At 40.9% G+C, this 72089-nt stretch overlaps 1 protein-coding gene across 1 annotated transcript; it reads right to left on the bottom strand.

Annotated features, from left to right (window-relative positions):
• Nucleotides 1-26472: 26472 nt before the first annotated feature.
• RFX6 (regulatory factor X6) lies at nt 26473-64526 on the bottom strand. Its single transcript, XM_076335478.1, has 19 exons — nt 64328-64526; nt 63863-64019; nt 62086-62209; nt 60466-60527; nt 52559-52636; nt 48966-48993; nt 44394-44501; nt 41923-42000; nt 41716-41829; nt 39442-39491; nt 38496-38655; nt 36867-37011; nt 35487-35596; nt 33331-33448; nt 32109-32231; nt 30489-30698; nt 29442-29951; nt 28238-28456; nt 26473-26636 (listed from the first exon to the last, which is right to left on the bottom strand). The coding sequence occupies exons 1-19, from the start codon at nt 64524-64526 to the stop codon at nt 26473-26475; spliced, it is 2757 nt and encodes a 918-aa protein (XP_076191593.1).
• Nucleotides 64527-72089: the final 7563 nt, after the last annotated feature.

The following is a 72089-nucleotide window of genomic DNA, read 5'->3' as shown; positions in this document are numbered from 1 at the left end:
TGAAGGCACGTCTGCCAGGTTTTGTGCAGTTCCCTGCTCCTTTGCCTTTGCGATGAGCAAAGCAGTTGCAGGCCAGAAGAGGTTGGGATATTGTGTAACTATGTCAACATGCTGTTGAGCACGGTCTAATAAGCTCTGCTGAGAGGTAGCATCTGTTGTCTCCATCTCAGTTTAGCGCTAACAGGGATACCTCTGCTGACTTATATCTGGCTGGCTTGGTACCTGAGATGAATGACTGTCAATGTCTGATCATTTACATCTTGAAGGAGGATTTTATCCAGCACAAATCAACATTATTAAATCTTTTCTAAAGCATTAGGTTGCCTCTCTCATTCTTAAGAAAATAAAAAAGTAATTTAGAAAATTCTTATTATGAGAAAAATATTTTCATTCAATCTGATGTGCACAGAACTCAGACATAGACGTCCCCAGTTACCACATGATACTCTCTATAAGGATGGAAAGTGCTCAGGCCTCAAACCCAGCAGCTTCAAACAGGACCAATATAAAGTAGCAGAGACCACTAACTACCTTCTGAAGGCTGAACATTTACAAAGGATAGCTGTAAGTGAATGTCATCTACTCCAAGGCAAGCTGAAAGCTTGAACATCTGCCAGGGATGAGCCAAGCCAAGGGACATGACTTGGCACTCTCTTCCAAAGTCTTGATGGGGGCCAAGGGAATTGCTGTATGCGTATGGCAAAGCTTATAAATTAAATGTTTTTTGATGGTGGCCACCAGAAAGCAGTGTCAGCATCCCGTCACTTGGCTCTGCTCTAGCCCTGCCTCACAGGCTGCAGCAAGCAGCTCAGGGTGAAGAGCACAACTAGCTGGGTTGCGTTTGAATCCACCTGCGCGTACTGCAGGTCATGAGTCCCCTTCGGTACGGTGAGGGATAAGAACATAAAAAGCCTTCATTTATCAGTCCAGGCTTTTATTTTGCTGACTACTGGCAGCTAATCATGGAAGAAAACACCGTGACTTTTTTCACTTGTTGCTTTGTTTTCAAAGGAGCAGTTTCCAGTGCAATCAAGAGTGTGTGAGGACAAAAAAAAATGAGGTATCAGTGTTGGCCTTTGTGAACAACTAGTCACCAGCAGCACTGTTTAATATTTCACACCACAAATCTGTTTGAATCAGAGACAAGCCTAAATCCCATTGAACAGGAGGCATGATCTTCCCGGGATTAGTGAGCACACTCTGTTAATATACGTCCTAACTTTTGGAATCTGTAGCTTTAATAATATTTATACAAAAAGAAATCTAAATGACACTGCTAATTTGAAACTAATGGCAGTTGAATGTACCATAATTTATCTCTAAGTTATAGCTGAGCATAAGATTTACAGTGCCAAAAATGCAGAGAGATTTCCCAGATATTTACCACCAATGAGAGAAATGCCTGTAATGCCTGATGGCGGAGTTGGCGTGCACCGCTCCAGTGCCCGCAGCTCCGCTCAGGTTGGGAGGCATGTGCTGGAGGCAAGTGGGTTTATGATCCATCAGCCACCGTAGAGATCAGAATATACTTTCACTGCTGAATCACATGGTATTTCTCCACATTTTCTAGCTCATATCGCTCAATAAATAGATTAGGTGAAGGACAAATATGTGAAATAAAGCAATGCTATTTACCTCTTGGTGTAAAAGATAAATGAGTGGAAAGGGGAAACATTGCACAAACATTTTAATACAAGTGCTAATAGACAATGTTGATAACTATGTATAATACAAAAGTAACGAGTACTATAACACAGATGTACCAAGAACAGAGACCTCTTATACATGCAAAGAGTAAGACTTTGCAATTGTGAATTTCCAGGCTAACTGGAAGGGAAGGATTCCTATCCATATTTACACATGGGAAGCTAAGTCGAGCAGAGATTGAGAGATGGGCATCCTCCAAGGGAGAGTCAGCCTGCTGCAGGCAGGGCTCACCCTTGGGGACGTGCCTGTCCCTTTCCTGGGACCAAGGAAGCACAGAGGAGACAAAGTCCAACTGGGGACTGCATTTTGGTACAGATGACTCTGAGGGACTTCAGGCAGTGTCCCTGGGAAGCCTCCGGCAGAGCAAGGAGTAGATGCTACACACCCAAAATCCATGTACCATAACAAAAGACATTCTTCCTCTTCCCCTGAATAGTGCCTGAAAAATGTGTGTGATTAAACAAAACCCTGCCATACAGTTATTGTATTACCACAGTTCAATGGTTAGACAATTAAGGAGGAAAAAAGAAAGAAATGTCAATCAATATTCAGACTAAAAAGTTTGTTTTAACTCAGTTAAAGAAGTAGTGAACAAACTCTGGAGTGACTTCAATTGAAGGAATTCAGAAAATTGCAATCTTCTTGGAGGGGGGCTGATTCAGTTCATTTTTAGTGCACTTACTTAGTGCACTTGGACCTAGATCTGGGGGTGAGTGCTGATCCCATCCTACATTTGAAGATGTTTTAATCAGGAATTTTAATGTTGGCCCAAAGAACTGAGCATCATTTTTACCAAAGAAGTAAGCTATGACAAGTGATTCAGGTTCGAGAATAAATGACAGCAAGTATTAGTGTTCAGAAAACATCATTGGATCGTTTAATCAGCTTTCTTGTTCAAGTCTGATATCTTCTTTTCACCCATTTACCTTCTTCACTGAACGTAATAACTTTATAGATAGCCCTAAACTCTCAGAAATAATGTTCAGGAAAACGTGTTTTTTAGACAAGGAACTTGGAAGATTTTGCAAAAAAAAAAGAGAGATTTGATCATCCTAGACCACATTAGGGTTTGATCTGGAAGCTGAGGGTACTGACTCAATCATTTCACATGAAATGCAGGTCTCTAAATCAAGAGACACATCTCGCCCTGAGTCGTTGTCTAAAATAGGTCAGATGAATCGCTCTCTGGAGGAAGGAGAGCAAGATGCCTACAGAGGCTAAATAATTAGGGTTTCTTGACCATGAATGAGATGAATCCTGTGCTGGGGGACTGTAGTTTGCAGTATACTATGAAAAAGGCCATGCATTGAAGGCTACGTACAAAATTGAGTATTTTAGATGTCTCTTCATCATGCCATCAGAATCAGCTGAAAAGCATGTTGGGGCAGGGGTGAAGTACACAGTGATGTACTTGAAGGCTGCGTCGCAATGTGTGTGTAGAATGAAGCAGTTAAGATTGTTCAGGCAATTTTATTTTTTAATTGATAACATGAAGTCATTGGCTTACATTGGATTTCTCCCAGTATAACTCAGACTGTAGAAGAACTTAAATTATCTTTTAATGAACTCCATCTTCTCTGGTGACCCGTGAAACAGTTTGCAATGTACAAACCAGTGTTATTAACACGCTCGGCAAAGCTGCTATTTTCACAGACTGCTCATGAAAGCACTGCTACAGAAAAGGTCACTTCAGAGGAACGCTTCCTCAAACAATTCACTTACAAAATACTTCTTCTTCTAGGGTTTGCACACTGGATGATGTAGCTCAAAAAATCTCACTCTGTTTCCCCCTTCAGTTCTGGGAAGAAAGCTCTCCCTAAATTGCTAGTGAAGCGTGTCCCCAAATGTCCTATTAACAGGTGATAATGTTCTTCTGGAAGTGACAACTAGCCCCAGCTGTTGAAACATTTTGAAGACTGATTGTACTGATGAAGGGTTACTTCATGTGACGAAACTCTGATCAGTAGTCCAAATATAGGATTACTTCTAGCCCCTTTGTTTTGAGAACTGCTTCACTTACTACCACATGGGCTTAAGCACGCTGAGGGATTTTCCCCTCAGAGGCATCAGTTTGGTCGATGGATTGATAGTTTTGTAAGCTCAGAGCAGCGGTGGACCTGAAGGGGTCACTGGTAGAGTAGCTGCATGCTAAAGGTATGCAAACATAAAGGCATCATATGGAAAAAATCTGTCTGTAATTAAGTCTTCATTGCCAGAGAAAAAGGAGAAAACAAAATCTGGTGTTTTCCTCTCCCAAGTTCCTTGTGTGAGCCTCTGACTTTTCTGTCTTCTCTGACTTACAGCGTGGAGAGGAAATCATTTGGGGGGAACCAGAAAACCCTTCATGTAAGCAGAATTCTTAGAAACACTTACAAATACCATATAAGCCTCTTCATCCTGGTGATTTTCTGGTATCTGCTGTGATAGTATGTTATTTACTAGATTTGTAATAAAATAGTATTGGAAGACAGTGTGTATGGAAAACTGGTACAGAGGAGGATTGCAAGCCACATAAAGCAGGCACCATTTTTTTCATATATCCCCCCAGTTCTTAATAGGACCTTAAGGCTCTATGGTTAAATAAAATAGTGTTATAAGAGCATATTAAGGTCTCTTCTGCCTCTTTGTAGATCTTTTCCACTGAGGTTTCAGCTCTGGAAGATGTTGCTTGTTGCTACCCAGAACTGAGCCTTTTGCAATGGCCAATATATTTTTAATAAATTACAATTATGTAGCACCAAAGTTTTGGTACAGAGAAACACTTGTTTAGGTATAACAGCACTTTGCTAACATATTCTGTGTGAAAGAAGAAAGAGCAAACATCACATGTGTGTGATGTGAATATACATATACATATACATGTACATGTACATATGCATAGTATGTTTGTTCATCTGTAAATTAATAGGGAACTAATTATAAATACTCTAATAGAATACATTGTATATTAAGGTTGCCATAGTGTCTTTAACTCACCCTGCTCTGCCATGGGAACTTTAACCTATGGTTTATTAGCTGCTGTATGATGATTGCACACCTAATTCTTAATTTTGGTTCATGCAGGGATGCATAATGGGCTTTCTTACGATTCATTTCAGGGAAGATGTAAGGAGGTGAGAATGCTATGAACATTTTTTGAAGAGGGATTATGGTTAAATGTTTATTTCCTGTTATCATTCCTTTCTTGATAACACGTTTCTTTTTGGTGTGGGGGGAGGAGTGATACAAAGGACTACGGAAAGGACACTTGTTACTATGGATTTTGCATTAAGATAAATTTAGCTGTGTTGTCCATTAGGGGCACTGCTAGGTGAAAGCATGTCTTGAATTTACCTTGAAAGACAGTAAAAATAATGTACATCTCATGACACCTGTGGCTGTAGCATAGATAATCAAAGCACAGGTATTTAAATGTAGAAATCCAAAGTCCTTAATTCTATTATCTCCAATGGTGGGGTTTTTTTCTCTCTGCTTCCTACAAGAAAGCCTCCACGGTCATGTTTGCAGTTTACATTGTTCTGCCATTCTTCAACTCTGTTCAACACATTTTCTTCTACGCAAAATCAAGAACTAGAATGAATAAGGTTTATGTGAATACATCTTTGCTCATCCTCCTCCTATACATTTCAAAAGTGTAAACAAATTTCTCGAAAATTTATGAAAATGTGCCCCCGTTTTCTTCTGCTATTCAGCTATTTTGTCTGTTACTGTACAGTTGGAGGTTTTCAGCAGGCGTCAAGGGGAGAAAAGGTTTTAATGGAAAGGACCTTGCTGAGTGCCACTGACAAATAGGGAGAAGTGGGGAATGTACGCGTCTTGGAGACACTTGGGTTAGGAGATTGGCACTACTGGAACAATGTAATTTGAATCATGAAAAATAATTCATGATGATTTTTCAAGGCATTCAAGGAGTTACACTAGAATGTGTTTTTACATGCATTTCCATTTTAACAAAGAAAACTATCATACACTATTAGGAGAAATTAGCATGAAATTACAGTTTCACCATAAATGAGAGAGCTGTCAAGACAGGCTTTAGAAACATACTCCTAAATTGAATTTGCCCTTAAGTCTATGCAGGCATGAGGGCCACAAGCAAAAAGAACACAAAGCTCAAGCTTGGCTTAGTGAGATACTTTTGAGCTTTGTAGTAGATCCCCCAATAACAAATCTATGCCTGAAAATATCTTTGCTATCATACAGCCCCTGTGAGATAGGGATGTGTTAGCTCTTCCATTAACCCTTCCCCATTACCTCTAGGGTTGTTTTAACAAAAAAAGACTCATAAAAAAAAGAAAGTTCAAGACTGAAAGTCATCATAAAAAGCTTAATTGTTGGGCATGAGCCAGCATGCCCGGAGAGCAGCTGGCAGTCGCTCATCTCCCTGGATGGTCCTGAGGGCAAAATGGGAATCCGGGCCCCCATCCTGCCAGAGCGCGCCGGAGGACATGAGAACGGTAAGGGAGGCACCGCTGCAGCGCGGGGATGCTCTGAGCCGTGTGGGACGTTTGTTAGAGGCTGAGAGGAGTGTCCTTCTGCAGGGAGAGATGGAGCGAGCAGGGCAGCTGGGAGGTGGTAGGGCTCCGAGTGGGGGGAGATGAAAGGAGGAGAAACTGAAAACAAGTATGCACGCCTCCGGGTCTCCAAAGGCTAAAGCTGTTAAACGTTGGAACCACACTAGCTCCAGGAAATAGCTGAAGTTCACATCCTATCCCCAGTCTGCATTTAGCCGCACATTTACTCTTAAGTTTATTTTTAATTTTATGGACAGTCCACATGCCACCGGTTGGCCTATGCTCCTCGCCCTGCCATATTTACTTGGGAGATTCAAATAATTATCTTTTTTTTTTCCTTTGGTAGTACAATGCTAAACCAAACAGAAACTAACTTCCACATTCCCAACTTTCCTTAACTGTTAGTGGTAATTTTTTTCAGATTTCCATAGTAACTTTTACTTTAGGAATATCAAGAAGGCAATGTAAGCAAGGTGGTTAAAAATTTAATTAAGGTTACTAAATGACAATAACACAGGAATCTGTTGCATCGTTAACAAAATGAAGTGCTTTAAATCATTCTGAATCCAGGAGCTGAGGAATTAAACACTTGACCGAGTAGTCAAGTCCCAGCCCTTCCTAAAACTGGGAACCTCAGTTGGCACATCTGGATCCTGCCCACCCTGCACACAGCGGGGATCCGGCCAGGGGAGGCCAGCGACAGGGCTTTGTCATCTCCCCACCCGGGGGCAGACGGAGGAGGAGGAGGTGGCAGGAGGTGTCCAAGATGTCCAACCTCTTAGCATTGCAAAGCAGAAGAAGGATGAAGAGCAAAGGGAAGCCCATCAGGGGACGCTCCCTCAGGCTTTCCTGATCCGCTATGGGACTAGAGGAGAAAATCCATCATCCAAGGGAACATCTGTAGCAGATGGATTTTCCCCACAAACACTAGAGGAATCTGAAAACCCACAGTAGCTGTAATGATGGCAGTTTTGACAATAATATTCATCTTGGCTGAGGTCAGGAACACACTTCCCTGAATGTGGAACATTCACAGGGAGTTAGTCATATAAACCCAGACGGCAAAGCCAGCCACAGCACGGAAGATTTTACTATAGATCAGGGTTGGAGCTATGGTGAACTCATAGCGCATTGAAAAGAAAATGCCTTTAGAGCATCTCAGGTTAGTATTCTCATAATGCACATTTAGTAGTGGCTTTTTTAAAAAAAAACTATGCCTAGTTTACCATAGCATTTTTAAACTGATGTCACATTTCCCTCGAGGAGAAAATTCTATGATAGTTGGATGTGGTTTCAGGAGCAACTTTTAAAGGAATGTCCTAGTCCAGCTCCTTCAAGGATCCTGTGTTACGTGTATAGGAAACTCTCACGCATTCACCTCTGTCGTTAGCGCTAACACCTCTCACCAAACCCCTGCAAACAGTGCCCTGTTTGTGTGAAATCAACGGCACCAATTTCTGCTGGATTTCCTTAAGCGCCTATGGTAGAAATCTGGCAGATAGTGGGAAAAAATGAATGTTTAACTGGCACCGCAACAGTGTTAAAAGGGGGATCCGTATTAGCATGTGCTTTGAATTCAGAGTAATAGAAGTAAAACCAGGCGCGTTTTGTTTGGCATTTATTTCATGTCCCAGTGAAACTGGCATACCACCATTTGATCAGGCACAAAGCCATCCCAACAGATGGTCCCCAGCAGCAGCAGCCAAGAGACCATGTATGAACATCAAATGTGTTTGCGAAGGGCAGGACTCCAGGCTGCCAATGTCAAAATTGTTTTCCATTCCCAGCTTCCGTGCCAATGGCTAGCGGGGCTAGGCAGCCGCTCCCCCAGCCCGGGGACCAACCCAGCGCCGTGGGGAGGGGTACAGTCAGGAGTGTTATCAGACTTTTTGTGCCCACCTCCCTCTGGCCTTTTGGAGGAGGATTTCATCACATCGTCTTAAAAACGCTCCTGGACACACCGTTTGGGTTTAAATAAAAAGATGGAAAAAGCGTGGGCTTCTGCTCCATGATTTTCTCAGGACCTGTGTAGGCATAAGGGCACCAGAAGTGTTTACAGAATGGGGGTGTGTGGGAGGCAACGAGACATTTCTTTAAGGACCAAATGAGCACAGACGAGCACATGTTACTGGGCCAACCACTATGTGTTGCAAGGAGTGATTTTTCTTCAGTTCCCAATTAGCTGGCTGCTGAGCAAATCTGTTGCTCGTGTTCCTGTGTTGTAGCCTACGTGGGTTGTGAGTTTGGTTTGCAGATACAGGTGTTTAGTTAATCCAGTGTGGATCTGAATGAGCCCCAGCTCTTCTCTCTCCCAGTCATCACACCTTTATGTGCAGGAGCAAAAGTCATTCAGGCTCTGCTGAGCGCTTTGCAGTCACTGAGTACCGTCCTTCTGAGGTACCTGTGCAGGCATGGGCCACAACTGCTGGGAAAGACTGGAGCACTGAGATTACAGCCCCAGTCTCTGCTTCTCCGTCCCTTTTGTCATCCTGCTCCAAAACAGCAGGTGTTTACACTGCCAGGCCAAATGCTCCCTCTCCGTCACATGGCAGAAGAAAGAAGGAGGCAAGCAAGCCTAAAACCTTGGAAGAATGAATGACTGTAACACCAGTTCAGCGTGTTCCCCTCTGTGCTCATCCGTGCCTGGCCTGGCCTGGGCAGACCCAGAGGCACAGAGCAGGAGTGGTGGCAGGACCTGCCTCCAGCCAGCTCCTCGTGGTCATCTCTCTTGCTGGTGCACTGTGCAAAGAGAGGAGACCCCTGAGGCCAACTGGCTCTAAGCAGCGATCCCCAGACCGCACGGCATGCAGGGGTCACTGGCTGTGGAGAGGATTTTTCACCTCTTCTTCATCTTCTACACGTTTTTTCCACTCTACAGGAGTCTTTGCCCTTTTGAATTACAAAAATACTCTAAAGTTCCTTTGGAGTTCACAGGGCTGAGGATCAGCCTCTCTTTACTCAGGTTCACAGCTTAATTGCCATCCACTGCGTATCACGGCGTTGTCCATCAAGGAGCTTCCTAGAGCTTAACAAGCCAGACACGTAAACTTCACAAGCATGCAAATATAGATATATGTATTCTGAATAACTTCCCTCATTGCTGAAGTGCAGCCACCCCGCCATGAATTGTGGCAATTTTTCAACAATGTGCAGCTGCATTACAAAACCGTGCAGGATAGGAAGCAAAGGATACCTCATTTCAAGGAAACCCAGGAGGAATCTGAGGTTGGCTCCATAGAATTAATCCCACGTGAATTTGTCTCCTGACCAGGTTAAATAGTTGGCAAGTGGAAATGAAATGAGAACATATTTCATTAATACTGGGGCTTTGATTTGCCTATATTTGAACACTTTTGTGTGTATGAACTTTGAAAATAGCTTGTGCTTCAACATCAAATGCTTTTGTGCAGTTGTCCTGCCAAGTGAAACTTGTTTGAGCTCCATTGATGTTCCAATACCAACAATTGATACAATCTGGTTAAACCCTAAATTTCCATTTGTTACGCTCTTTGAATGTTTCCAATACTAAATAAAGTGTCAGAAAATGAGATGGATCTATGAATACGTTGGAGAGCAACAAAAGGGGTTGCATGCACTGATTTGTATATTCAGTGAATACCAAAAGGTCTTGAATCTGGCTAGGGTGCCAGAGCTGGTGCCAAACTAACTCCAAACAGCTTTTCCAATAGCATCTCCCCTCCTTACGCTCTCAGGTGGACCAGCTCTAGAAAACGCTGACAGGGTCAACACGACGGCACTTCCAGCAAAGTCTTTCAGCACCACCTAATGAATTGCAAAATTTTTTCCTGGCAACACCTGCAGGTCTATGGGAATTCCTCAATCACAGATTGAGCCAGCCTGGAGTCTGGGGCAAGAGAGAAGCAAAATACGTGGCTTGAAAATAATACCTCTGCCTGCAGCTTCCGATTGAAAGTTCGTCAAGGAATAAGTCAGAAACAGCCTGCCTGTAGTGACTTTAGTTTTGCTCAAGTTTGTTTGACTTAGCAACAACCTTGCTACGGGTACTTTATGTTCTCTAGAGGTTTGTTTTGTTGTTTTTTTTTCTTTTGGAATGAAATAAGCAAAGATTATAGCAAAACTGCATCAGCTCTGTGTGCATCAAGGAGCAGATTCTTTGCGAGTCTGACATAAATCCCTGCTTATCAGGCTGGCAGATTTTTAAATCCTCTTTTTCACCCATTTAAAACAAATACTGGAAAACAGGGAAGAGAAATTTCACAATTCTATCTTTCTATTATGAAGCTTTATGGTTCTGTCGGTGACATGTGCATGCTTCCATATAAACTGGTAGCAGCACAGAAGCAATGAAGTCTACAGTGGTATCTACGGCCCTTCTTTTTTTTTTTTTTTTTCCTTTTGTGGGAGGTTGCAACATTTTGGAGAAGGGTGTGCTGCCAGTATCACGCTTAAGGACTCCTGTGATGCACAGATGCAATTTCAGTTTTGATCTTTAACTGGGTTCTTTGCAATTCAGTCCAAATACTTACTGGACACGTGCGTGTTTTTCCCTTTTAAATTCTTCTTCCAGTGGGCACAAGGGTGCTTTTCTTCCCTGAGCCTCCTGGGATTTTGCTAACAGGGAGCATGTGTGGCCGAGTTTTCCGAGCTTTCCAAGACTGTGCTGCCATCTCCTGATCAAACCTGAGGCTTCCCCAGCTGAAAGCCGGCTGAGACGAAGGCTAGCAACCTTTTTCCTTCTCTTTCCAGAAAGGACAGTAAATGGCCTTTGACCTCTAGCTATGCAGGTACCTGCTCTGCAAGGAACCGCGTCCCTTTCTTCTCGCCCACTCTCTTTGGCATGAGGACACCCGTGAGCAGCGTGCACTGAGGCTGGACTCGGAGGAGGACCAGAGCTGCCGGGAGGTGCTCCCGCTCAGGGCTCTCCTTTGTTCGCCCCAGCAGGAGAGGTTGGGCAAAGGCTTTGCCCATTCTGGGGAGTTGAGGAACATTTTCTGAATTAAAGTTTTTGGGAAATTCAACCTAGATTTTTAGAAAGGCTTTTTTTGACATGTCCAAACCCACCTTTTTCGATGCATTCACTACTTGCCCACGTCCAAGGTACAACCTGAGGCTTGTGGGTCCTTGCCCGATCTCCTCTCCCCATCTCAGTACTGTGACTTTCACCTTTCTCTTTCCCCTGCCCGCTCCCCGCCCACGCAGACGATGCCGTACCAGCCGCCTCCCTGCCACTGGCGCTCCTCCTTTCCCTCGCATGGAGCGACGGCGCGGTTGTGGCACACGTCCCTTTTGCCCATGACGCCAAGGGTGCTTTTCGGGTTTGTGTGTCCCCCCCGGCAGCAGTAACACCGGGCCACGGTGTTATGGCAAGCAGGGCACAGTTCTGACCGCAGCTTTAGAAGAAAACGCTGCCGGCCGTGAGCCCGCCCTCCGCTCCTCCGGCGGCTCCTCCGCCGCGCCGCCTGCGCGGCCGTGCGCGCAGCGCACCGCGCCCGCACCGCGCCCGCCGGGGGCCGCCAGCGCCGCGCCGCGCCCGCCAGGGGGCGCCCCAGGGCCGAGGCGGTCTCGCCTGCGCCGGCGGCCTGCCACAGCAGCGCTTGTTTACCTTTATTTTACTGTATTTCATCTTATTGCATTTCATTTTATTTTATTTCATTTTATTTCATATTATTTTATTGTATTTTATTTTATTTTATTTTTATTTTAGTAATTGTTTTGCCTGAAGGCAAAAAAAAAACCCTACCTACATTTGGTAGCTCTAAGAGTGCGTTTTGCAGTAATCATTTAAGGGATACGCTTGCTAGCTTGAAAGGAACAAGTAAAACGTTAACTGCCCCGCTGTACATTTATAATGGCAAAGTATTTCTCTCTCAGATATTCAGTGGCTTTCTTGCAACAAAAAGCAGATTGATATTTATTCTTTAGCCCCTACCTCCCTTATTTATTCAGGTTTATTTATCTCAGTAAGTGAGCCATTATTGGAAAATCTTTTTAGCAATAAGGCACGAATTTGCTACTATGTTCCTTCTAATACAGGAGTAAAGATTTAATGGTAGCATATCACCTCTCTTACAGTATGTTTTCTGTCACTAAAGTAATGGCAAGTGGAATAAGAGACAGGTGGTGGTATCTATAAACTCTGTTAATGGCCCCATCAACATATGCTTAATGTATTCTAAACTATACTCCACATCCTACTGTTGCTAGTACATTTCCTCTGGCACCTCTTCTCAACAAAGAAATTTGGAGAGGAAAGGAAACATTAATAAACCCAAAGTGTTTCATTTAAAAGCAGATATAAAGTTTAACGCTGCTTGTAAGGAGGCTTATTTGACAAGAGAGCAGCTTATTATAGACCTCAATAATTTTGTTGCCAGCATTAGTGGAAGGCTTTGACAAAGCAAAGACTTTTTAGATACAGTTATGGCCTTTCTGCTGCATTTGGTGTTTGATCATGTCATGCAACTGCATCACTTTCTAATGGATTACAAAAGTCGACCAGTCATGAGACAACTCTGGGTAAATGTTTGTTGGGAGAAGAAAAGGTCAGGTCTACAACAACAGGTTTTCCACTGCTTAGCTTTTTTAAACATATCTTCCTCTATTAAAAATGTATTTTGTGTTCTAATGCATAGGTATATTTCAGGCTGAATTCAGATCCCCTGCTTTTCAGTGAGGCCTTGAACAAGCCTGCACTGCCATTTCACCTCCAAACTTTCAGAGGGTGAGCTTTGGGTGGTGGAACTTGCCTTCCTCCTCCTCTCTGCGCCTGAGGAGCCGCCAGCACAGCAGGGCCGTAATCCCCGGCAGCGTCACCAAGTGCTTTGAGAGCGCCGGTAACAGCAATGACGGCACTGATAGTCCTTGTGCTGGCAATTTGTATCCAAAGCCTTGCCAACGAGTTCAGAGTGAAATCAGGCGTCTTCAGAGTGCAGAGCTCCTACGAAGAATTATTGCTGCAGGAATAGTCTCATGTGAGTGTGTGAAGTCAACGCTCCCGTCATTATGACCAAATTCTGCCTGATGTACTCATAAAATCCCTACTGAAATCAACATTTAGTGAGGCAGAATTTGGATGCCATGGTTTCTAGCTGGCCCACAGAGGTTATCCTGAATATGCATCATGTGAAACAGCTACTGTCGGGCAGCCTGACTTAATAGCACTATTGTACTTGATCACCAGGAGCACTTTCTTCTAAAGGTCTGTGTTTCTTGAAAAACATTATAACTGCTATGTTAGCATGCTTTTCCTGGTGATGTGCCTATCTAGCAATGATGATAGCCTGAAATCAATTGAATTGCCCTACTTTCTTGTACCCTGCTCAGGATACAAGGCCCTTTCCAAACAGTGGGTGCTTGATGTGATATTGGGGCAAAAAAACAGAGTCAGAACCAGTTGTAAAGTGTCAGTTCAGGAGAGATGAGGAGCGCTTAGGTACCAAACCTCAGCTGGACTTTAGGTACCCAAACTCCTAAGCATCACTATGCACCAATTCCAGTAGGAATTGGCTCTTCAGAAAAGGCAGCCTCAGTCCTTAGCTCCTGTCGGGGTTCAGGAGAAGGAGGTGGTGCTTTCACTTCACAGCTTCTCCCTCAAGGTATTTGCCTGGGCAAGAAGTGCCCAGGGTCATCTTCCTCTCCTGGTGGAGAAGAGTCCCGCTCCCAGAACTGGGCGCTGAGCATCAGGGCCAGTGGTTCTGGGTGAGAGCAGTCATTAAAGAATTACTGGTTTAAATACAGAATTATCCCAGGAGCAGACACGATGATTGTGTCCCACATGCGCTACGGGGAGAGTCTAAGATCTGATACAAACTTCTGGGTTCTGCCCTGGGCTCAGTTTTATTAAAATGCTATGACCGTGCCTTATTTCTTTGGATTGATTTCCTAGTTATCTAGTACATGCTACAAGTACATGCTTAGGGTAAAAAAGGGAGGCAAGCATGAGAATAAAAGAAATTCAGAAGACCTCTAAAATATGCTCTAAAGGGCTATTTGTTATTATAGATAGTAGCAAAATCATTTATTATCATATTCTAGGAAAAAATACAAATATTTTCTATTCATATAAAGAAATAATTCAAATTGGTTTTGTGTTGTCAGTGCTATGCCAGTCATGCTATGATTTCCAACAGAACATTAGTTTATGTTTTTTTCTGTTATTACAGAGGATCAGTTCCACACTAATGAAATGAAGCACTTTAGCCTGCACTTAGTCTTAATTGAAAGTCGATGAATCTACTCATATATGTAAAGATAATTTAATAAAAGCAGGACTGGAATATGCAGCAATTGGCAGGATCAGGCCCTAGGAATTTTCCTCTTTCCTCTCAATGATTAAAAATTATTTTCCTTTAGATTCCCTTCCCCCCCCATTTTAGCCAGTGCAGCTCTCTGTCCTGAATGCTGTTACTTATTAAGAACCCCAGGAAAACAGATCAGCTACTAGAAACTCTCATTTGACTTAGCAAATACAATCTCAGACACCTGAAGTTACTCTTCATCTCTCAAACTCCATAAAAAAAAATTATAAAGGGGTAACACACTTGTGAGAACTCCTCCGTGTTGTAGTGTCACTGTTGGAGCCTGTTTTCCCTCTTGCTTTAGCTTCTGATTTTGCTCTGGAGTCAGTGAGGGTCAGTGGTAAGAAGAGGCATTGAAGATGATCTCCCGTTTGTCTATTTTTGCTTTTACTTTCATGAGTCTATATTTCTCGTCACCAGCTTGTCAGACCCTGCTTTTACTCATCCAGCTTGGTAACAGAGCGGTGTCTCACAGTGCTTCGAACGTAGTATGGATGGTGGGTATCTTACGCTGTGTCATTTGGGCCCCTCACTACAAGAAGGACGTTGAGGTGCTGGAGCGTGTCCAGAGAAGGGCAACGAGGCTGGTGAGGGGTCTGGAGAACAAGTCTTATGAGGAGCGGCTGAGGGAACTGGGACTGTTTAGCCTGGGGGAAAAGGAGGCTGAGGGGAGACCTCATCGCTCTCTACAACTACCTGAAAGGAGGTTGTAGCGAGGTGGGTGTCGGTCTCTTCTCCCAAGTAACAAGCGATAGGACGAGAGGAAATGGCCTCAAGTTGCGCCAGGGGAGGTTTAGATTGGATGTAAGGAAAAATGTCTTTACTGAAAGAGTGGTTAAACATTGGCACAGGCTGCCCAGGGAAGTGGTTGAGTCCCCATCCCTGGAGGTATTTAAAAGACGTGTAGATGTGGTGCTTAGGGACATGGTTTAGTGGGCATGATGGTGTTGGGTTGATGGGTGGACTCAGTGATCTTAGAAGTCTTTTCCAACCTCAATGATTTTATGATTCTATGATGGAGGCAGATGGGACCAGATTTTAGCATATTGCTAACAAAACAGAGCCAGACTTCCTCTGACTCTTCTGGCTCCATGTTTAAGTTGATGTTTAGAAGGGGTGCAAGCCAACAGAGGGAGGGTTTGTCACTATTAAAGAATATGTAGAATATGTACACACTCAGTGAAGACCAAGACCAAGGCTCTCAGCTGCAAGAGCATAGCTTAGTGAGACTTTCCTACAACATGCGTATAGAGTTGCTGCTTTCCCTGCATGTGAAAGATCAAATCTGTGTCATTTGAAATCATCCCCAAATTTTCCTCTCCCTGTGCCTTCCCATGTCCTGTTATTTTTTCTATAAAATCCGTAGTCTAAAATAAAACGTTACTTATTTCACCGAATTTTATTTTCATTTTATACATAAATAACTTTACCTGCTCCTCTTTTTTACCTCTGTATTAATTCCTGGTAAGGTGCTAATAATTGTCTCAGTTGTACACTTGCAATATTGGACTTTACATACAACCTTGCTGAGCCTCAGCTTGCAGTATAGTATTGCAGTTTGTTTCCTTAGGTTTGTTTGTGGCTCCTCACAGCCACCCATTGATACTGAAGCAGAGATGGTTAACAAATACAAGCTGGGAAAATCAGTTGATCTTCCGTTTGCTGAAGGCCTGATGGAGAGCTGTACTGCAGTAGCTAATGCAAAGTTCTGGTTAAATATTGTCCTACCGTTTGCACTATACCGTCTGTTGTTTTTACACTAAAGGCTTAGCAGAGGTTGGAGGCAGTATTGACTTTGTAATTAAACTATTTTAACTTCAGGATTTTGTAATCACCGTACTTAAACCATCTGTTATGGTACATGGGAGATTTCCCCACCCCCCGCTCCACCCCTCCTCTCCAGGAGCAAAACGCCATCGTGTTTTTAATTGCAAAGCCCCTCTTACGATGGGGGTAGAAAGGGAAAATGAGGATAATTCCCTTTTTCTAAGACAACATGCAAAAGCTCACGGAGCTTTCGCTCCTTGTGAGGGGAGGTGCACGCAGGACTTTCACTCCTGGCTCCTCCTGGCTCCTGGTCCCAGGGGCAAAGTAGAGGGCTTCTTAGTGGGGCACCTCCCTTTCCTGATTGACTGCTCGGCCCTCGCCAGGGACTTCCACTGGGAGAAGTAAGGAAAGGGGATGGAGCCTGAGCTCTACCAGGGTAGAGCCTGGCAAGCGGGATTGCTCATGTGGGGAACCACTGAGCTCTTTGTGCTTAGGGAAAGAAAACAGAAGAAAGGGTTAGGGCAGAAGACAGAGCAGCAGATTTTGTGAAGCTTTTTGTGTCTGTTGGCCTACCTGTGTATCTCCCTTCCTGACCAGGACATCCAACACCTTGTATCTGAAGTTCTCAATGCTGCTCAAACAGTAGCACCGCTGCCTGTATAATCTTGGACAAATCCCTCAGGATTTGCCTACTCCTGCAAGTTGCACTAAGTCAGTATGGAGAAAGCCATAGGAAACCATTCCAGGGGTATAACAATCTGGCATTCCCAGAGAAATGAGCATTACACTTCGCAACACCAAATTCTGGACTTTCACCAGTGTAACTAGGTCAATGCAAAAAAGATGATCTTAGCCAAAACAGTTACGATAGTAATACTGCTAGGTATCAAAACCTGGGCTGTCTGTATAGGTAAAACAAATTAACAGCATCTTTTCCTTCCTCCCAGTTGTGCGGAATTCTTCTGTTTTGTTTTGTTTCACCAGGTTGGTTTGGTGTGCAGTTTCAGCAGATCCAAATGCATGCTGAACATGTGCGGAGATAAAGTAGGGGTTTTCCTATTGTACATATATAAAGTTAATCAGAAGTCTGGATTCTTGATTCCTAGTTTGCTGCTCTGAATTTAAATCACTAGGTCAGACATCTTTGTGCGCCCCTTAGTTAAAAACGTCTTTTAATTTTGCTTCATCTTGCCTTAGTTTTGTGTGTTCACCTACATTTTCTCACTGGCAGTCAGCTCGGCAGAGCTCTTTTGACCAGTGTGTGAGAGAAATGCACTCTCACATCTTGTCACATAAACCTGAGGTATTGGAAAAAAAGAGAGAGATACAAGTGGCAGGGGATCTTCCCAGTTGTATTGAGCAGAATTCACTTGTTTTCTCTTGTTCTAGTTTGCCAGAGAAGAATTTTCTTTCAGGACAGATGAAAGTGCTAAATCAGACAGCAAATGTTCTATATACCTAAATATCAGATCCAATTGTTCTCCTATGTGTCATGCCCGTCACACACGTTGTGTAGACCTATGCTTTGACTCAGCCTAAGTTTGTTTGGCATTATAGCTTCTGAAGCTCTTTTTGGGGACAGCATATAAAGCAGTGCTTGAGAGAGGCAGATTTTTGCTGTTAAGCAGCGCAAGCACACCGGGACTCCTGAGGCTGCATTTGCGCATGTAGACAGAGGGCTGGCCACCCTTCGGTGTGTCTTACATGGCCTGCCCCACTGCCTCGCTTCATGAACCTGTGTCAGGAAAGTGACGATTTCTTCAAAGTTCCTGGAGGCTGAAAGAAAATTGTTCAATGCAGTGTGATTGTGGGTGGGTGAGAAATTCCATTTAATTCAATCCCGTCTGACAGCAATAACCACTGTTATCAATGATACTGGGTTTCGCTAATTTCTATTCCCCTTGTAAAGAAATGGCATGTTTCTATTTGTTTCCTTTCCTAAACAAGGACCCTTGTACCGTGCTGTAGTTGTTGTGAAAAATTGTAGCATTGCACCCGGTGCTACCGTAGGCCAGTGACATGAAGCAAGACAAGTGCCCCCCCCACGCCCACCCCCACTCTGTGAATTTTGTTTGTATCTCTGTGGCTGTCCAGCATGCGCTTGCCTGGCAAAGCCATTTCGTTAATGCCAGGCAGCAGGAACTGCTGAGTGCGCAACACTTCAGAAGAACTGTTTGCTTACTTGAGAAACTAAATGCAGATGTGGAAGCCTTACCTTACCTTTCGAATTGTCAATAAGCTGAAAGAACGGAGGCTAGTATTTTCAAGCGTTGGACCCGCAGTCTCACGGGCTTCTTACATGTTTTCGTGTGTTGTTCTGCTCAGCATTGCAAGGGTGACGATCTGTTTCTTTAAAGATAGATAGGTAAGTATTGCTATAGAAGTAAGTTTTCTATAAATTAGATGCCTGGATATTTTTAGATGGTATCTTCTATTACTCACAGAATTAAGGATTAGATCCTCATATGTATCAAAAGCTCTCTGCACCCAACAGTGTTAATAAAGCTAAACTCCAAACTCCATTTTCAAAAATGCTCGGGCACTTGTTAGCTTATCTCTCTGGTCACCTCTCAGCTTAGCCCCCAGGGCATGTAACGCATAGCCAGATGTTGATTAAACACATCTTCTCCACTGCACACTGTCTGGACATCATCCAACTTCAGCTGAGATGCTGTGTGATGCCCAGTTCAATCTGCTCTGTGAAGTGACTAGTATTTCTTGGAGGTTGGTGTCAACTCTCATTGATTGCGTTGTTGCAGGGCTGCAGCCAGCCTGGGGCTGGGGCTCACAGAGTAGCTCAAGCAGGTGGGCAAACATCTCACCCTGACCTCGCAGTCTGCACTGAGACTTTCCAGGGCCAACAGCCATGAAGGGACTTAAAGCTTGTCATGTGCTCTACTGCATAACTACTGCATGTCCTGTTGCCAGCCAGACTTCTCAACCCCAACTGAGGCATCTATGATCCCCATAGGATGTGTGGAGAGGCTCATGTTTCACATGGAAATCATGTGAGCCACAACTCTAATAATCTGTGTGAGCAACAAGTGCTAAGCAAAGGGATTTGCTGAACAAAAGCATCCCTTGGGGACAGCCACCTGCCAGACTTTACTTTGCTTGGAGGTAGACGAGAGAGGGACACAGTTCCAGGCCTAAATAGTTGAGTTTTGCTTGTGTCTCAGTTGTCTGGGACTCAGGGGCATATCACTTACCAGTGACAGATCGTGGCTTGACTGCTGGCAGAAGTAGTGTGAACCTCATTCCCAGCTCCTTGAAGAGAGCAGGAGACCTGCAAGGCTACTCTTGGAAGACTGTGAAGGGCTGGGGAGGAAAATCTGGTTCACGTTGATGATGTAGAGTAGATGTGGACCCTGGAGTGGACAAACTTTTGATCTATACTATCTTCCTGCAGAGGGAACTGCTTGGCTCGAGGGTGAAGCCAGGGTGTACTCCAGCAGTTATACAGGATGGACTGTATAATCAGGAGATAAAGACCACTCTGCAAAGCAGAGGAGAAAACTAAGCTGACTATATAGATATGTCTCTAGTTTCTTCTGATGGCACTGTTCCACTTCATGTAAACTTTGGAGCAGGATCAGAGATCTGATTTTCTTCCAAATGAGCAAACACCATGATCAGCTGGAATAGCTCAATATCAAACTTAATCTGTGGCTTGGTTCATATTTATTTATTTATTTAAGCAAAGTGTTACATCCCTGGTACAATGGACTGAGTCCATTTTAGTCTCATCCTCAATGTTTTACTCTTTTAAAAATTAATTTCCCTAGATTTTTCCACAGACCCTTCATTTAGAATGAAATTCACCTTTCAACTTTAGAAGGAACTTAATAGTGTAGGTAATTTTTTATATTCTCTTCTAAAATTATTTAAAAACTGCCCATACTATCAATTATACAATGACAAGTATTTCTCTAGTTTCAGAAATGGAACTGAAAGAGAACTGTTATATCTAGGGCACTGAAGGTAGTTCATCAGCTCTTTTCAGGAGCCAGAAGCTGGATAACTGCTATCTTAAGCATGCCTGGATATTGGCCGTGTGATCTCTAAAATTAAAGTACTTACCAAGAACTGAAAGCTGGGGACTGTCAGAAACTCATAGCCTCGTGGATTGGGTGTGGAGGAGGAATGATCCAGTGTATCAGTCAGTGGATGGCACACCTACTTGTGAAAAAAACGTGTAGAGTCAAAGTAAAGATGCTGTTTGAGGATGCTCTGCATCTGGGCTAGTTTTTGAAGGCTGATCATACTTTGAAGATGAAGCTTGGTAAAGACTGTATTAGAGAGAAAGGAAGGGCTGTTTATTGTCCACCCCTGTATTACATACAGTTGGTATTTTTACTGTAGTGGAGATTTTCTAAAAGATGTCATTTTAATTAAATTTTGAGTGATCTCTACGTATCGATGTGAAACAGGTGACTAATCAATAAAGTCAGCTTCTGAACAAAACTGAATGATATAAGAACATTAAATATGACAAGAATAAAAAGGCATATAATATCAAACTCTAAATGTACAATTTTACTGTATGTCTCTTTTTACTGTAGCAACAAGGGCACAAGGGCAGTATGAACATGTGGCCCTTTATTTGGTCAAGGATAATAATCAACTAAGCCAAAAGGAAGGGAAGTAGATTTTCCTAGTTCAGCCACTAATATAATATTTTACGTGTTTCCAATTGTGTAACCATTGCTCCATGCAGCATTGTAACATGCAGCCATTGTTAAATGGGAAAAAACTGTGCAAACAACAAAGAATCCAAAATGTAGAGAAATGGTATCTGGTGTCGCTAATTATGCAATGGGCACGATATTTTGCCTCCCTCCATTTCAGATCCCAGCCCTGCTTCTCTCCTCTTTTGCCTGCTCATGCCTCTGTTTGCAGGCTCAGGTCCTGGTCAGAAGTGATCCTGCTGAGCCTTGTAATTGCTGCAAATGTCTGGTGGCCATGGAAGCAGCATAGTTTGTGGTAGGATCTCCTGCTTTCCTGATCCTTCACCATCCTAGTAATGTTGATTACTTGAGGTCTCATCATTAGCAATGACGCAGCATCTCTCTAGAGGCTACAAATACCTACAGTCCTTCCATTAAGGATATCGTTCTCATCTTAGGCTATGAAAGATGCATCTCTTTTCCATCAGAGAGGCTTCAGCTAATGACTACTTAGAAGTGCATTGATCCTGGCTCACAGCATTACTGACCTAGTCCTGGCCTTTTATTCCAACTTAGTCCTAGCCTTTTATTCTAACTCTTAGCTGAAGCTCATTACTATGTCAGTGACTCTTGCTAATTTCAATAATGAGCATAGATACCTGCAGGTCTTAAATTCATAATTAGTTCAGATTCATTGCTTCATGTTGGCCTGAACCCCAACCATGTCTTTAAATTCCTCACTGACAGCCTCAGAAGTATGACTGACAATGTGATCTCCATCACCTAAACCCTCAAAGTAGTCTCCCTCAATTTCTTCTAGACCTGGCTTTAACCTAAATGGCTCATCTTCTTTCATTTCCAAATGTAAATTTCAAATCAACTTTCAGTCTACTCTTAAGACTAGACCTTGAAGGAATCATATCTAGATCACCTGGTCTGGCAGTAGGTTTCATATAAGCTCAACAACCCCTGCTAAATGCAGAAACAACCCACTTTCACCAGTTCCTGCCCAAGCAAATCTTAATTTTAATTCTGACTATAATATGAATCTATATTGGTCTCCCTATATCCTATTTTATCTAGAACTAAGCATAGTTTGTGGGTCCCTCTAAGCAGCAGCATTAAGCCAAGCTTGATGGCCACTTCTAAATCCAATATTGACCCATGGTCTCAGCTTCATGTTGTCCCAACCCCTGAAGTTAACCCCAATGCCAAAGCTAACTCAGATTTAAGTACCCTGAGTACCTCACTAAGAAAGCAGCAAACTTTCCTGAATTAACTAAGTTAAGTTAAGCATACCATGCAGGCCCTACTGGTAAGAGCTATAAACCAAGCTCAGGCATTATGCAGGCTCATCCAACATACTACCCTGAATCCAAGCCCATAAGCCCAGTTGTAGCTGTTCCCAAATCCTACAGAGAGAGTTCATCGTAAAAGCTAGAGCTGTGACCTGTTTCAGACTGTCAATTTAGTATAGCTTTGTAGGCCTTTATTTGCAACAGTCATAAGGCCCATACTAGCCAGCCCACCCTTGCCCAGACTCTATCCCCAAGGCTAATATAAAATCTAATCCAATCCCTAAAGCTAGATTAATGATTCCAATTAAATCGTAGCCCAAAACTATTCACACAAAAGGCTGTTACTTACAACCTGGGGCATATCAGCCCCAAAAGTAGCTCTAATCTCTCTTCCCAGTTATCAAAACCAGGTAAGGCCTCATGTGTTACCTGGATCTAATCACTAGCAAGCAGCCGCAACAATTTTAAGTTTATCTTGATGGCCCTTTTTATTTTAGCACAGTAGTATTGGCTGCTGTGGGTCTTCCAGCCTGTAGCAGCACGTCTTTGTCCAGAGGTATGGCATTAATGACCTGTATTGTTACTCTCTTGCTTCTACAGATTCTTGTATTTCTCTGCCTGATCTTTGATTCTGTTCCTAACAGATTCAGTTTCTTTAGTGTCAAATATCTGCTTTTCCAAGAGTGATAAAATCTCTACAGTTTTTCTTTAAGTGCTCTAAGAGTGGGGGTGTTTGTAGTTGTTTCATCTCTGGACCACTTGCTCCATAAGCCTGAAGTCCGCTCAGTTCTGATCCCACACTGAGGGAAACGGCACTGCGCTGTGTCATATAGAGCATCTGTTCCCATTCCAGCGTATCTGTGATCTTCTAATAGTCTGCCTTAAATACAAGGACCTGCTAAACGGCTCATCTCTACCCGCCGCGCTGCAGGCTCCCTTCCTCTCTGTGGCCACTGACCACTCACGTACTGGACGGAGACAGCTGGCAGGATGCTGATCAGACCGATAAGATGCATTTGGCATGTGGGATGGCAGTAGGATACACAGGTTCACTGTGGAGTACGCAGGAGGAACCGACTGCATCAAACCAGTGTCCAACGCCCAGTTCATTGCAGTTCCACCCTTTTTACAAGTAATTACACTGTGCTTTCACTACACATCTAAAGGTAAAGGAAAACTTTCTTTTGCTAATTTTCAGTCTGGAGCAAAATTCCCATGGTCCTAATTGCCTTCAGAGTCGAAGAACTGCACTTCTCTTCCAGCACGAATTCTGTAAGTTTCCCTGTTTCTTGCTGGGCTTGGGACCATGGCACACAAGACAATCGGTTCTTCTTCAATATTGCTTCGTCTTGGTTGATATAATTTGTATTAGAATCAGTTTTACTTTAGAAGTGGCAGCAGATTTGACCTGTTCATCCACCTCTTTTTTGCCTTTTCTAGCACGAGTTTAAATTCACTGATACTGGCAAATAGATCAAAAGGATTTAATTTTTCATTTTTCCTTCTCAGAAAAAAAAAGCTTCTTTTTTTTCCTTTAGGCAATATTCATTTGACACTACAAGTTTTAATCACAGATTTTTTGGCATGTATATATTAAAACCAACATATTAATGCATCCACAAAAATGCAACTGAACTGAGTAATACAAGACCACCAAGTGGCGACTCCGTTGATTCTTCATATTATTTACTGTAATGCTGCTACACAACCAAAGGTAAAAATCTTCCCACGGGGTATCCACAAAAGCTACAAATTATTTCATTTCCCACAGACAAAACTTACTGAATTCATCAAACCACACATTTGACTGAACTAATGGGTCATAAGGTGGAAATTTCTCATTTGGTTTTGCTAGTTACAATTATTATGGTTTTGTCTTGTTCTGCAATGCTATGAGAGATTCCTCTTAACTGGCTGTTTGAATACTAGAATATTTTTTTAGTGCTCTTTGCTGTTGATAATGAACAGAAATTTACAACGTGATACTTCATGCTACTCTGCATTTTGCAGCCATCACAAGAATCTGCACAGTTAATGATATAATATTGTTTCTTATCTCAGATAAAGTGCAGATAAAGTAATTTATGCAAAAAAAAAACCGCACAATGCAAAATGGTTCACGTGAAAAAAAGAAAATGACTGCAAATGATGCATATAAATCACATATGAGTCACTGTGTACCAACTATGCTTATTATGTAGGGCCTGATGGACTAAGACCCTGTCTGCTAGTGGCTGCCTCTTCCTCTAAATTCTAAATATTGCTCTCAACTAAATTCAACGATCGAGATTTTTCCAGCTTAAAGTAATTATTTAGGCCATGCTATTTGTCAGCAGAGGGAGCCAAGCATTTCAGGATAGTGACATATCCCTTCCCTTTGTACTGCCCTTCCCCATCTTATCTCATTTGGAATGGGAGCGATCTCCCTCTCTTCACTGACTATAGAGGAAATCTGTGTGACCCGCTTAGATGGGGAACCTGACAGCACTAATTTTAGGAGAAAACATATCCTGTTCTGAATAATCATGAAGAAGGAACTCTTTTGCAGTACTTACTTCACTTGCTGTAAAGCCTTGCCCAATAAATATTTGTTTGAACAGTTTGTATTACCACTACATGTCATTGGGAATTTTTATTGAAACCAAAACTTTCCTGCATCGTTATAGCATTTTTGGTTGCAACGCAAGACTTCACCCTGAATTAGGAAGCAATTGAGCTGAAGTCTTCTACATCTCAGTTACTGAACTGTGATGTCTCATTTCTGCATAAAGTATTTCATATCAGGAATTATTCATGCGCTAGCCCAGTCACTTCTCCTTACTACTTTTCTGATGCAGTCAGACTTCTCATAGAATCATAGAATCATAGGATAGTTTGGGTTGGAAGGGACCTCTAGTTGGAAGGGTCATCTAGTCCAACCCCCCAGGATAGAAAACACTAAAGGAAGTTATACAGGATTAGAAATAAAAACTTCATCATGGTATCATCCATTTTCTTCCACCAAAAATACCCTACTATCTAATTCCACAATATCCAGCATATATTCAATGGACTGAATGGGAATATGGACATCAAATAACCTCAGAAGACTGGATTTAAATCCAAATCTGAATCTGATGTTGGGACAATCTGATTATAAAGTAACATCTGTTATTTCATGAATGTGTAGCAAGAAGCTTGTTTTGTAAGTCTGTTCTCTTCTCTGTCCTCTTTAATACCATTAGTGAATATTCTTCACCTGGCTTCTCCAGAAACACACATAAATGCATGTTTGTATACAGAATATCATGGCACTTGTAAAATATTTTTTTGTTAAAATAGCTGATCTGGAGGGTTGCAATGTTTTTTAGTCATCTTTACTACTTTTGGCCTCAGTATACACAGTTGCCCAAAACCCATGAAAGTTGATGGACATCTTTTTGTGGATTTCCACCAGTAGAGGTTTTGGGCTCATACCACAAAAAATTTTGAAATCCCACGACATTTTTTGGCATAGTTTCATTTGTTTCAGTTATCCAGCTACAGTAGCAGGCTACTGCAATTAGTAGGCTTATGATATTTGCATGTTTTGTTGGTTTTATTTTAAGAGACAGTAGTTTATTTTAAAAGAAAAAAAAATCCCCACAATATGTTTTATTTATTTCCTGAGGACTTTCACTTACACAAGTAGGCACTAAACATTTGAAATTTACTTTCCAGAGCACAACAATAAAAAACTTAAGAATTTGGCTTAGTTTCATTTAAAACAGTAAAAATTGACCTTGTAAACATTTCCATAGGAGGTAGGATGCATACATTTGACAATCTGTCAAATAAGAGAAAGTAAACAGTTACTCTGTGATCCTAATAAATAATAAGCAACACAGGCATTAAATAAACTTTTTTTATACAAAAAAATATAAGTGAAAGACTAAAATAGCATTTTTAATAAATTAGGAATAGATGTAATCATTTCTTTACAACTTAGTCTTGCTTGCAAGAATCACTGGTTCTTTCTCCTCACCCTGAATTTCTGACTGAAAAGCTGTAATGGTGAGAACAATCCTGAGTGATTCACAAGCAGGACCCAATCTGAATATAGCGATTTTTTTGTGTGGAGGGCTGCTAATATCTCTAAAATGGCTCCTTTAACACCTATATGTAATACTTTTCTATTCCACCAACTTGAAGGGGATTGTCATTGTAGCCTTATGTCTGGATTTGGGAAGTAAGCTTAAGGCACTGACACGTCTCTCCCAGTTCAGGTTCCTCCAGCAGCTGCTCCCATGAAGACAGTGTTGATTGGTGGTAAAGATGACACCATATCTCTGCTTGGTGGGCCATGGGACTCCAGATTTTCCTGACAAGGGAACTGACCAGATGTTCCATACATACACTGGGAAGATGTGGTTTGCATGTTTGAAGCTGTGGGAAAAAAAAGGTTACCATCATTGCAAGTATTCTAGCTATTGAATTTAATAAAAAACACAATCCAATTTCATCTGATGGAAACCCTTATCTACCAGACACACCATCTGAAGGATGGAAATGTCAACACTTCTATACTTCACTCAATTTACCTATACTTCTACAACTTTTCTTCAGTGGCTCTTCACACCATCAGGGAACAGGTCAAAACCCATGTATAAGAGACTTGTTGGAGAACAAGTCTTCTGAGGAGCGGCTGAGGGAACTGGGGTTGTTTAGCCTGGAGAAAAGGAGGCTGAGGGGAGACCTCATTGCTCTCTACAACTACCTGAAAGGAGGTTGTAGCGAGGTGGGTGTCGGTCTCTTCTCCCAAGTAACTAGCGATAGGACGAGAGGAAATGGCCTCAAGTTGCGCCAGGGGAGGTTTAGATTGGACATGAGGAAAAATGTCTTTACTGAAAGAGTGGTTAAACATTGGAAGAGGCTGCCCAGGGAAGTGGTTGAGTCCCCATCCCTGGAAGTATTTAAAAGACGTGTAGATGCGGTGTGTAAGGACATGGTTTAGTGGACATGGTGGTGTTAGGCTGACGGTTGGACTCGATGATCTTAGAGGTCTTTTCCAACCTTAATGATTCGATGATTCTAAGTGAACTCTGCTAAAAATCCAGTTACAGGCCTGAAGTTTATGACTTGCATATGAGCATCTTCTATGAAATTGGTGCAAAGCTATTTATGTGTGCCATGCTCACCTTTCCATATCTTGCACCATTCAGGTCCATGTTCACTGGTGGTACCACTGCCACCACCTGGCACATATCAACACAGAATACAGAAGATACTTGATGGGCACAGCCCCTGTGTGGTGGTACTGGGTTTTTTTCCACCTCTTTAGTATCCTTTAAAGAACTGAGCACTGAATACTTGCAGAGCCTTAATGAAGCAAGTAATGTCTGAGCTTCTGTGCAAGGTTAACAGGTAAGTAGTAGGAAGAGGTAATCTTGTGGAGAAACAAATGGTGCCCTAGTTTATATCTTCCATGCAACCCTTTTTCGAATGTGAGACCAAACTCAGCTGCAATTTGTTTAATGCATATACCAAAACAAACTCTTTGGTGTTAGGTAATTTCACCTAAAATTCACTGTCAGTGGGAGCTTTGCCTAATACACAGAGTTGTTGAAGCACAGGGCAGGAAGGGACTATACCACAGGAAGTATACATCTAGACATCCCTGACCCAGGGCTCATTTGATCTCTTTGACAGTGAGGATCCTTAAGAGCTCTTAGAAAAGCCCGGTCCATTATTAGCTCACTTAATAGTTAGAAATTGTTTCCTAATACAGATTTTTCTGCAAGTCAGGCCAGTCATTCCACTCCTCGTGGACAATGAATCATAGTCCTCCTTATAGGAGCGAAGACTTATTAAACCCACTGTCCTGCAATTTTAAGGAAAATACATCTTACGATACATCCTAGGTACTGAGCTATTTTATCTCTATATTGCATCTCATATACTATATATGTGAGCTACAGTTTAATACTCAGCACTTGCTAGGATGCTAAGAAGTTCATAGCTCTTCCTCAGCCGTTGGCTATACTTACGCATAGGAGTCCGACAGACAATTGAAGGTGAGGACTCTGTGTAGTACGAGCCCGTTTGTTTTCTTCCGCTGTCATCCAAGATATTCAGTGGATCATGTATATCACTGTACGATGGCAATGATCGAACGCTGCTTACACTGCTGATTACAGAAACATGTTGATCCACCATTGTTCCAAGTCTGTCAGGTTCTGGATAATTTATATTGTTTCCATAATATCCTATTAAAAGGAGATTGGAAAAAAGCAGAGTGAAACTACTGTTGAAGAGAAAGGGTAGGGTAGGAGCCTGGGATAACCTGGGACAAAAGGTAATTGTTACCGGCAGAGTCCCTTGAGAATAAGATTATTTATGTACACATACAGCCTAGTAACATCAGTAATATATGCACTGACTGACCCAAAAGAGGGGTGGTAAGAAGGGAGCAAAAAGATCCTAAGGGTTCAGTCATGCCTTCAGTACAGAATTGCCCTTCCATTCTAAATTCAGTATCAAACAGTAGCCTGCAACCAGCGGCCATGAGAGACACCATGGGGACTCCTATCCACAGTTCAGTGCTCCCTTCTGAAGCTTACAATCAAGGAAGGTATACCTGGAAAGAAAATCTGCACGGTAATACATACTGACTGCATATAAAAATCCATATAAAAGCAACATTTCCACTGTGTCTTTCCTCCAGAAGAGGGAGGTGTTTTTGCTGACTGTATCTCTGAAGCAGATTGTGGCAATAACTTTACATTTGAAGTATGAGAAATATTAGGGCCAAAGTCTCAAACTAATGCTAATGCACATTTTTATACTTCGTTTCACCATCCTGACCCTGTGACTAGAATGCTTACGCAGAGGTAAGCTATCTTATGCCTGCTCTATTTCATAATAGATGTTTTGGGGGCTTTTCAAGAGATTGTTAGATCACAAGTCATCCTGGTTTTGCTGCCTTCGTGCAAGACATGGCGATGATACCAAAGGAAGATTAGCATAGGTGCAGCAGATGCATTTGAGGTCAACTGAGGATTCACCAGAGGAAAATAAATCCTGAAGTAGCTTGTTAAGCTGCTTTACAATCTCTGTGTGTTATCAGAGAAGTGGAAAACAGGAAGGTATAAGTAAGAGCTGAAAAACATCCATAGAAAAAAGCAGATAAAAAGTGTTTTACTCCAGCAAGGAAAGAGAAACAGAAGGAAAAAAGAAAATACGTATTAATACCGTTGGAAGCATTAGCGGGATATGCTGCTCCTGGGCACGTAGACACTGAGTTGCTCAAGAAATTGAAACTCCCAGTATTCAGAAACTGCATATTGTGTGTGTCCTGAGACATGGATGAGGGACCATAGCTGGAAGGAGATCTGGCATTGTATGGAGACACAGCACAGCTGTTGCTGAAGTAGTCTCTGGAGAACTGCTGTTCACTCAAGGCATTGAATCGGCTGTGCTCTGCTCTATGGTGGTAAACTCCTGAAGTGGAATGGGCCTGAGTTCTGAACATAGCCTGGTAATTGGAATTGTTTCCATAGTAATTCTGATTAGTTTGTGACAAAGTCTGATAAAGGGGTTCTGAGTAGGAAGAGCACTGTGAATGTGTGGATAACACTGGACCTACACTTGGAGGTCTCACAGCCATTGGCCCCTGGTTGATAACACTTCCTCGGCTGACCATGGCTGGTGAAATGGGTGGAGTCATCAGGTGACCAGTGCTTTGAGACAGCTCCATCTGACCTGGAATAAATAAGCATTAGCTGTGATTAGCGTTCATACTGCACTATTGCTGAATAGAGCAGATCTGTTAAGACACTAACCCTCTAGTGAAGCGTACGTTACCATTTGAAACCTTTACAAAGGATATGCATTGGCCCCCACCTGTACAACGCATGTTCTTTAATCCATGGCTTCAGGCTATAAAGCTTCCCGCTTTCATTCTCCATCTTGGAGGCTGCCGCATTCAGTGAGAAATTCCAGCAGTTACAAGCCTTGTGTGCTCCAGGTGTTACTGTTTATTCTTGCCTCACAAGAAACTCACCAAGCCAAGAGGTATAGGACAGTTTTACCATTGTTCCAAGAGGATCTATTACTGGCAGGGCTCTACAATCGCTGCCTTCTGTAAATCAGCTCAGAGGGTGAGCTCATGAAACATTATTTACTAGAGGTCTTTATAAATGCATATGGTCATTGGTCCTCCTACAGCAGCATGTTACTGTGGACTGAAAGATTAACAAGCAAATAAGAGAAGGAGAAGCTAGAAGAATTGATACATACCTGTCAGCTGCATATTCTCACTGTCTCCTGTGGCAAAGGGGTTCAGACCAGAAGGTACGCTGCTGGGCTGGCTAGCTGACAAGGACACGTAGGTTTGCTCTGCCAGACACTCATTTTTGACTGAAGTGTCACTGGGCAAAGGAGCAGCTTTGTTACGATTTGCTAGGAAGCAAGAGCTTGGTGATGCGGTAAAGGTGGCTTTGCTTGCATCTGGAAGAGTAAGTGAAAACTCTTGGTGGCTGTTATGTATGCTCATTGCACATAAATTCACCACTAGTATATAGACGGCATATGAGATGCCTGATTTGTTTGTATCTTTGGTTGCTTATTTTAAAACCCAGTGAAGCCTCCATATTTTGCATGTAGCCAATGAATACAAACATTGCTCTAGTCCTGATCTTCCCAGTGGAACTGTTTGTATCATATTCCCTGAACACACATCTACATCACAGAGTATCAGCTCCTCACTGAAGCCATCATAGTGAAGGTATGAATCAGATTTATTCCCTTGAAGTAAATGTCAGCAATGAAGTCAAGTAAATTGCATTGAGTGAATCAGGCTCATGAGACTTCATCCTAAAGAACTAACAATGAGAATTTTAGAATGCTTGAACTCTATTTGCATACTGATATCTAGAGAAAAACATTTGTTATACTCAGTAGTTCTTCAGTTTTCTGCAGACTATTGATAAAGTCAGTGGAAGTTTTGCTATTCTTCAGTGGAAACCATGACTTTACCTTATGGTTTCAAGTACTTCACCTAAGTATCCAAGGACAAGGCAACTGCTACATAGGACAAGTTTTTTTCCTTAAGGCTGAATTAAAAGAAAAAGCGCAGCATCTACTGTCAGACAAATTCTATGCAAGTTTCTTGCAGCAAAGTGCAGATTTAGAGTAACAACAACCAAAAAGTTAAAGATTGATTGCTGGTGCTAATATTAATAAAAAATAATTCAGCAGAACCCAGTCGAGTTTCACTGGATTTTTAGGGATTAACTTGGACCAGAATTTGATGTAAATCAATCTTCATTCATTTTATAGCAAAGGACCTGGAGCATATGACTTCAAACTGTCTAAACTTTAAGAAGCCTGGTAGATGGAAAATGTTAAGGATACTGTTTTAAATTCATTTTGTTTCTCTTCCACATAGTAATACTTCAGCCAGATGCTAAATAGGGCTCCAAACTTGTGTTCCAACCTTGCAGGGATATTTGCATTTTGGTAACATTTAATATATTCCTAGTTCAAGGTGTAATTACATATTTAAGCTTTGGCAGAAAAACTGGATTAGGAATTCCTGCCCTTTCTGATACTTATATGTCTTTTCACACTTCAGCTTGTGGCCCTTCAGATGTACCTACAAGTGTTCGTTGCATCCGAGATCATTTCAGTGATCCAGTGTATTCACATTCCCACAAAATGTTATTAAGTGAACTATGGTAGAAAGGTGGGAATGAATTGCTGAGTGAATGGTCACCAGCTTTTCAGGTGAATTTGACAATGTTGCATATAACTACACCTTCAGGAGAAGACAGTAAGCCTGCTTCTGTGTACAGTTAAGCAAATATGTCAATTTCTAAAAATACAGGAGTACATTTGAAAGAACCAAGCTCTAGTTACCTAAATTCTTCATGTATTTGTCCAGTAGATTCTGGAGTTCTTGTTCTTTGTCATTGTTGAACTGCGTCTCCATGGCGAGCAGGATGTACTCATCTAGCAGCATGCGGATCAAATGAAAAGAACCTTTTGGAGGAGAAAGAGAGAGAGTAGCTGAGTTATCTTTGTGACCATCTCTCACCACTCTACAAGAAGCGAGTGAAACAAACAAATAATTGTGGACTTTAAATGACCTGGCAAGACCAACAAGGAATAGTGCCTAACTTCTAGCTCTAATCTCTCTTTGCACTGGCCCACCTAGCTCAATTGTTTACTGTCCTGTAGGCTATTTGACCACTAATTACATCAAAGAAAAATACTGATGAAAGTGAGACATGCTTTATACTTGAAGAGGGCACACAGTGGAGCTAGATAAGGCCGAAGTCTGCTAGAATGCCTCTGCTCTATTTCTGTTTGCCTTGTGCTAAATAACCAGACAATAACTGGTGAAGTCTTTGACCTTATTTCAAGGATATATCACATTAAAAATGTGTGTCTCCTTACAGCCATTTCAAATACCCTCTGAATTTTAGATAACAATGTACCTACAACTAAACTTAGGAAATTATGTACTAGATTTAAAGTGAGTTTCACTTGCTCTACCATCTTCTATTTTATAAAAGGTTCTTTCTGAGAGTCCCCTAAAATGTAAACATTTCTAAAGATGGAAATGTGAACCTTAACTTTTAAAAGCCACAAACACTGTTGAATTGACTGTCTGCTGTTCCCAGAATTAAATGAGTGGTGATCTGCCAAATTGCTTTTGCTTTTATGAAAACAGACTATGCAGAAGAACTTCTATACAGCAGTAATTTTTTACCAAACTGATCCACATGTAAAACTAATAATTTAAATCTTCTGTCTCCTATACTGAGATATGCAGTTACACTTCCATTGCCATATCAAAACAAACAGAGCTTCTAGCTCTTAAATGGCAAAGCAGTATCAAACAGCAATTGAAAAGAAAAATACCTTTGAAAAATGAGCATGTGACACAGATCACCAACAAAATATTGCTAGCATTTACTGTGAAATGTTAGTTTGAAAAACACGTTACACAGCATTTGTGGCTTTGATCAAAGAATCTTTAGACTAGGACAGGTTCCTCTGCTGAGGAAATGGTGGAAAGCTGGTAAGTACTAGCACATATGTACAAAATATGAATGTTTTTACAAAGCACAGGTACCAAAACTTGATGCGTTGTTTAGGGTTAGGTTATGCATCACTCGAGCACCGAAAAAACTCCATTTGAGAAGGAAGTCTTGAGCTCTCTTCTTTAATGACCTCCCATTTTGCTTGCTTGCCTGAAAGAGAATAGTAAAATACTGTTAAGTATGCTAACTTGCTTTCTGCACACAGGAGAAAAGAAAGGAGAACTGAATATGCTTGAGAGTTCAAGGAGTCCTTGACTCAGGCTGATGTGGCAGGGTGGATCAAGCTGCCTGACTCAAACTGTCTTCATAATGTGTGTCCTAAAGTGATACGGAAGAGCAGCATTCACTCTTTTCAGTGCAACCAGAGTAGAGCTCTGACAATGTTAGATAAAGCAAACTGCTTACTGCTTGGGCTCTGCTGTGCCCCGAAGGTATATAAATTAGCTCATATTCTAGTATTAAAGGTGCCAAATTATTCTGTAAATATACAGGTGTACAAGGCAGAAAGAAAAAAACCCACCCTCTGGCACTATGTTATTCCACATAAACAGGGAACAGAAATTAATCTTTGTACTTTAATGTAATCTGTATAATACCGGCCAGACTTTCTCTCACAAAATGGTATGTTTACTATCGTAACATTGACGCTTTTAATGCTGCTCATTTCATACTGTCACTTTGCTCTGGCAGTGATTTGTTTGTGTGGTAACGTATGCTCTGTTGCTTTCTCAAACAGCAAGCAGAAAGAAGCTGTTGTGTGAGTTTGACAGTAACCACACTCTAGCATGAACAGAAGGCAGACAGCAATGGAAGGATTACACGTTCTGTAAATTATTAGCTTCTGCTTAGTTGACCTAGCTGCGTATCAGGACTTGTAGTATTTCTTACCCCTAACTATAGGAAAACAATGCTAGGAACCATACCTGTTAACTTTAATAATACAGTATCACATAGTAGATGCTGAATGGGAGAGTGCTTCACCTTTTCTGCCTGGCTTGTTTATCAGGAATTGTCTTCTGAAATTGTGGAATCAATTTTAGACCGTAATCATTCAGTTCTAAAATAAGTTGTGATTGCTCAGCTTCAGTGGGAGTTTTGTGTCTAGGTAAGTGTATATGAGGACTTGCTTTGGCTCTGCTGCCCTGAATCATCCAAAGCTCCTCACTGTGCTGCTCACATATGACAGCAAATATTAGGAAACTCAGAGTGCTTTAAAAAGAAAGAAATTATCACTGTCTCCATTGAAATTTGGGAAAACAGGTGAAGAAAGGAAAAATGACATGCCCACGGTTATTCTGCAAGAGGCAGTCACCCTTCTGCAAGCCAAAGCTAACTGCACTGTCTCCTCCTCTTGCATCCATTCATATCAAGATGGTCCCCAAAATGATGGATAAGATATTGCATTTCTAGATAGAACATGACCTGATGAGAAGACCAGCGTTTAGCTACTAGCAAGCAATGTGTAACATTTTATTCTGCTAGTTTACATTCACTAGAGTCACAAACTGGGTAAATATCTCTTACTTGAGCTATAACTCAGAACTCAATTATTTTGTTCTGAACTATAGTGTAATCATTCCTGTATAACTACATGCATATAAAATACTTATGATTATAAAGCATCTTGTAAATCAGGGAGAAAAAAAAATCCCATCAAATCCATCAATTGTTGAGTTAAGCACCTTGTAAAGCTACAAAACTGTATCTTCCACCCTGGTCTGTAGAAATCCTTCTACAGGTTAGCTACTTCTGAATCCATCTGCTACATTAACTTATACCACATACAGTACCATCCGAATACCATGAAAGAAAGACGACTTGCTTCTCTACGGAACAACTTTTGTTCACCTTACTCACTGGGCAATACTCCCGTGATTCTGCATGCACAGATAATGTACATTCTTTCATGTACAGTTTATGACAGAGCTGACTGTAATGTTTTAGTTAAGATGCTGCTTAGTTTGTCACACACATAAGACTGTTCAACAGCACTCAACATGATTAATTAGAACTAACGGCACTGGAACTTTTCACACCAAATGAAGAACTCCCCTGTTACAATAAGGAGATGGGAGCAGAGATGAGAATCCCATGTAGGAAACCAATGGGACTGCATAAGTAAGGGACTGTGTAAGGAGTAAGGGGAGTAGGATTTGGTCTTGAGTCAGGCAGAACATTTGAAAGGTACCTTGATAACCCTTTGCTCAACCACAGTATCCAACCATTCAATAAATGATTCCACAGTGGCATTCTTCTTTAGAAGGTCCTTCAGTTCTTGGAACACTGTAATAGAGTCATCTACCATGTAAAAAGGAGAACATATCATTGCACGCTATTCTGAACATGAGAAAAAGCCACTCACCAGCCATATGACAGTATTGTAGCATGGAAAGGAAAAGCAAAGAATTAGAGCAGTGAAGAAATGAGCAATTCCCCAGCAAAGCAAGCAGACACACATCCATCACACACATATATTTTAATTACTTAGGCATTACAATGATACAAGTTGTAAGACAATGAAGATTTACAAGAAAATAAAAGCAAAAAAAATTCTGGTATTTTCCATTCATTTCAAGATTCAGCCTTGAAAACCTTTCTATTACTAAGTTTAGTAGTAAAGCTTTATCTGTAACGTGGCAGACTTGTATACTGTCTTAGGTTTCCCTTGTATTTTACAAGTTTCTCACAATATAATGTAAAGCTGACTTCCCCAATTCCCATTTTTGAAAAAGTGCCTGAATGACCAGTTATTTCTCTTCTCCTTTTCTTTTTTTAACCAGTGTGAAAGAAGACAAAGAACAAAATAGAAAACAATTACACAAAAAGTAGGAAATGGGCAATTCAAATGAAAATGTAAATAGGATTGTGAACCATTAAAGAGAACAAACTTTCATGATCAATGTAACAGTATTTAGAAGACAACACATTGCTATTGCTCTCCTTTCAGCTCTCCAAACTCTGATCAACATGATTCCTTTGACAAAAGTTATATTTTTAATAGAGAAAATTACTGTAACTTTTTTCAACAACAGGTATGTATATGAAAATTAACGGCCTCAGAATCTGTACTTTACTCCACTCTATTCTGTGTATGAAAATAGCTGTTACGCTTTATAGAAAATTAAAGATCAACTTTCAGCAAAAAAAAAATCTATTCGTACAAAAAAAAAAAGTAAACTAGCTCAAATATCCATTAAATTAAGCCATAATGATATGGAATTTTTGAGACACCTTTCAAGAATTGATCTGTGCTAATATCTCCATATGATTAGGACAAAACTTCAAAAAAGATTTTATTACACTTAGCAACTGACATGTAAATGATTTTTTCAGCAGCCATTTAAAGTCATCTAGCTGGGATGACTTCCCAGCACAAGCTTCTGTTCTTGTAGGACATGCTAGGGCAACCAATTGGTTTTCTTAAGCTACTGAAGTTAACATTGAGCTAGATTAGAGAATGCAGTGTCTACGTGTGCCTTTTCTCAGTCCATCTCCAAGTAGACTAGTGTGGCATGGAATGAAAGAGTGAATTACTTTTAATGATAAAAATATATCACCATGGACTTACATTCACTGTAGACCTCCCCATCAGAGTCTGTGCTCCCTGAGACTGCAAGGAGTGCCTGAGAGCCAATACTATTCAAATCAACTTTTTCAATATCTGACACCATGGAATTCACCACATGCTGATCAAAAAGGGCTGGCCGAGCAATCTGTAAGAGAAGGCAAGGTAAAATGCTGAGACCCTGTCGTGGTTTAACCCCAGCCAGCAACTAAGCAGCCACACAGCCACTCACTCACTCCCCACCCCCAGCGGGATGGGGGAGAGAATCAGAAGTGTAAAAGTAAGAAAACTCCTGGGTTGAGATAAAAAGTTTAATAACTTTTTAAAAAGAAATAATAATAATAAAAATTATTATTTTTATTCTTGTTGTTGTTGTTCTTGTTGTTGTTGTTGTTGTAAGGAAAAGGGGAAAAAATAACAGAGAGAAAAATACAACCCAAGAAAGACAAGTGATGCAAATGAAAACAATTGCTCACCACTAACTGACCGATGCCCAGCCAGTCCCTGAGCAGCAGCCCCCCCACCAACCTCCCCCCTAGTTTTATTGCTGAGCATGACGTCATATGGTGTGGAATATCCCTTTGGTCAGTTGGGGTCAGCTGTCCCAGCTGTGTCCCCTCCCAACTTCTTGTGCACCTCCAACCTACTCACTGGTGGGGTGGTGTGAGAAGCAGAAAAGGCCTTGACTCTGCGTAAGCACTGCTCAGCAGTAACTAAAATATCAGTGTATTATCAACACTGTTTCCAGCACAAATCCAAAACACAGCCCCATACTAGCTACTATGAAGAAAATTAACTCTATCCCAGCCAAAACCAGCACAGACCCACACTTGGGGATCACCTGAATCACTCCTCAGAGAAGAATCATATTCTGTTTAATTTTCTTATCATGGCTGGGTTTTTCGCAGATCAGATGAGACAATGTTTCCCTTCCATTAGGCTTCTAATGCTCTTCTAATGTGCCTTCCTATCAGATCATCTTCACGATGTCACCCATGTGCTACTTCTGTCTTAATATTTATGAAAGAGAAAACTAAGTCAAGATGAACATATGGTGCATCTACAGTTATTCATGAGGACTACCACCTCAAAGCCCAAGCTGTTAGCACTTTAGTTCCCTGAAAGGCATTGTATCCTTTTGTATAATCTACCAAACCATCACACGGAGATGCCTACTAATTGCAGATACCCGTATTCTGCCAACACAGCCTTGGAGCCCTCAGCTACCTGTCACTCCCATATTCTCCTTTCAGTCAAAACTCAAAAAGAAATAAGCTCACTAAAGGACACCATGGACAAGACAGAGAACCTTTGCTAGGCAAGAAGGATCATCTGATATTTTCCAGTTTGGAACTAAACCAAATATTCCACTTCATCATTTGATTGCCAAAAGTTCCCATGATAGTAGTTCATTATAACCATGGTCTTTTCTCTCTTTTCTACTACAAAAGTTTGAAGTTTTGGTCAGATCTATTTATGGCCACTTCCTTCTTGCATGGTTAAAACTACAAGATGCAAGTCTTCTATGGCTGAAGTTGAACCTTGAAAAAATAATGCATTATAACTCATAGGCAGCAAGGTGCACTGAATGTAATTGACAATTGTTTGGATGTATAGTCCTATTCTGTTTACCTGTGCTAGGTGTAGGAATGACGTCTGTCGTTTCAGCGAGGAAACAAATCTTCGTGCAATAGGCAGTTTCTTATCTGTCAGGTTTTCTGGTAGATTTTCCAAAGAGGAAACAACCCACTGTTCCCAGTTTTTTGCAAAATTTCTTATATCTGCCAGTAAACTATAGGAAAAAAATGTGTTTTAGAGAAACATCAATAAAGATTGTCTTGCATTAGTTTAAATAATTGGGTTTCAATCTATGATTAACAGACTCCTGGACATATCTGTGAATTACTCCTCAGGTGTCACCAAAAGGAAACAGGAAATGACCAATCATCAAGAGGCTAAAATTGACTACATATTGATCTGTACCTCCTCTGAGAAAAACTGTAAGCCATCTGTCGACTGAACTAGGTTGAAAAACACTAGGTTTAAGAATATAGCATAAGAAATCCAAGAACCGTTAGAGATATCTGAAGCTAAAGGCCTTAGTCAGACATAAAACCCCAAACAAGATGCCCTTCAAGGGAAAGGAAAGATGAGAAGATTCAAAGGTAACTTATAATAATCCTCTTGTTAATGTCTTGTTGAGAAAATGCTTAGATATTATGGTGATGCATAGGATACAAACCTGAAAAGTATTCTGAAAAAAAGGTAACAATTATTTTTCCTTCAACAACACGAGTACATTTGTTTCTTTTTTGTCATTCTAGGGCTTTAGTGTAGAAGAAACCTATTTCAAAATATCCAACAAGCCAGTAAAATGGGACATTAAAATACTGTGTAATATTTTAAGGCTGTTCTATAGCTGTCCTCAGAGCTGACAGTATTTTGCCATACATACTCTGCTGTTCTAAAAATGAGCATAAATATTGTGACAAAATTTCTCTAGGATATAGAATTTCTGCTATTTACCTGGAATATGCCTAACAAACAGAATGTAGCATTATTATTGTGAAATACCTACCTTTCTGGCATTTCTTGCATTGTTGCAGGGATGAGTACATCTGTAAGGACCTTCAAAAAAGTAACAGAAAATGGTATCAAGCTTCCACTGGCCATTTATTCATTCATGTCTGTCTTGTCTACTTAGATTGCAAAGTGACAAGGACAGGAAATTTATACAGAATAAAGCCATTCGACCTATTGTCCTGATATTTATATACCCAGGTTGCCCAGAGAGGTGGTGGATGCCCCATCCCCGGAAACATTCCAGGTCAGGTTGGACGGGGCTCTGAGCAACCTGATCTAGTTGAAGATGTCCCTGCCCACGGCAGGGGGGTTGGACTAGATGACCTTTAGAGGTCCCTTCCAACCCAAACTATTCTATGATTCTATGATTAGATTTCTCCCATCACTATTAGATAGGAACATGTGAGATATTTATATACCTAGATAGCTCCCATTCTTAACGTATGCCAGCATGCCAGTAAAACAAGGAAGTGCTATCACTCATGTCTTACAGTAGGGAAATCAGTAGAAGTGAGATGCATAAACATTTTGTCTTTTCTAGCATCACTCTGAGTCTCAGTAAAGCAGATACTCAAGCATCTCCCAAGTCCTCAAGTGCTATTAGCCATGTGACTCTTCTTTCTGCCATACTGCATGTGGCACTGAAGGTGTTCAGAGTTCAGGAGAAATCCCCTATAGCTAAGTGTGGTGTGGAACCGTTTTGGTAAAAAACTGTGCCATCTGGCATGCCTTCTGGGGAATGTTATTGCAGAGAGCAAAGTTGTTAGCCTATATCCCAAAAATCTCTTTCCACTGCTAATGTAAATGGTTTGATAATAACACAATAAAATGCCTCCTTCTTTCTAGCAGCTGTGCTGTCAAGAGTATCTAACGTGATTATAAGTGAGAAATAGTGAGACAAAGAAGAAGCATGATAGTAAATTCATAAACTTTTGAGAAATTCTGTCTTATTCAATTTATAATTTAGTGCTCCTGTAGTATTTCTTCTTCTGTCACATTAAATATTTATTACCAAAAAGTTAATATTGGATCTATTGGGACAATATGTTTTGAGCAGGAAAAAACTCATAAACTCAGAGTACAATATAACCTCTGCAAGAAAATGAGGCTTAATGGCTCATCTCCAGGGTAGTAATTATGATCTCTGATGCTAATCACCTTTATTTCACTCTGCTAACTAAAACATCTCTTCTTACTTTACAGCTTGATATGCTTCTAAGAAATATGTATTTTCATCTTTTCTGGATTTTTCCCCCATATTTTTGTACAGTAAAGAATGACAAATAGATTACAATAAGGCACTCAGTGCTAAACAGCCCCAAGTCTCTTGCTTTGACTGCCTGGTGTCTATTGTTATGCCAATAGTTATTTCTTCCCATTCATATGGGGTTGTGAAATGTGTTAGAGAGAGGATGACAATCCTTTTCTATTTATATGGCATGTCCAATCAGAGGAACTTAAAGTACTTTGCAGCTATTAATTAATGATCCAATCTGATTTTCCAAATTAAAAACTCAGGAAACTTTGGTGGCATTACTTTCTTTATTTTTTCCCCAGTGCTCTATTGCTTAATCCTGACCTTGCAATACTCCTTACTTTTACTTAATTTCAACTATTTGTGTGATCATGCTGTGAACTAGATCAAAGAACTCATATGGCACAAAAACTCTGCAAAACAAATGTTCCTTAGATTTTTTTTTTTTAAACCCAAACCAGTTCAGAGTGCAGCAGTTTTGCTGGTACATCTAGCAGCATAGGAACAGAAATGAAGTGTAGCAGGCAGGAGAGGCAGGAACACCTTAACCCAGTATTGTTCCAGCTCTGTAACGTGAAACCATGGCCTGACATAACCTGTGAGTAGCAGATTCGCATGTGGAATCACCTCGCTGATCTGCCACAGACTCTCTTTGCAATAATCTTTTAAGTAAAAACAAGGCTTCAGTTTTCATCCAGGCTTAACTTAGTCAGCCTTGTCAGTGAAGCACACATGCATTTCTTTTAGCTACATTCAAACAAGTAGGTCAGGATTTCACCATTAGTGCGCTGCCTGTAGTCACACATCAAGTGTGCAGTAGAGCTAAGACTGGCGTTCAGCTCTTACATGTGCCAGTTTTACGTTCTTGATTTCAGTGGAATCCTTGCTGATATACACAGGTAAGAGGCAGAAAGCAGTCATGGCATCCTGTTATTCTAACTTCAACGCTGTTTTTACACAAGCAAAAGCTGTAATGTGGTTGAGATTATCCATGTAGCTAGATGCTTAACTTACCTTATACAGTATTGAGTCACAAACACAGAAGATGTCAACGATGATGGGATTTTCAAGCAGGGGAAGAAGATGGTCAGGCATTCCTTTCCAAAAATGTAGTAAGAAATGCTGAATCTAAAGGAGTAGGAACCAGATTCATGGACATAAATAATGCTTTCTTGGCTCCCTGTGCATATATACCAAGAATGTGTGTTCAAACAACCTTACCTCTTCAAAGTTCCCATTAATTGCATTGTCAAGGACACACTGACAGTGTGTTTTGTACATCATGATAAGAGTATCTACCTATTTTGGAAGAAAGAAAGATTAAACAGAGTTTCTTAGCTCTCTCCTTTACTGCTATAGTGATCTAGGCTTCTGCTTTCTGTAGCTAGTATTTAAATATAGAATATAAACTGCATTACAATGCATATTTACAAATAGGCAGTCTGTACAATCCAGAAGTGATGAGGAGGTCACTCATCTCTAGTTTTTATCGACATCTTTAAGTCTCAATGCTGTTGTCAGAAATGTAGCGTCTGAATCTGTATACACTGTGAAAATGTGGATATCAAAGTCAGGCAATAGCTAGATTAGTCAGTCAGATGGTAAAGTAAATTCACCTTCCTGAAGCTAAGATTAATCCCAAAGAGTAGTGCAAGTTAATCATTAGGCTACTATAGGCGTCTATGAGTGTTCTGAAACATCATCAAGTTGGACAAATGAGAAAATAGCTGCCAGTCATTTGGTCAAAGTTTAATCACTGCCTTACAAGAACTGAACTTTAAAAAGCAAAACTTCCTTTCATCTCACCAGGCTAATTTATCTGAGTGGTGTATTCCCTTATTTTAATAACTGTGCAGAGGTATTACAATACTTTGTAAAAAATGGTAGTAAATTTTTAAATTTGTAGCAAATTATAGAACAAGAATTTTGTAAAGTATCTTAAGGAAAGAAAAATGCTAGCAAAACCATTCTTATGGTCCAGAATCACAGAAAGTTTGTTACAGCTTGTGAACTTCTCCGGCAAACCAGTATCAAGTTTCGAATGAACCTAGTACCACCTTATTTCAATAGGTTTAGCATACAGATTTCTTTCAAAACAGACCGTGCTGACTTTCAGAGCTGCTTCTGTAACTACATATCTTTGAAAAACAATGGCAAAGGGTGAGATTCAAGAACACTTTAAAGAATTTTTTTGGAAGGGGTTGATGGAAGTTTAAAGTTTGGGTAAGTTCTTCAGAAACATAAAATGCAGAAATTATCAATCTATTTTAGTGCAGATTGCTACATTTATGGACTCTCCAGAGACTTCAGTTGCATGCAATTTCTTAGGAGTTTAATGCAGGAGTCAAACTTCATGTACAGGCTCTCTTCAACAGAGCACCTAAATATCTTAGGTTCAATAACCCTTTGTCAGATAAGCTGAAGAAGGAGAAAGACAGTAAGGAAAGAAAACAGGAAATAAGAGAACAAAGAATGAGGAAAGAGCAGCAAGGAAAGAGAGAGAGGGAGACACACAGAAATTCATGTCTCTTCCCACAGTCTCCTCATAACTCCATGAGTCTGTCCCCAGACAGAGTCACCCGCAAAGCCCTGCTGGGCCTTCCCATCATCTGGTCCCAACATCAGAGCAATTACATGCTCCTGACCCAAACATGAAGAGAAAATGAGTTGCATCTTTTTCTTCATTGTTGGAGTGGTAAAACTCAGTTTTGCTTACACTGCTGTGTTGGGTCTGCAAGGAACTCCAAATGCTCTTCAGATTTAATTGTTATGAGAATGCTGTATATATGAGCGGTGCCAATTCACTGACGGAGACTATAGCAGCAGGTGATGCACGCTGCTGAGTACACCAGTTCTTGGGCTTTCTTTAGGAACTGTAAGATTTCCAGCTAAGATCTCTGTACTACAGACGGCTTCTTTTGATTAGCTCCTCACAACAGGAATCCTAGGCTTCACTACTTTCACAGAACAAACTTAAGAGGAAGGGATCATAAAACAAAAAGCTTTAAAGCAACATATCTCAAGACAGCCACCATCATGAGCTGTACTGGAGCCTAAACTGGAGAGCTCACAATGTGTACCAAAAGGTTTCTAGCACAGTTCAGGGATGTAGCAGCCTGTAATGTGACCAGAAACAACAGAGACATAACATATAGGCAAGGAGTCAAAGACATAAAACATATGCCAGCAATACTTCTAACTGAACAGTTACCCTTAGGATAAGCAATACTGAGTATTGATTTGAGGAATATGATTTTACTAATTTAAAAAAAAATATGCTCAGATTTTCACAGTCTCTTTTCAAACAATTAGTGAATGAGAGTAAAGTTCATCTAATTATTTGTTGTGAATTATTTGTTCTGATCTAATCAGAACAAAATTTACCTTAAATCCAAAGGCATTTGGAATGAACACGACTCAGTTATTTGTTTGTTTTGCTCTCCCCGTCTTACATACCATCAGTTTGTAAAATACTAGGTCAGTTAATAGGTAAATAATTCAACCACCTTTCCAGTGGAAAGCCAGTTAATCGGTGTTAGTAAAGGTTTGCCCCCTCTATAAATCAGTCACCTCTGTTTGATTATGGACATTTCTGGCTCTTTCATGTCAATACCTCAAAGGCTAAGATATGAAGAAACATTCTGTGGCAATTTTTGATCTGCAAGTTGGAAAAGAAGTAGCTCACATTTTACCTTGTCTTTAGAAATGCACCCTTGAAGCAAAAGGTGTTGAGCACTTGGAAACTCTGGGAGTAGCGTTCCAGTTTTGGAACTCAGAGAATATTTACGAGTGAAACCGCCCTGAAATGGAAGGGAAAAAACAGGAACATTGAAATAGCTAATATAGATTCAACTGAAACCAACAATTCATGCTAAACTTGCATATTATCTCATGAGTCTCTCAACGTTCCAGAATATTTACATTCAGATAATCCTTCCAAAATACTGATGCTTATCCAGATCTGGATTCCAGCCCAGGAAGGCAATTAAGTATGTGCCTAGATCTAAACTCCACCAAATACAGTTTTCAGAGTGATGCAGCCTTTGAGCCACATTACTTCATGGAATTCTACAAGCTTTGGATTTAATCTATGTTTAAAAACTGAAGTAGAATACTACTCTCTTCTACAGTACGGACTGTGATATCCTCAGGGAAACGCTAAGTTTTATTTTATGTATATCTTTCTAGTGCAAAGATCTAGGGTACTGGAGATATTATTTTTCTTCCCTGCTCTCTTCCTGCTCTGGTAGCACGGCAATAGCGATTTCTGCTGTTTTACTATGGTAACCACTATTTTAGTTTATCATAAAGTTTGATAACATTTTATGGTATTATGGATGTGATGGTATGTAGGGTCTATGGACACTTCTGAACTAAGTATTTATTATATAGCTCTCTCTGATTGTGACAGACTTGACATGAAGCCCCAGTTTCATATCTCAATAAGAATGATATTCCCAGCCGTTTAGTGTTCTCCAGTTACTTTGTTGAGACACGGTCAATGCTGATCTGGAGACAAAATAAATTCCTCCTGAATTATGCTGAATTCTGCTGATCTGAGAGTTTCTTTTAGTTCTCAGAGTTCACCTCTTAAGCCTCTTTAGCTTGTGACATCTGAAATATCGTAGACACATCTTGTACTAGTTACAGACTGAGAAAAGATCTTGAATAATTATTAGATGCTAGCCTTTGGAGCAATGGGATTGAAGGATGAAACAAGAAGCATCCTTGTATGTGTGGATACTGACCGTGAAGCAATATATGGTAAATCTACCCTTGTTTAGACTCTTAACCTAATACTCTCACAAAATCTGATTTAGTCTACTTCTCAGTAAAGCTTAGCAGTAACATTCTGTAGTGATATAGTGTTACTATGCTTATATTTATAATGCACACCACATTACGCTTATTAAGCTCTCAAATGATATAATTAAGATGAAACCCTCATCCTCAAGAGAAGCAATAAAATCTGGATTATGACTCTGTCCTTACTGACTGCATTGTACTTATTCTCGTAGGATTGCATTCAAAGCTAGAGAAGACTATTTGGCTGAAACCCTTTGTTCCATTTTAGCCCACCCAGTCCTTATGTCAAGGCAGTGTACGGAGCCGTGAGCAGGCCTTCTGCATATTCCTGTGGTAAATCCACTACTTCTGTGCAGATTCCCTTTGTACTAATGGATGGTATTTATGACCATGCATGAGGCATTTGATTGGTACTTGAAGTGGCCTTTTCCTAGGCTTTTCCTAGGCTTTCCCTTTTCCTTTCCCTTTGCACACAGTCAGATTTCACTGAAGTGGGAATAGTAGGTATATATTGTAACATATAGTGTAAAAGTGTGCAAAAGGGAGTATTTTCCTATAGATGTTGACTCATGAATTGGAGGCCAGTTTCAAGTGAAATTCTCTCAAATACTGAATTCAGAAAACTATAGCTGTAACTGACGTATTCACCATATATATATCCCTATTTTTATAGGGTGAGATGTCTGCCAAAACAGACAGCAAGGAAAGAAAGCATACATTATATAAACACACTTTGCCTGTGCTATCTACTATTCAAATACACATAAAGCTCTAAGTCAAAGAAATTGTAGAAATTTAGAAACATTAGTACTTCTTCATGTCAATATTTTGCAGTTTTATAATTGCCTATCAGTATCAGGAGGTTTGTTTTTTTTAATAACAGGAGTAATCTCAATTATTTTATTATGCAATTACCCATGAAATATATTAAAAGCTCTGATTAAAAGCGATTAGTTCATTTAAAAGAAGGCAGTGGTGGCGGTGGGAGGTTTAAGAGAAGATAATCTGTAATGTTTTTTACCTTGCTAATGGACTTATATGACTGTGCCTCAGTTCTAGGCTTACTATTTTAACCCACTGCCACTTGCCCTTTCAATTTAATGCCATCTGTTTCTAATGGCCATTTAACATTAAGATAATGACAGTAATATTATCTGCCTAATTAACCATGCAGACTCTAATGGTGCACTAACTGGTTTAGATAAAAGAATTTGCTGATATCTCCCCCTACAGAGAGAATACTAGAAAATGTGATAAAACATACCAGAAGTAAACAGTGTCCCTGGCACTCAATAAGTGTTCATTCAAATGCCATTTACTCAGTATATTTAGACAATCAGTGCTTTAACATCTTTTCAATGTCTTTATGTTTCTACTGAGAATTACACCTTATGCAATCATTGTAAATCTTTCTGGAATACCTAATTGCGTGTATTTTCAAGCAAATGAATAAGGATATATCACCTGTTCATTTTAATGGAAAGTATGATGCCAAATTTTCAGTACGCTGAGATGGTTAAAATTCAGTTTTGACCATGAAAGCAGCTTTTTACTTTTAAAACCTGCCTGAATAATTTCAGACAACACAGAGCTAGCCAATCAAAAACTCATACTGATGTGCCCTTTCTCACTTATTTCCACTGACTTCTCTGTGGTTCTTTTTCTGGGAGGATGAAGGTATTGAACTTTGAGGCAGAAACAAGACAGGTTTATGGGACTGTCAATTTCCAAGCAGACTGGGAATGCCACCTCAGAGATGGAAGTAAATGTGCATTCATTTATGCCAAGGGAACCAGAAATTTTCCATCCCAAAACTTTTAAAGAATGAATGCTGTAGTAGTGCTCATGAATCCTTGAATACACTGGGGATATCCCATGGCATAGCACTATCTTTCTTTGATAAGATAGCTGGTTATCTGAACAGGGAAAATGCAGCAGATCTAATCTACCTGAACCTCACTAAAATACTTGACATGGTGTCACCATGGGAAATGATTAGTTATGCTGGTGAGAATGGGGATTAGTACAAGAATGTAAAATGTTTAAGAAACGGACTCCAGCTGAAGTGCTAACAAGTTGTGTTGACAGGGAAACTACTGGCTTGAAAAGGGATTGAAGTGAAGATTCACAAAGATCAGACCTGGGGCTGATCTCATTGAACATTTCATAGATTAAATTGGCTGACATGAGCTAATGAAATCATCAGTAAAGAGGAAGACCAAGAGGTCATGTAGAAATATCTGGATGGCTTTGAGATAATGGCAATAAAGGGGATGAAAATCAATAGAGCAAAGCTACTCTCTCAGGGACCAATAAGAATTTCTGCTATCAGCTAGGAGTTGTTTATCTGGAAACGAAAAAGGAGAAAGACTTGCTGTGTATCAGTTGATCACAGAGGGTATATTTAGTCTGGTAAATTAAACGGTGTCAGAAAACATTCCCAGGTAATACTGGAACAGTATGATTCAGAATGGCCCCTGGCATTCTTTTGGCCCATGTCAGTTAGCACTCTCCCAAACAATTTCATGTCATGCTTCAACAGTTACTGCATGCTAGGGACTTTTCTCCGTGGCAATGTGGCTGAGATGTGCCTATGTTGTTTTGTGGGTTCAGGAGTTTAATAATATGGATGCAGGCTATTCCATGCCAGTTGAACTCAGTGTCAAAGAACAATCCTGGGAGCGATCCTTAACCTTAATGTACAATAATCCATAATTTTCTAGTATAAATATAACCAGAATGACAGTGACTATACCATAGTATACAATAGTGAAAATGTAGGCTACCTGTGGGGGAAAAAAAGCCAACAAACAAAAACCAAACGCAGTTCTAGGGTTCATCAGAAGGGATATTTCCAATAGAAATGAGAGACATGCCATTTACAAGACTTTAAGCCTGATTTTTTTTCTATAAAGATATTCAAATCGGAACAAGTACAGTGAAAGGCTGTAAGGCTGACCAGAAGTAACCAAAAGCTGCTGCTTGTTCCATCTAGCAAGCAAAAGCAGCGAAAAGACGTATCGCAGGAAAATGTCACGAAGAGCAAGAAATAGAGAAAGGCAACCCTGACCAGGAGGTATAAAAAACAGTTTATTCCAAAAAACATCTTCTGGCTTCCAATCAGACAAATGAGGTTCTGAAAAAGCCCTCCCGCAAAAGTAATGGATGCAAAAAAATAAGCTAGAGCTTGACCCTTTGCTTAAGAGGGTCTATTATGAACCTCTGTGGTTATGGGGAACTGGACTGGAACAGGAACCCCAGAAGGTGCCTTCCAATCTTATTTTCCTTTGAATATTTAGAGGAGCAAATACTCAGCTTCATGAAAAAAAGGTTATACAGTCTAATCTTTAATGAAAAATATTGCTGTAATTCTCAAAGAAATTAATGTGAAGAAAACCACAGGTCACATAATATTTGGATTATAACAGAAGTGAAAGGAAACAGACTACAGCACTTACCTCATTCTTTAACTTGCTTCCAGAGAACCTTTGAAAATAAACACGTTTGATTATTTTTTCACAAGCAAAACATTTTTAGAGTTTGTGTGTATATATATAAAATGATACAGATATATAAAATAGATCCATTAGAAAAATGATCACATTTCTCCAAATATAATTATAATCAAAATCATGCTTTTTTCTTAACTTCTTCCATTGGTTTGCAAGTGTCTGAGTATATTGGGAAACCTACTGATGTCTTCTAAAACATGAAGATTCAGATCATTGACCAAACAGCAAAGTATAAAACCCAGTTTCAGTTTTTTCTTTGGGTCTTTGCAACTTCACAAATATCAAAAGGGCAGCATAGGTGCAAGTCCATAAGGTCTTTACCAGGAAATACATAAAATTTTTGATACCGCTGAGTAAATTCAGAGTAGAAAAAATATATCTAGAATTTGCAATTCTCAGGAAAATGAAGAAATCATAGCAATTTTCCATTCTTTTTCACCACAGTATTATTTTGATGCAGGTGAAATGCATTTCTGAGATCAAAGATTCATTAACTGTCAAAAACATGTTGCAGTATAGTGAATGTCCTATTAAGAGTCCAACGTGGAGACTGCCAATGAAGTCATTGGACTATCAGGCAACTCTTCAGTGCAGAAATTAGACAGCACACATTTTAAATTATAACTACTAAACCAGAGAATGTGTAATGATAGAGATTCTAATGGATCAGTATAATGATAAATGTTGTTTGATTATTGTTATTCCCTGTTCTGCTAGCTGCCAACTGATAAGATGCTGTGGGCAACATGAGGTCTTATAATTATTAGCGGCAATATTGTGATTTCATGCTGTTGAGATGCTCTGCCGGCAGGACAGAAACCAGAGGCTGAGCGGTTGTGGAATTCATAGAATCATAGAATCACAGAATCATTGAGGTTGGAAAAGACCTCTAAGAGCATCGAGTCCAACCGTCAGCCCAACACCACCATGCCCACTAAACCATGTCCCTAAGTGCCTCATCTACACGTCTTTTAAATACCTCCAGGGATGGGGACTCCACCACTTCCCTGGGCAGCCTGTGCCAATGTTTAACCACTCTTTCAGTAAAGACATTTTTCCTTACATCCAATCTAAACCTCCCCTGCCGCAACTTGAGGCCATTTCCTCTCGTCCTATCGCTTGTTACTTCAGAGAAAAGACCGACACCCACCTCGCTACAACCTCCTTTCAGGTAGTTGTAGAGAGCGATGAGGTCTCCCCTCAGCCTCCTTTTCTCCAGGCTAAACAACCCCAGTTCCCTCAGCCGCTCCTCATAAGACTTGTTCTCCAGACCCCTCACCAGCCTCGTTGCCCAATTCCTCCTGCCCAGGCCAGGCACAGGCACCTGACAGTTCCCATCACATGATTATCCAGCATATGTTACCGAGTTCCCTTGGTTGTTAATAAATGAGTGTGAAAGAAGGTATCACTCCGTTGATTACAACATGGAGCCAATTAGCTTCATAGCTGGATGTATTTGTTATGGACTGTGGATTTCCACATGTGCAGCAAAATGTACACAGAATGTACAGCAAAAACACGAGGCAGCATCTGCTAGCATTGCTCCTCCAGAGTCTTAATTGCTACCTAAAGCTACCCTTCACACAGTGCTGTGGATAGTAATGATTTTTGGTCTTAGGTATGTTCCTTTCACAGTGCAAGGCTTGATATTTAAAGGAACCGGGAGGTCAAATTTACAGTGGAATTTAAGGATTCAGGCATCTGCAACCCTGCATTTAAGGACTATTGTACTCAGCTCAATTACCTAAATATTAATACATGAATGCCAATTAAATTTGAAATGGTAGTAGAGGCCTATATTTAGGCAACTAAACTGAGGCCCATTGCTCCTTCTAATCTTTTGACAAGCTGCCATCTAACATGCAAGCCTTGTGGTAAAGGCCTCCATATGCCTACATTTGTGCATGGTCATGGTGTGCTCTGGTACCATTATCAACCCATATATTTTCCCTGCCTATTTCTGCCCCAAGCTTGATCCAGGAACCATTTTTATAGCTCACCTACCAGAACAGACATCAGACAAAAGACAGATTTTATGATGGATCATTATATGCAGCAGCCAGCAACTGAGAGATTCACTCTCAATTTTGAATCCCTGCACTGCCTGACACTTTCCTTACCCAGAAGCTTGTTCTTAACCCCAGGCTACTGCGTCATTCTCTTCACACAGACAAATCCAACCACAGTGATGGCCCAGACTGTGCAAAATGAGCATTTGAGCTTCTGTTCTAAATCAGCTAGGGAGGCAATTTGACTGCTGGACCCTGAAAATTCAACTTCTCATACATGACAACACAAGTCCTAACACAAAGAAAAGGTTCCTAACTAGTGAATCTAGTGAATCTAGTGAGTACTCCTGAAAATCTTAGAGAGTATCTATGCCATTTTTATGCGAGCGTATACCACTGGAATTCCAGCTGTGGGGAATTTTGCAGAACCTCCACTTTCTTTGCATTCATTGCTGCTAGATTGTGCAAGGACAAGAGCTTTACATGAAAAGGGCACTGGCTGACATAAAGCTGAGGACTAAGAGTGATTATATACCCTTAAATGAAAATAACTGTCTTTTCGTCAATTAAATGAGCAATTTGTTCAAGATAATTCTGTATTATGAAAGAACCTCTTCTCACGGTGTACCAGCAACACCTCCGCAGCTCTGGATAGATACTGGACAAGGAAATAGCATATTCCAGTCTATTATACCTTAAGTCCTGCAGTGGAGAGATCCCTCCTTTTAAGCATCATTGGCAACGTTACCCTCGATTTTCACATTTGTCCTATTGTTTGGGAAAAGTCTCTTTGGATATAACCTAAATCTGCCAGCAGCTGATTTTTCTATGTGTGATTTTAAACTCATTTATTCCTTTCCTTTCTCAGAGTCCCCACTTACACAGGTATACTGCCGTAGACAATGAAAGCCGTCATTCAAGCCATATGTGAACAGAGACATTTGTTTTACGAACTATTAATCTTTGGCAAACCAACAGGCAGCTATCGTAATGTATTGATCCTGCTAGCTGTCCCTTAAATAAATATAATTAGAGCTTCCTGGGTTAGGTTTAAACTGATATTAGCCAGTCAAAGGACCTGTAAATATTAATCTACACTGACCCCTCCCTCCTGCCCACAGGTGCCAGCTTCACACCATTCTCCAGACGTTTCATAATGGAAAGCTGTCCTGGGGAAAGAACTCAGAGGGTGACACACAAGCAAACAAAATGAGACAAGCGTTCTGGAAATGGTGTTTTGCTGCCTTACACTACCTTGAACAAAGCCTCTGCTGGTATAAGTCGATGCAGCTCTACACTGACTGAGGTGGGGCCATACTGGATGATACTAGCAAAAGATCTAGATCAACCTGTTAAAACAAAATCCATGTCTTCAGGGAGAAAACTGCTACCTAAATCTGGGAATGCCAGACATTGAGATATGCAGCAATACTAGTTCTGGCATCAACAACAATTACTGTCCTATAAATACCTTCCTAAGACAAGGTGAAAGTTAGACCTGACTAAAGCTCAGAAGTTATGTTACTGTACCTGGTTAAGCCTTTTCCAGAATACACAGAGTGGTAATATGCACTACTTTCTTTAATGCCAATTCCATAATAGTGATACCTGTGGAAAAAAAAGAGGAGTGTTTATGAGCGACGTGTCAAGTAAAGCAAACTGTCAAATTGATTTTCAATGCTTTCTCAAAACTTTTCTTAACAGTGTCTACCAATTCCTTTCACTGACATGGAACAAAATCTGGTCTCATAGAAAACAGTATTGTCATGATTTGATCCAAAATTCAAGGCTGGGATCTTCTTTAAATTTAAAACACTCACTCTCTTACAAGAACGTAGCTGGAGCAGCAAATCTCCTAGAAACATGTTACATCTCTTTTCCCTAATGTCCATTCTCTTTCATTTTACTTTGTTTGTTGAAAGGGTGCTGGCTTTGATCTACCAGGTTTATTTTATCAGGCTTACCACTGTTATATTTAGACAGTCCCACTTTTCAGTTCAAAATAACTCGTCGGTGTACCCTATAAATTAGTGTTCAGCCTCCTATAACTAAAAATGCTAACATGTCATTCATGCATTGTTCTCTCAGGTTGTAGGGTGACCGACTCTGCTGAATTATTTAGCTGCTTAAGCAGTTCTCATCCACATTTGTCTCCCTTGCTGCTCTCCTGGAAATTATTGCTCCCAAACAGAGCTGGAAGAAGGAAACGTACCTATTGCTCAGCCTCTGCAGTGCTGAGCCCAGCACCTTAACCAAAGACACTCAAGAGGGTGGATTGGTGCTAAGAAAACTGGCTGTGCAGTAGATACTTATTACTTTCCACTGATTTTGCTACAAAAGAAGTGACCTTCAAGGATAAGGGCAGGAGAGCAAGCTGGGGGCAGCTCTTTCTTTACCAGTCATAGCAAAGTTTGCTTGAGTTCATCTATCAAAGGTGATAGGCCCTGTCTTATAAATTCCACTCAATAGGTTTAAAAACTGATTGTGTTAAACCAAATTTGTCTAAGAATGTTACGGACAGTATACTCAGGATCATTTGTTTTTTACCAAAGTTAGCTTGAAAACACCATGGCAGCTGGTTTAACTGAACTGCTTCAAAATAACACTTGTAGTTCAAGTACATTGCACGTAAACCAAGCATAACATAGAGGTAACACTTTGCAATGCGTTGCACTAATTTCACTGAAACTTCTCAAAAGCTTGAAGAAATGCACTCTTAAGACACAAAGCCCCCAGCAAATAGTTCATAGAACACATAAACAAAAGTTTTCAGCTCATCTCTGCTGTTCCTGGTGATGCTCATTGAAAAACAATCACAATCTTACTGTTGGTTCTTATATGGGACAGTCACAGATAAGAAAAAAACCCTCAAATGCTTTATATTTACAAAGCTGACTAAAGGCATTAGATACAAATGATATTTAAGAAAACGTTCATTAGGATGATATATTTGCTTAGCCTAGGTAGCTTTGAAAATCTCGGCTGAAATAGTCATTCTGTTTCTGGACAGACTGTTGCGTGCATTCAGGATTTTACAGCCAAGACATGTGACAGAAAGTGGCTGCTGTTAAACATCATAGCTTTTACTGTTTGCCTGAAACTGATGAGTCTACATAACACCACTAGATCGCAGTAGTACCTGGCGACCCACAGGAAGGCCAAAAGTTTCTCGCCTTTTCCTGGTAAGTTTTCTTGCCCTGTAAGTGTATTTTTCTGAGGGGTGGTGACGTGGTGAACTGACCGTTTTTAAATACCTGTTAATACTCAGAAGCTCAGACATAGGACCATCTGCTCATAGCAGTTCCCTTTTTATCCATTAAAGTTGGAGTTGGCTGATCAAAGCAAAGTGACACCTCCAGGTGGTTTAGGATGCCAATGGGACCTTTCATTAAATGCCATAATGCTAGACAGTTGTCCTCCGTTTCACATACGGTACTGTGTCACCTATGTTGTGAATTAAAGTCCTGAAGGTTTTCAACCACTACTTTTGCTTTAGGAGTATTAAACCGATAGACTTGGGCCAAAGACCTGGATCTGGAAATTCCTAATATCTGACAGAGTTCTGACACAAATGCTAAAGGCATGAACATTTTTTCTTCTTTCGTTAAAATGAAGTAATTTCAGATGTGACACAAGAGGTATTGAAAATATACATGTATGGAATCTTTGAAATAATAGCATTTACTTAGTCTTGACATTGCAAAGGTTGTGCATTGAACAGGATGAAAAACAAAATAGAGCTGTGACTGCTTCTTTAACAATGTTATCTGCACATTTGTCATTGGCCACATAAGCAAGCAGTTGCCTACATCTCATTCCAACACCCTAAATTTCCCAGTTTCAATCCCATGTCATTTTTTAAATTCTAAAAATAAAACTTCACACTTTCACCAGAAATTTGGAATTCCCTCCTGCTAAAGTTTGAGTGGGCCAGAGGCAAGGAAAAGCATTACTTCTTTACAAAGTTAGGATTCAATATCTAGATTATTCAACATTTAATTCATATTAACGTATTTGGGCTAGAAACAGGAACTATTGTATGATTTGGATTCTCAGGTTTCCAGTAGTAGGCGATATACTTGTTCCTGCTCTGGACTGCCCCAAGATATCAGAATTCACCATTGTGACATTTTGTTATGTAGAGAATAGATATTTCAATACCTATTTAACATGTCTTAAAGGCATAGCAGTTATTCTGATTTTCTTCAGCGATTCTTCAGTGTAGTTGAATTTTTAGTACTAAAAAATACAGCTTTCCAGTCATGACACAGAAGCAATGAAAAAAATTGTAACTTCTACTTTTCAAGCTCTGTCTGGCATACTTCACAGAGTAATAAGATATGAAGATTTTTATTCTCTTACAAGCCAAAGTAATTAGCTGAATAGCTTATTTTTGACTCCCTGTTGAGAGTAGTATGCCCATCCCAGACACACCGATAACATCTTTAGCCTACAACTTCAAGTACCTTCCTTCTGTCTCCTTATATGCATATTTCTATGTGTGTGCACAGTATATATGTATTTTACTATTTATATTTCTATTGTATAATTAATAAAATTAAACCAGTCATCACAAGGAACTCATTCTCAATTTTTGTAACAAACCTTTTAAAAAACAAGCTGAACTGCCTTCCTCTTTTAATTTCAGTGGTTTGTTGTAACATATGTTCCTACACAACTAGTAGTCCTGGTTTTAGCATACAATGACACAAATGATAGCTGATAAGAAAATGATAGGCTTAAGCTGTTCAGGGACTTGCAATAACTTGTTATCATGGGGCCAGCTGCCATATCAGTTTTATTAACCCACTAAATCACTCCTAATAAGTAAGATAATAGTTTTCAGACATGATGGATAAAAGCTAAGATTCACCATTGATCAAAGTCTACAAAGAAATTAAATTGTAACTTGAGCTCAAACAGTTTTCTGTGTGTATGGACTCAGCAGTATGTACGTTTTCCCGAATAGCTGCTCCAGGTAATTCATGCACCGTGAAAATTATAACTGAATTCTAGCAGTGACCACAGTATGTTCAACATTACCTATGCAAAAAGGCGGATTCAGAATCTGCTGCGCAGACAACTGTTGCTTATGAAATCCTAATCTAAGAGAGCAGTTTGCAGTATTTATTGTGCTGGTTCTTCTTCCACTCAGCAGGAATATAGAAAACTTCCCCTATATTCAGCAGTCTGGAGTGATTAGCATGGGCATATGAGAGACGAATGAACTTTGTTAACAGAATTGTGTTCAATGTGTTGTACCTTCTTGGCCAAGTGTTTAAATGAGTGTTCTAGTATTAACACTTTTGTACAAATGCTTTGTTGGATGTAAACACAGAGAGACAGACTCTGACTCAAAGTTCTAGGATTTATTAGACCCATTTTTAAGTCTCTCCTTTGCCCAGAACAGGAGATGACAAATGCTGCTTGGAATCAGAGGAGGAACTAACATTCGTGTATCATCTCACACCTTAGAGTAGCACCTGTATCCCACACCTTAGAGCAGCAGTTCTTTCTCAAATCCAATTTGTGCTCATGAGAATGCTAGAAAGAGCTTGGCCTTGTTTCGGTGTGGGAGAAAAACAACTTCTGTCACCTTGAAGATGATGGAAAAGGGAACTGATTTTCTTTGCTTTCTTCTGACCACAGCCAGGCTCTATCGATACATTACTGTGTATGCATGCAGTGCGCAGCAAGGAACTCTATTCCTGGGGAGTTAGCCTTTCTTTGCAATATGAGAACAATGCTTCCATTGGAGAGGAATTGTCTTTTTCCTTTCATGCTTTTGTAGCATCTGGCTCGGCAGAGCCCTGGACAATGATCAGAGCTCCTAGGCAATACCACAATACAAAACATCACTGTCAGGAATAGTTAGTACTATTACTGCTCCTACTAACATTATATCGAAATAATGATAGCAACAACAGAAAAAAAACAATGTCACTACACTACCATGCTTAAAAAAATAGGATTTAATTGCTAGTAAGAAGCATCTCTTACCAGTCCCAGTAACCCAGCTTTGTTCCACACAGAAACAGCTTATAACATTTAGAGTCCATGCTGACATAAAAGCAGAGGGTAACTAATCATTTACTGAAACTGATGAACAGTCCCTTAATTTCCTTATTAATTTCATGGAAATACTTCTGTAAATGATACTTGTAGGACTAACAGCTACCTGGTGAAAGCTGAAATGAATTTGCTCCTCAGTGAGACTGTGGTTCTGAGGGCAATATGCTGCACAACATCAGAGATAGACAAATAATAATCAGATTTTTATTTTATACTGCCACTTCCCTATGACTACTTGCTGCTGTATTCAGTCTCTGAACTGGAGATATTGTCATTTGTGCCTTTTGTGAGGCCCTTTTTTGCACAGCAAGAACAATGTAAATGTACCTTAGTGGAAACGACAACTGCAGAGGAAAAGTCTCTGAGGAAAACTCTGATGAAAAAAAATAAGAAGAAACAAATGCCAGATGTTCAAACAAAACCTGCTGATGCCTCATCCCTTTGAGGAAATTGTTCAAGAACAGTTAATCCATATGAAAATATGGCACATAATACCACCAAGGACAGTAGGGATATGGGATCTGCTGAAGAAATGCTGGGCATGAGGTACTTCTGTGCTAATACTGTTAAATGTCTTAGAGAAAAGGGGCATATAGTGACACACGTCCCAACACAATTAATTCTGTAGCTAGATTCCCATGTCAAAAACTAGATTTGAAACATGCCCCTTTACTTAATAGACGTTGACTTACTGTGCTTTAAATTATGCAGACACATGATACGTTTTGGAAGTTTGGATCCTGATTGGATCTTGTTTATCAATTTGTTAGATATGTCAGATCAAAAATATAATGAGCACTTGGGAGACTTTTCCACTTGTATTCTCTCATTCATTATAACTTGAAAGTGATTCTCAAAATATGTTAGGTTATGAACCTGACTAAGACTTACTTAACCAAGACATTGATGAATTAGTAGGCTGCCAAATATTCCTGCAGAGATTGTGAATGCCAGATCTCCTAAAAACTTAAACACAACACCAGCAGCAAATATCCATCTGCAAAGCTAAGTCTACGTCAGCTTATCCTGTAACCATAGCTGAACTTCACCACAGCAGACAATAAATGAAATCCTTCTTTTTGCCTATAAATAACCTTTCTAATAGTAACTCTCCTCAAAAACCCTCTATTCAGCGTCTATAGGTCATCTACAAAAAGAGAAATGAACTTCAGTTCCAATTTTCCTCTGTACAATACAGATTGTGTACTCTCTCCTGAAAAAAATCAATGGATTACAAATTTGTAAGACTGTGATACAAATTTGTGTAGACTGTGCAAGAACTGTTCCCTGTTAAAAAAGGAAAAATATTCTATGCAGGCTTTATTTCCTTTCCATTTTATTTTTATTAACGATTATTTAAAATAAACACTTGAGACATATTCAAGAAATAGAATGTCTTTGTAAAAATTTGGAATTTAAATTCTTCCCCACCTTCATTTATACTGCAACAAAACCTAAAATCCACAAATGACATCCCCTAACCATTCTTCAGCAAAACTAAGGTGGAATCAACTGGCTATTTCTTATATTTCTAAGGCAGAAGAAAACCAAGTGTAACAGCATGAAACAACCCCCCAAAATTATAAAAGTATACAACGCATCTTTCAGACATTCCTAATATATTGCAAAGCACTTAGGAAAACCACAATCTTGTAGTTTTTTGCCTTTTCAGTCTCCTTTCTTTTTGAGTTTTGCTTATAAATTACTGAAAGACAAGAGTAACTTTGTCTTTCAAGGCTAAGTTGTTCAAAATAAAGGTTTTTCCAAACAAACAGAATGTTTTGAGTTTCTTCTGTTACTACCAGTATTCTAGTTTTCTATCTTATTCATTAGCAAGATGTTTCTTTGATAATTTTCTGGGGTTTAGTTTTGTTTCAGTAAACCATCAACTCTTTGTGCTTTCTTCTATAAGTCATGGATAGTTCCATGAATCTTATTCAGTAAGTACATAAACACATTTATAATTTTAAGCATGAGAAAAATCCTAGGGCTACTCACATATTTAAAGGCATGCATCTCCTAAAATATAGGCATTAATAATAAATGTTTAATTTCTGTGTATACACAGAAAGCTAGACACAATATCTATCCTAATTTGCTCCTCATACCAATGTCTTATTTTTAGGAAAACCTGTTTCAAAATCAATAGAAATATACAGATAAGGATCTGGTCTAAATTTGATTTGGGATTGAAAACGTTAAGTTTTTGGAGAGTTATTTTAAAAGAACAAAATTATTTAACCAGTCCTATTTTATGTAGAGCGGTATGGGCACACTATTTAGGTTTAAATATTTTCTAAAACCAGATATTGATAAACACTGAAATAACAATTTAAAGCACAACACTCAGAAAAGCTCAGAGCCAGTCTTGGTTTCAGGCAATAGAGAGAACTGTTGTATTTTTGACTCCCCAAACAGGGATCGAAGTTTCCTAGAATTACCTAACTCATAGCTTGACACTAGGAATACCCTAGAGCATTATTTTGACTTCTCTACATTCCTTAAATCAATACACCACACAGTTTTTCGTTTCCTTAAGAAGTAGCATTCCCCTATTAAAAACCAAAATCAGATTGGGTACAATTCATCAGTCCTTCCTCAGCAGTCTTGATATCAGGACATAGGAGGGAGGGTGGATGTAAGGGAATATGTTGTTACCACTGTTCACCACAGTTTTACAATAACTTTATCGTGGCCAAAAGCATAATGCCAGAACCAGAATTAATTAACATTTCACCACAGTTGATATATAATTATCTGGGATCTATTCCCACAGCCTAATATTCCACGGATCAAATATATGTATTAATTGGAAAAATTATTTATGGAATGACTGCACTATAGGTTGTGTACTTTTCAGAGTTTTTATAAACTACTCACAACAAAGAGCAGACATATACCTTCTTCTCCGTTTAAGATAATGCTTTTTTCTAGTGTCTTTAAATTAATCCATATTGTTATGTAGAGAACACAATGAAAGTTGTTAGATTTGCAAAAGGCAAATAAAGTCACAGTTAAATTGCACATTATTTATAGGAAGATGAACAGCTGTAACAAAGATGAATGTACTATATAATGTTTTTTATATATAACATTTTGACATATATTTGCAACAAATGCATGGCTCTATAAATATAACGACAAGTTTTAGAAGCTTAATCAGTTTAATTTTAGAAATTATGCCTGCAGTAATGTTTTCAAACTCAAACTCTGTATCAGTTTCATCATATACATGAAAGTTATCACTTGCAGCTTGTCATTTGAATAAACCCCCCTGCCAATTAGTATATATCATGGAGGCATAGAAATACGTGTCATTCCTAGAATGTATTCTGTAAGTGGATACACAGATAATTGTGCCTTACTTTGAATGGCCCCTTGTTCCAAGCCGCCTTGTGGTAAGGAGAGGGAATTTCTGGCGAATGGTCTGTAGAGAAAATAACTGTATTAATTTCTAACACTGGTATACTTTCTTAGCAATCTCTTCATAGAAAAATCGTAGTGTAAATATATGGTCTAATGTAGTCCATGAATAAATATTTGTGACACTTATGTCACAACATAAACAAGTAAGCATGTTTTACACAGCAGGGATCCTTCCATCCTCGTCCATCTCGCTGTGTACCTCCAGTCTTCCCACCCATAAACTCCTTCCCACCTGTTCTTCCTTTCCGTTTTCACTTCTACAACTTAAAATCTAATTTTCTTCACCAGGATCCTGTTTCATTCAGGTCCCTAAAGTACAACTGCATCTTTTGCTTCAGAGATCTAAACAGAACCAGGAAAAGATCTGCCCTCTAGCTATTCTGTTCTCAAAGTCAAACAACAAAAAATAAATTGATTTTCGATTTGAAAAGTGTGATCTGAAGGTTAAAGCAAGCAAATATTTGCCTCACAGGTATTTCTGTGTCCTCCGCTATCAAAGTGCTGGACAGTCTTACACTTATTTATGCTCACTGAAACCCTATGAAAGTTTCTGTTAGCTCTATGCTGCACATAAAGAATTCATGTTATGTGATTTAATCCAAGTCAAGCAAAACATTCTGTCACTGGACTCCTGAGATTGAGATTAGTGCCCTAAAACCATCCTACTCTTCCTGTAAAGAATGATGCTTAAGGCAAAAGGTTTATTAAGTAAAAAAGTAATTCAGTAATAGCGGTCGATCTAGTAGATACATCTAATAGATAGATCACTGTCAAAACAATGTTTAAATGGAAAGCTACTGTCTTCCTCATTTATACTGAAACTGTGTAATGAAAATTAGACATACACTTTCTCAGTATATTCAATTCAAGAGGAAAGAAGTTAGTAAGTGAACATTTTATGAACTGGATTTTAAATCCATTGTTATTATTTAATTAAATTAATGCGTTTTGCTATGTATGAACAATTACTAGATCAGCAGTGTTTAAAAAAAGATGATCCTTGAAGCATTTTTGGTTTCCTGTTTCACTAACTACTCAGGATTTAATTTGGAGAGTTCACATCTCTCCCTTTCATTAAATGATTTCAGGATTAATTGTAGGGTAGGGTAGAAAAGAGGATGAATCAACAATTTTTCATTCAGGAGCTCTTTGTGTTATTAATTTTTATTCCCCTTCTTGTATTGCTTCTTGTGTCACATGTCACTTTACACTGCCTTTAGTATAATTAAAAGCGTCTTCCATGTCAGATCTGTTTTTGTGGAAAGAACCCTATTAATGCCATCATCAAAAAAGAAGACAACAACAGAGGAAAAAAAAAGCTCCTGGAGAGAAAGCATTTTTTTAATATGAAATAACAATAAATCAAAGGGAATTTCAGCTTCACTCTCCTATAAGGTGGTGTCATGAAATCCCTTCACATGGAACAGTGTAGTTAGTTTGATTCCATGTATGTTAGCAGTAGAAAACGTGAATTTGAGAGTCATTTTGACACAGGTGTACTAAATTATCATGCTATCAAAGAATTAGGTTAACAAATTATGAAGACATTTACTCTTTACCTTCCCAAAAGTTGCAGCACAGGCAGGTTCCAGCTTCTCTTTTCTGCAGAAGTCTAAATAATGTGCATAAAGGATGCATCTTGGTAAACAAACTCCTTCACAGACAATGTAGTTTTCTTCCAGCCTGTATAGAGAAAGAAACTGCCAGAGTTAAGAAGCAACATGCTATGTCTCCCCATCTTATTTTCCTTCTGGTTTTTGGTACTGCTCTCTTTTTTTTTTTAATTTTACTGAAGATTTCCATGAGAGCACACAGATGAGTTTCTACTGAACAAGACAGACACTAGAGACTGACTCCACACTTGGTGCTTAGGGCAGTTGCAGAATACAGAAAATCTGGGACCAGGTACTTTTTCTTAACGAGTCTTTTTTCAATGTCTGGACTTTTTTGCTTTTTATAAATTATTAAATTATCATCACCTAAGAGCCAGCCTTGCTCTGAAAATAAGAGCACTAACTAGACTATGAAAGACTGTCCTTTGAATAGAGCAGGGGCTTGAACTTGCATCTTCTGTCCCACTGTGTAACACCTGGGCTAATGTCTCTTTTCTTCCTACTTCTGCTTTTTAACTTCCATGCTGGACCTGAAACTGTTTCTTGACCAAACCATACTGAAAAGCAAAGAACTGGCTTTTTCTGAAGAGGTTGCATTTTTATGTAGCTTCCCAAATCAGTTTACAGAATACAAGTGCCTAGTGATGGTCATTAAAGTAAAATTTTAAAAACTGAATCAAAAAACTAGTTGTCTTCACTTGAACTGAACTCTTGGTAACAGCTGGGTATTTCACTGTTGCCCTGTTTCTTTTCTTTATCAATATACATTATTTGCTACTCCTGGGACGATGTGCAATAGATTTATTTCTCAAATTACACAAATCTGTAAGAAAATACTGTGTAGCAAATGCTGCATACTGACTAATTTTGCACTGACTCTCCAGACTCAAATCCTTACAATTTACACTCAGAAGTCAGATGTAAACTAGACTAAGAAACAGGGAAATTTGCATTACTCTCATTTTTCAGTTAGGAGGAAAAAAATCTAGATTTGCATTTGGTAACTAAGTTCCCATTTAATTCAACAGCACTCCTCCCTAATTTCAAGTGTGCTTTAATAGAAACATTTATCAATTAATGTCTGCAGAATTTGACCTCTTATTTGGTTAATTTTTGCCCAGATAAAAAGAAGTACAGTTAGGGTTTCCATGGATAGTAGAATATAATGAAAAAAAATACACTATAAGACAGTGAAAATCTAACATTCATAGCCTAAAAGGATAATTAAAACATCCATTCACAAATGTAATTCTTAAATAGTTTCATTTCTACATTTTTGATACATTTCATCGATTTTCTACATTTCATCGATAGCCACATATTGCGAGAATCTGACAGAGGTCTCTGTTAACTGACAAACCTCTGCTAATTTAAAAAATCAGAAATTTGGGGGTGGGTGTCCTTATTTGTAGACGAAGCTTATCTAGGGGAAAAAAACCCACCCCACAACCCCAGAACCCCAGACAAATATTTCTAAAAGAGCTGTGAGCTGTAACCCTCCTTGCCGGCTCAGCTTTTAAAGAAATGCCCCTTCGGGCCTGACGGACACACCGGCTCGGTCCTGCCGGTGGCAGCGGAGGGAAGACGCGGGGTGTCCCCGCCGTGCGGCCAGGCCCGTGGCCCCGAGGCGGCTCCGGGCGCGGGGGCTCCGCCACCGCCGGCCCCGCAGCGCGGTCGCCCCGGGGCGGGGGCGGGCAGCGGAGGCTCGCCGCCGGAGCCCTACCATTGCAGGGTGAGCTGCGTCTGCTTCTTCTTGTCCTTCATGATCTGCGTGATGCTCTTCTTCGCAGACGGGCTCTGGTCCGCGGCTTTTAGTGCGCCGTCGCGAGTGTCTGCATCCTCTCCTTCCGAGGGGAGGGCTTCGCTGTTAAAGCGCGTTTCTGAGCGCCGCGGGGGGGACAAGAAGAGAAACCCAAGGGCATCGTTACGGTCGGGCAGCACGCCGCCTCCTCCCGACGCGACTGCGGCCCCGCAGGAGCCCGTTTAACCGGCCGCCCGGCCCGCCGCTGCCTGAGGGGACGGGCCCGGCCGCCCCGAGGCCAGGCAGCCGCACCCGCCTTACCTCGCGTCCCCGCCGGACCCCGAGCAGCGGCGACGGTTCGGGCGCCTGCCGCGCCTCGCCCGGACTGCCCGCACCTGCCCTGACCGCGGGCTGAAAAGGGAACGCTGCCGGCACCCCACCTCTTACCTGACTTGATGCCGGCGGAAAGCGCCGGTTCCGGGAGCTCCCTCTCGGCGCCCGCCGCGGCGCACAGCCCCTCCTCGGCGTAGGGCAGCAAGCCTCGCCCCACCAAGCCCGCGTAGCAATCCTCCTGCGCGGCGGCGGACACTGCCTGCGCGGCCGGGAGGTGCAGGAAGGCGTCCTCTTGCTCGGGTCCCTTGGCCATGCTCCTCACCGGCGCCTGCTCTGCCCCGCCGCGGCGCAGGCGGCGCCCATGGGCGGCGGGCGGGACGGGACGGGACAGGGCGGGCGCGGCGGCCTTAGGGCGCGGGGGGCGCCGGCTGAGGCATGGGCCGCGCCGGCCGTTTGTGCGGGGCTCTGGCACCTCGGCGGGAGACGGTGTCAGCCAAGCGCCGACGCCGGCAGCGTGAGGGGAGGAGAGGCGATGCGATGCGATGCGGGGGCGGCGGCGGCGGACAGGTGTGCCCTACGGCGCTGTCCAGGGAGGCTGCATGGCTCCCGTGCGGGCAGAGGCGGCCGGGCCCGCGGGCGCCACTCCCTCCTCCCGGCAGCTCCCCCGCGCCCGGAGAGCGGGCTCCGCCTTGGATGGGGTCCCGGAGGTCGCTGTCGGGCGGCAGCGGAGAGGTCTCCCCGTCCCTGCCTCCCGCCTCCCCGCCCGCCGCGGTGCTCAGTCAGGCTGGTCGCGCCTGCCCGGGAGGGGACGGGGCACGGCTGAAGGCCCGGGAGGTTCAGGAGAGCCGGCCCGGAGCGGATCTGCTGAGGACTTAATGATTAACTCCCGCCGGCGGTGGCTCTCGCTGGTGTCGGGGAGTAGCTCTTGGCAGGTCGCCTCGCCGCGGGGAAGGCAAGGGGGCGGCCGCGGGGGCTCCCCTCATCTCTTCACGGCAGAGGGCGGCCGCGGGGGTTCTCCTCTGAGGGCGAGGGGTGGCCGACAGGCGCTCTGCTCCTCGCAGCAGCCTCTTGACAGCCACAAGGCCAAGAGGGGGAGCCGGCCGTGGCTGGCAGGCTGCGGGACCCTCCTGGGCACCGTCTGTTACTGTCAGTATTTTGTTATTTCCTAGTGTAATTTTGTGGGTGTTGGAACAAAACGTCTTGATTTTGTACAAATCAATCGCATTGATCTGGCAGACGTGTCTTTGCTTTGCCCCATTTCAGCAGGCTGACTGAGAGAGATGGCGGGGGGCAATCACAGAAAGATGGTCCCTGCTTTTTCCAGAGAGCGAAGTTGTCAGCAGGATGGAAAATTAGCATGGTCACTGCAACATCCACTGTTCTAATATGTCTTTGTTAAAGCAAAATCTTGGGCGTTGTGCTCCTCCCAGACAAGGGCTGGGAAATTGTAATGCGGCTTGTGGTGGCAAGCAGCCCTGAAATGCTGTATCAGATGAATGTTAGAGGCATTCTTCTAGCCATCAAGTAGTGTTGGGCTGTCACAGACACAAAGCTTGTGAAGAGCTGTTCTTCCTTCTACTTTCTTCCAATCTTCTGTTGCACCTCAAGTCATTTATCCCACCAGCAGTACAAAGCAGCAGAATATTACCACTTCCACTCCTGCACAGATGCATTATCAGGCCAGCTATCAGCTATCACATCCGTATTTAGCAAAACCCCAGGTGTGCCCGTATCTGCCAAAAGGCCCAAAACCGCATCGTAAGTATGAATGACGGACTTCAGAAATGAGGAAGACCTGTGAGAGAGTCCCAGAGTCAAAAATGGCATTTAGCCTGAACTTTCTGCTGCTTCTGCTTACACCTCTTCCCTTAACTGCGTAAAATATATTTCCGTCCTTACTGCTTACTCTATTCAAACATTTCTTCACTGTTCCCATGTCCCCTTCTTACTTCATATGTGATGCTATACATGACTGTCCATATGCCTATGTCCATACGTGACTTTGTCAGTGCACAGGTTCTTAGCATAACTCGCTGAGGCAGTTCAGCTTCTGGTTTCAATGGCTTTGTTTTGAGGTTACGGTAAAATCGCATTTGACCCTCTGACTTCTCTGTGACTTTTGGCTGACCCAAGTACTTCAGAATTTGGCTGATGAGGATCAGTATTTCTACGGTATAATAAAACCTTCCAACTACTAATTGTTGTGTTGAATCTTTTGTGAGCAAAATCCAATGTGCCATTGTCTTTTTGGTAATGTGGAGCTAAATGTAATTTGTTGCTTAAGAGCAGGATTCTCCTTTGCTATGATGTCAGAATACCCCTCAGTGACACTAATGAATTCTAGCCACCATCAACACAGGGATTAACTGAGTGAGGGGTCTGGTCCAGGGACCAGCTAGTTTCCACCCTGGGGCAACAACCATTTGTAGTCCCTTCCTGTCCCTTCTGAGGGCCAGGCACTGATTTAATTAGCTTTACCTAAAACTGATGATGATTTTAAGAGCTTTTTCAGTAAACAGAAGTTCTCCCTGGACCTAGTAACTTTTTCTGGCTCACAAAACCGTCCCCTACTTGTTCTTTCAAAGCCAGTGAAAGACTGTTGTGTGGTGTTACCAGCTTTGTATAAAACTAAGCTTATGTTTGCAGTAGTAAAGAAAGAAAAGTAGATAGGCCAGTGCTCCTAAGTAAACGCATAATGTTTAAAGCACGCACGAGAACAGGTACATCATCCAGTGCCAATAGGTGAGCAAACATATCTACTCTATAATTAATAGAAATAAGGGATTTATTTAATAAGTAACATAAAATAAATATAAAATATTTTCCTCTGACAGGGGACAGACAGTGCTCTTTATTAAACTCAGATTGTTTTAAAAAGGTTCTATATGTGAAATCATTGGCAATTAAAGTAATTTATAGGATGGAAAGATTAATCCTGGCAAGCAAAGAGAAATTGTGTTGTTTGAACTGTTCACTCATGCAGCAATAAAACAGACAAATCCTTTTGCTTTATAGAAATATTTTTCTATACTTGGAGGTTGGTGCTGTGCCTGTTTACAAAGTCCACACCTCGAATACTGTGTTCAGTTTTGGGGCCCTCACTACAAGAAGGACGTTGAGGTGCTGGAGCGTGTCCAGAGAAGGGCAACGAGGCTGGTGAGGGGTCTGGAGAACAAGTCTTCTGAGGAGCGGCTGAGGGAACTGGGGTTGTTTAGCCTGGAGAAAAGGAGGCTGAGGGGAGACCTCATCGCTCTCTACAACTACCTGAAAGGAGGTTGTAGCGAGGTGGGTGTCGGTCTCTTCTCCCAAGTAACTAGCAATAGGACAAGAGGAAATGGCCTCAAGTTGCACCAGGGGAGGTTTAGATTGGACATGAGGAAAAATGTCTTTACTGAAAGAGTGGTTAAACATTGGAAGAGGCTGCCCAGGGAAGTGGTTGAGTCCCCATCCCTGGAAGTATTTAAAAGACGAGTAGATGAGGCGCTTAGGGACATGGTTTAGTGGGCATGGTGGTGTTGGGTCGACGGTTGGACTCGATGATCTTAGAGGTCTTTTCCAACCTTAATGATTCTATGATTCTATGATCCTATGCTGCTCAGCTGAGCCAGCCCGTGACTCTTGTCATTATGGGCCTGTCCCTCCCATTGATACTAGTGCTGTAGGTGCGCTTGGCGATGTGGACATACAGTCTTCAAGTTCAGTATCTTATCCTCTGCCACTTATTCCTGCTGATGTTCTTGAAATTTTTGCTTATTCTCTCATTCTCTCATTCAGCCTCTTTTTCACAGTCACGGACTATAGTGCTGAAAGACTTAATGGACTAATAGAGATCATCTTGTCCATCCCATCCCTTCCAGTGGAAACAGGGCAGGATTGCAGACGGATATCGTTATACCTACATGATTCCCAAAACTGTTTGTCTCACTTGTTCTTAAAGATCTCTGATGATGGAGGGTCACATCATACCCAGATCATCTGTCAATCAAAAATGTTCATTAGTGTCAAACAATCTCCCTTCAGCTTGTGTCCATTGCTTCTTTTTTCTGTCTAAGAACATGATTACTCTTGTTCTATTTTCATCACTTTTTCAGTATTTGAGGACTGTTATGTCTCCTCTCTGACCCTCTGTCATTTCATTACTAAAAACAAACCAGTACGATTAAATTGACTGTACCAGTTTCTTGCATCTCCTTGTGTCTTCCAGTGTTGCTCCTGCCTCCCAACTCTTTTCAACTTATTTTTTCTCTTTGCTTGAACTTATTTTTGCCTTTTTGTATCACCATAGAAGATTTCTTTTCCATTCCTCAGAGTGTACCTACTCAGCAGTCACCATGTCATGCTTTGCTGTCAGGGAGTTCTCAGAGTAGTTTTAATTGTCATATTTCTGGTGCCTGCATGGTACATCTGTGGTATTTTACTGGCACTGTGGAACTCCCAACATGGACTGCCAAACCAGGACAAAAAGCCCAGGGATTTGTTCACAGGCTTGCAGTCTCATATAATTTTCTTTGCCACTTTGCAATGTTCTTTGTAACTTCCTTAAAAATCGTGATACCTTCACACTCTTGGAACTAAAACAATTGTCCTAGCTTTGGTCTTCATCTTCTGCCTTACTTATTTCATCCCTCATTACCTTCTTTCAGACCACTCCTGCTTCCATCCAGTTCCTACCATTCTCTTTGTACCGTGTTGCTTCCATTTTCAAGTCCATTTACCAGTCTGTTGAGCCAGACTTGACTCTTCCTTCAGTGACACCTTTGCTATTGTTTTTGTTTATTTGCCTGACTTCCCTAGAGCCTTTGCCTCACTAATGCTTTCTGAAGTACCTATTCCAGCATAAGCAAGTCATCACGAGTCCATCTTCTGTTGACTGGACCTTAAATGTGAGAAGTTCTCACGCCTGCCTATTGAAGGTGTTGATTCGAGGCAACTGAAAAGGTCTTTTACAAAATAACTAGCACACTCTTTTTACCTCAAGGAGTTAATTCCTAGTTTTCTGTTGTTTGATGTAATCTCAGAAGCATTCATCCTGATGGAAAGGACATATTTCATATAAACAAAACATACTGCTTTCATTATCGCTTAGCATTCTTATCCTTGTACTCTCTTCCAAGGCTAGTATCATGGCTAGAAAAGTGCTTTGAGTGCTTTTTAGGAAACATCTCTGACCTGCAAACCCAAAATTTTCAAAAGATTCCACAAATCTTCAGGATCTAACTCAAATTTTAAGCTATTGTCCATCTATGTGCTTAGAAGAATGGACTCTTGGACTAACCCTCCTGCAGCAGGGACTGCTTTTTTCCCTCCACTGTGCGCGAATCAGCACAGCGGCATCTAACAGATAATGCAGTAGATGGGGAGAATATCCCTGTACTTCAGTTGATAACAGGTAGATGTTCTATAGGTGTCTTAGGAGTCAAAGAAGCAGTAATTTTAAAGCATGATATTTCATATTTTGCCTAAAAAAAAAAGATGTTTAAGCTAGTAATGTCATAAGGAAGAACAGCCTTTCCTAAAGGCTAAATCTGATTCTCATCTGTGTTTCTAACACTTGGCTGCCACAGGTGAGAAGAGGTAGTTTCAAGTTTCCCAGGAAGCTGGGAACATGGCTCCCATCCTGTATTAGTCAGGAGGTTGGTTTCTGCTAAGCAGTGCCTTAGAGGTGGGGATGGGAAACACTGTTTCAACTGATGCTGGAATCAAAAGGTACTGTGCACTGCTGAACTGTTTGGAGATGAGGCCAGGGAGGCTCAGGGTGGTTTGTGTTGGCCCGGGATATCATTTTCTTTTTCTCATCATTAACTCCACATTTGAGCTCTTGGTGACTTCATTGTTTGGTACAGGCTGCAGAATAAAGTGAGCCAGAGGGCACTGGGGCCTCCTTGTCCTCTTCTCCTGTTCCCGGGATTGAGAGACTGACTATTCCAGCACACAACCTTTCCCTAGCTCAATCCTCTTTTGAGATCCACACACCCTCTCTGAGTGGCAGCTCTGTGTGCTCCAGCTCTTTGCTGGAGCAAAGGAGGGACACAAAAAGCTAAGGCGGGTGGGCAATCCTACTCACCGTTTGAAGCCCCTGCTGCTGGAGTGGACAGTCCACCCAAGATACATGATCTCAGCCTTTGGGAGACAGAAGGGAGGGGGCAGATGCAGAGTTGGGCTAGCTGGAGCCGTAAGTACCACAGACATTACAGCACTGCTAGTGCCTAGGAACTTTTACTATCATTTGGTGGTGTGTCAATTGAGAATTGGGATCCTATAAATATTGCTCATTACTGAGTGAAATCTAAATTGTAAATTAGAATTGTTAAAACATATATCCACATGTATCTGTTTATTATTTTCCTATTAAAAAATTGCACTTTTATATATCTGTTAATTGCAATCATGGTATTTGTCCCTGGACATGAAGCATGGGATACATCTTCTTTAACTTTGCCTCAAAGTTAGTTTTCTGAGTCTAATCTGGTCACCTCAGTCTCCCTTTATAATCAGTGGAGAAGAAAAGGTGTCTCCCAGGGATAATTCATACCAGGCACATTACCCACTGAAACAAATCATCCTCTTCCAAATCTCTTTCTCTTCCTTGTCTGTACTGAAAGCCTAGGAAGTTTTGCTTAGTTTTAGGTGAATTTTGTAATGGTGTAATCCCACCAAAATTCAGCAGATTCTGCTATACATCCTGGAGTAAATGCTCAGATACATGTGCTCTGCAGCACAGTATAATTATTGTTCATGATTTACGTGTGAAATATCTTTTATATCGGCACTCAGGTATTGCACCATGTCATCTTGCTGCAATGTTCCTTTTTCTTGTTGCCAACACAGCACATTGAAACAAAATGTTTTCAACCTTACTTATATCAGCGCGACTTGCCAGTAACAACAATTTACTTGAGGGATTCTGTGTGTTGAACTGAAAAAGGTTTGGAAGATAAATGCAGCAATAGAAATGCAATTTGTTATTGATCTGTTCCTGTGTAATTTCATGGTGTTTATGTAAGTGTTGGAAATTGTTTCACTTCATGTCCACCCCAGACAAATGAACTACATAGAAGCTCTGATACGGTGTTGATGTCAGGACTATTTGGCAGACTCTAACACCTATTTCTTTCCAAATATGCTGACAGCACAATAACAGTACAGTATAGTACATACCAGTATTCCACAAGGAAATAATAAAGTAATTTCTCATTATCATCAGTCTTTGTCATTCTCTCTGCCTTGATGTAGCATGAATCTAGCTCTTTCCGAAGCTCCATTTCTCATTTCCTGTGACTCATTACAAGGCACAGTTTTAACTACCAACACTTCAAACAAGACAGCTTTCCCATTTTTTTTGGTCCTTGCCACATTTCAGTGTTTACTTTTTGTGAGTATTTTGCTCTTGAGAAAAAAAAAAATCAGTGCACTAAGCTAAAAGCCCCTGTGCCCTTAGCCCTGTCACTGCCAATGCCTTTTGAAAGGATATAACCAGGAAGAAGTTTTTTAATCACACAAATTTCTTCAGGAAAATATCCATCCATGAATTAAAGGGTCAAAGCATTGAAGCATCCTCCATAATCTTAGGTTTATTGTTTCCAGTAGCTATCCAATCATTCCCTTTGATAAACTGATTGCAATGATGGCTTTAGATCATCACTCACTACAACAAAAAGTTCTTTGCCTTTGCACATGTATTGCAGCTTTTTCCTGAGCCCTTCCCAAGGTGTTTATACCTCAGCAATGTTTTCTAAATAATTTCTCTAAAGGATTTATTTAGTTCTGGTGGCGGAGGAGGATATGCGTATCATCCCTTGCTGCCACACAGTGCTGTGACTTCTCTGAAGTTTGAAGAAAAAAGGAGGTGGGGAGAGATGCAAAGGGGGGGCATCAG

This window comes from Aptenodytes patagonicus, chromosome 3 (assembly GCF_965638725.1).
Source record: "Aptenodytes patagonicus chromosome 3, bAptPat1.pri.cur, whole genome shotgun sequence".
NCBI classification, from domain to species: Eukaryota; Metazoa; Chordata; class Aves; order Sphenisciformes; family Spheniscidae; genus Aptenodytes; species Aptenodytes patagonicus.
Note: the sequence above shows the minus strand (reverse complement) of the source record. Positions and strands in the feature narration are given on the sequence as shown.

What these genes read in the sequence shown, in the direction of transcription:
- RFX6 (XM_076335478.1), bottom strand. Translation starts at nt 64,526, where the DNA reads ATGGCCAAGGGACCCGAGCAAGAGGACGCCTTCCTGCACCTCCCGGCC. An exon ending in TGGGGAGGTCTACAGTGAAT is followed by an intron (nt 35,597 to 36,866) that starts GTAAGTCCATGG and finishes TTTACATGGTAG; the next exon opens with ATGACTCTATTACAGTGTTC. An exon ending in TTGAGCAAAGGGTTATCAAG is followed by an intron (nt 33,449 to 35,486) that starts GTACCTTTCAAA and finishes ATTCTCTTTCAG; the next exon opens with GCAAGCAAGCAAAATGGGAG.